This window comes from Bufo gargarizans, chromosome 3 (assembly GCF_014858855.1).
Source record: "Bufo gargarizans isolate SCDJY-AF-19 chromosome 3, ASM1485885v1, whole genome shotgun sequence".
Lineage (NCBI taxonomy): Eukaryota > Metazoa > Chordata > Amphibia > Anura > Bufonidae > Bufo > Bufo gargarizans.
Window position 1 is genome coordinate 105,806,145 of NC_058082.1, and position 72,089 is coordinate 105,878,233.

The 72,089-nt window shown below is 42.4% G+C and overlaps 1 protein-coding gene across 1 annotated transcript; it reads left to right on the forward strand.

Moving 5' to 3' along the window:
• The first annotated feature begins 5,658 nt into the window (after positions 1 to 5,658).
• Positions 5,659 to 39,972, forward strand: MAP3K12 (mitogen-activated protein kinase kinase kinase 12). Its single transcript, XM_044287651.1, has 13 exons — positions 5,659 to 6,073; positions 6,705 to 6,888; positions 8,989 to 9,180; positions 12,231 to 12,389; positions 24,282 to 24,440; positions 24,873 to 24,981; positions 27,436 to 27,545; positions 28,888 to 29,004; positions 32,561 to 32,686; positions 32,796 to 33,228; positions 35,827 to 35,897; positions 36,802 to 37,075; positions 39,898 to 39,972. The coding sequence occupies exons 1-13, from the start codon at positions 5,659 to 5,661 to the stop codon at positions 39,970 to 39,972; spliced, it is 2,424 nt and encodes an 807-aa protein (XP_044143586.1).
• The last annotated feature ends 32,117 nt before the right edge of the window (positions 39,973 to 72,089 follow it).

Sequence of the window (72,089 nt, forward strand, 5' to 3'; positions counted from 1 at the left end):
TGCATGACCCATTTTTGAATGTACATGTGTATCTAAACTGAAGGGTAAACAGGTCCAGGACAAGAATTGAGTGGAATATATGGTCTTCAAAGACACCATAGAGGATGAGTGCAAATTATGTATCAAAAAGCCAATCGGTAGTTTCGATTAATTGGCTGATAATGCCAGGATCCATTGAGTAATTTCCCAGGATTTAAGGGAGCACCTTTCACACACAATAATATAATTTTGCTGTATTTTGCTGTATTATTTGCTGTATTTTGCTGACAGGTGGACAATGTAAAGTCAGATGATGAGCGCATGCATTTTTCCAGGGTTATATATACTGCACTGGTTATATGCACTGGAAAACTGCATGCCCTTATGATCTAATGATTACCCATACAAAATACTTATATATATATATATATATATACACCATATATATATATATTTATACCATTTATACAGTAAATATATACACATGTATAAATATACAGAAGTGCTTTGTAATGTACTAAATTCTCCTGTTTCGAATACACACACCTTTAGAAATCAGCTCTTATTCAACTTGATTATGTGTGGCTTTAAAATGGGGATTCTTAATTAACATTCTTTAATATAATCATTTATGGAGGTAGCTGTAATATTTTAATGCATTTCTTTATCTTTATTTCTCCTGTTTTCTGCTTTGGGTTGTCACATGACCGTGTCCATGCAGCTCTTTCTTATTTCATGTGATGTTATGTAAATGGAGGTGTCAAAGCAGCAACAGGGGCAGTAATAGGGGAGTGTCTATGTAACTAGCTTGTGGGAGGAGCTATAAACTAGCTGGACATTGTTAGAGGCGGTGCTGGAGAGAAGTGCATCATGGTTTTGGTTGGATACAGCAACAGGAAGTGCTACATACAGGGTGGAAACAAACCAGGGGGATTGGTTTACTTGGTAAAAATGGGTCAAGAGAGTTAAATTGAAAAAAAAAAAAAAAAACATGGGGAAGATGTACATGAGGTAAGCAACTACATGAGTATGTCTGTAAAAAAATAAAATAAATGAAAACCCCTTTAAGTGAATAATGATCTATGTTTGTCACGAATACAGGGGAGGGGAGGGACACAGAACTAGGCCTCAGGGCTAGGGAGAGGAAAAAGGTCACCTCCTAGGAAGCCCCTAAACCTGGCCCTGACTCCTGTCAGTATGTATAGACCCTGAAGGTGGGAAAATACATACGCCGGAACCTAGACCCTAGGAGCCCTGAGATGCCCTAGGTAGTGGCAGGGGATGAGACTACTGGTTCCTTCCCAGGTGAACGAACCAGTGTCTCCCTGAGTCCTAGTAACAACAAGCACACGGGAACAACCAAATACAAGAGCAGTACAACTTATCTTATAGACAACGGATGAGCAGGAACACAGGTAAGGTCCACACACCAACTCTTCCAAATCCAAGCAGAGAATATCAACCACGTGGTATGAAGTGTGAGACCAAACTAAATAGGGAAGCAGTAATGACCACGGGCTGCACCTGACAAGAGGTGTGGTCATTACCAAACAACAACACTGAGAATCAAGAGACTGTCAGTTAACCTCACGTGCAGTCAGTCTCTCCGATCTTCTAACCTCTGTCACAGAAGGTACTGTGACAATATTAGTTTAACTGTATTTAGATGCTGCTTCATTATTATTGAATTGGAGTGCTTTCACACATAGGATTTTTCACTTTTACGGGTTGTGGTGCATTTTTGTGGTAAATATGGCAGCTCCAGATGTTAGCTAAAGAGCTATGGGAAGTATGAAATGTATGGGGAATTTTTATTAATTAGCTGACATTTATGTCTTTCTGACTTCTTTAGAAAAATGCAGCATGAGTTTTTTTGAGTTGCTTTGACATCATCTTCTTCATAGGGAAAAAACACCATGAAGAAAACCCTAGTGGGAAGACACAGTATTTGCAAAAACAAACAAACACAAAAACTATAGGTGGCAAAAAAAGTTGTGCTTATTCTGGTGTTTTTTCAAAAAAAAAAATACTAGAACCAACTTCATGAGTGTAAGTACCCTTAAAGGAGCTTTTCAATGAAAGAAAAATGTAGCTACTTTCAGAAATAGTGCCACACCTGTCCATGGGTTGTGACTATTAAAGTTCAGCTCCTCTGAAGTGAATAGGGATGGACTGCTAGACCACACATAACCTGCAGTCAGATGTGCTGTTTTTCAAAGAAAGCAGCCATATATTTTTTTAATACTGGAAAAAACCTTCAGGCGATCATCATAATAATTCAACACGACTCACTGTCAGGAAGGAATTCACAGCATCATAAATCAGTATGATGCTTTGCGTTCTCTTAGAATACTTCTAACACACACAGGATACTTCTCGGACTGAATACGCTTATCTGAAACTGTCCTCAGTGAGAATTTCAGCACCATGGACACTTGCAAACATTTTTACTTCACTGGACTATGTAGTTCATCTAGAACAAAGCTGCCATGTTCAACTATACACAAGTTTATCACATCTACATTACGGTGCAGCTGAATACAACCAGTAGGAGTGAATGGGAGCAGCATTACAGTTTCCAGCTCTGTCCACTACACAGTGTTCCAGCACCGACTTACGGTGACCGAGCTTCTATGAAACAGCTGATCGGTCGAGATGAGGTGTGAAACCCAATCAGATATTGGTGACCTAACCTGAGAATAGTCCATCAGTGTAAATATCCTAGAATAACCCTTTAAATTCCGAGAACGTCCAGCAATATTTACCACTCTCTGTTAGGACCTTTCCCTCTCAGAAAATACATTTATAAGATGCATTCATTACATCTATGTAAGAGCAGCAGGTCCATACTACTAGTAGCCAGCATGGCCTAAAAAATATGTGCCATTTGGCTACTAGCAGCACTAAAAGAATAGAGTGAACACATAGTTATGAGTCCATTGTGCCCATGAGCAGATTGCCCCTCCTGCCTTCCCTGATTACTCGGGGCGCTGCTTGACAGGGTACGGTGTATAGGTGCATGGACAACACGAGACAGAGGGGGCAGAAACTGAAGTTTTTACAAAACGTGTAGAAGTCATGCCATCAAGATCATGGAATGTATGAAGAACAAACCATGGAACAGCAATGTACTCAATTCTCCTTAGGCCTCATGCACACGAACGTATTTTGTTTCCGTGTCCGTTCCATTTTTTTTTGCGGATAGGATGCAGACCCATTCATTTCAATGGGTCAGCAAAAAATGCGGACAGCACACCGTGTGCTATCCGCATCAGTATGTCCGTTCCGTAGCTCCACAAAAAAAAAAAATATAGAACATGTCCTATTCATTGTTACAATGGATCTGCAAAAAAAACGGATGGCATAACACATACGGTCATGTGCATGTAGCCTTATAGTGATGTGTTATGGAATTATCTTTCCTTACAAGCTTTTCAGAGACCCCAATCAGCAGCACACAGAGTACCCCCTGCTCTGTACCATAGAACTGTAGGACCTCCATGCCCTGTACATGGTCTGCACACACTGCTTAGCCATGTGCGTGGATCCTAAGTCTACAAAGTCTCGTACATGATCATTTTGAATCATTCCTATGGGCAGCAGATTTCAGGACTGTGTCCTCACTGACCTCATCATTACAGTATATTGTTCTTATGCAGTTTTAACCTAAGCGTAATTGCAGTAAGAATGCATTATGTTCTGAGAATTACAGGCATTAGTTTTATGAGGTAAATAATACTCTCGTGCGTTTCTCTGCAGGCGGAGGCTTATGCCAGTGTGTGTGGTATTAGCATTTATTGTGAGTCCCTGAAAATTACATTATACACTTATATTACTGATAAGAACTTAGACTTTTAAGATGGGAATAGTATTGTGTAATGTTTATTTCATTATATCGTATTATTGCAGTGCTCATATTATTACTAAAGAGGTATATATGCAGTATATATATATATATATATATATATATACACAGTGCATGTACAAGTCTTGTAATGTATGCTACCTTCATGAGGAATTCTTTATCTGGAAGTAGTACATCTAAGGGCTCATACACACGACCATGTTCTTTGTTCGCATCTGATCTTGGATGCGGGCGGACTCCTTCACTTCAATGTGCTGTCCGCATCCATATGTCTGTTCTGTGACCCTGCAAAAAATAAATAAAACATGTGCTATTCTTGTCTGTTTTACGACCAAGGATAGGACAGTTATACAGAGGGCAGGGCGTACCGTTCCACAAAAAGGAGAACGAACATGGGCGGTATCTGTGTTTTGCGGATCTGGAATTTGTGGACCACAAAAACACCAACGGTCATGTGCATGAGCCCTAATGCAAAATAAGTTCCTAAAGAAGCAGATGATGGAGGTAATGGAGATTTGTTTTCTGTTGCATAAGAAGGTGCATTCCCATTTTATAGGAATAGCTTGTAACAGTATATGTCTTAGGCCTCTTTCACGCGTCAGTGCAGCACCTATTGACTTCAATGTGTGTATTCTGACATCAGTGGTGACCCCACAGAAGCATACCTTATTATTTCCGTGATTACCAATCCCTCATGCACATTATAGTGTATGGGTCCAAGAAAATACACTGAAATAACATGAATGCCAATTTTCAGCCTAGCAGTAAGTGAAACATAGATGACACATGGACTGAAAATCATGAAACCATGGACCAAATAAGGATGGATCATGGACAGTGTCACAGATCAAACACGTCCACGTCATGGACATATGGCGAGCACAAACGTGTGAGGGCTTAAAATGAAGTCACGTACAAGAATTCTAAAACTATATTCTACCCGGGGGTGCACCACCAATGAGGCCAGGTGAGGCGATCACCTCAGGAAGCACCAAGTAGAGGCAAGAGGGGGAGAGCGGAAGGGCCATTGGCTGAATGGAAGGGACTAGGTTAAGAAATTGGCATAGGGGAGGGGGGACGCTGTATCAGTTTTTGCCTCAGCAGCAGAAAGGCTAGGTGCACCCCTGATTCTACTTTACATGTATCCATTTCTAAACCTCAAAAGAAGGCTCCAGTCGAGACATAGGCTACTTTTAAGTGGCAGTGGCCTCTTATAAAACTGAGCAGGTTCCACATATGCTATGTCTGTTCCTGACAAAGACAAACCAGAGAAGAACTTGTCTTCATAATAACTGGACATTTATGTTAACACATCTGAAGGTACTTGCTGGATTAATTTGTGGTCAAGTTAATATTGGTAGTCCAAGTGCCCCAAGTGATATCTGTATGATTGCTCACTGGTCATTACTGGTACCTTGCAGAGCTTGGGTCTTGGGTTTGAATCTAACCAAAGGCAACTTCTGCATGGACTTTGTATGTTCTCCCCATGTTTACATGGGTTTCCTCCTAGTACTGCAGCTTCCTCCCATACAGTACTCCAAAAATATACTAATAGGTTAATGTTCAACTTAGATTGGAAGTCTCAATGGGGAAAGGCACTGACCTGAGTGATGTCATTCTCTGTACAGCTCTATGGAATATATCGTTGCTGTATAAATGGACAAAATAATGAGAGCAACACCCAAATTACACTTTATCCAGTATAAATAATCAGTGTTGATTAACAAAATGTATTTCTCTGCTTTCTTAACAGGATTAACGCCAAGAATTCAAGTTCCCTTAACTAAGCTCTATATTTCTTCCTATGAACTACTATGGCATGTCTACATGATACCCGCACTCCCTCCCCCTCCTTTGCCAGCCTTTTGTCAGATGGACCTATAAGACGCCTGGACATTGATACACCACCTGGCTGCACCCCAGAACAAGAACTGACCCCCACACAATGTGTATTGCGTGATATGGTGCGAACAGAAGTTATACTTCCAAATGATGATTCTTCATCTCCCCTTACGCACAATGTACCCCAAGATCCACAAGAATCTGAGGACAGAGGTGGTGGGGGTGCAGCTGGTGGTCCCGGAGATGACAGACCATGTCGCGCACTTGGAGACAGCCGCATGCAATGTCAGGCTGGGGTTGGGTTCTTGGGTGGACTTTTTGGCTGTCTGAGGCCGGTTTGGGCTATGATTGGCAAAACGTATTCCACTGAACACAAGCAACAAGAAGGTACGAGACCAGTTACAGTGTCAGTGAATGATGGGAGTTGTAAAAATGTTAAGTACAAGAGGAATCATAGTTGCTGGTCTTACCTGTGGACTCCCTCCTCCCAGAGGTTTATCCATTTACTCAGAATTTTAAATGGTTGCATGAAGGTGATGGTGAACCATTTCTACTGCCTTGACCCCATAGAGATGGGTTGTATATGTCTTAGGTTTCTGCATGCCGTTTTGGAAGCCAAGATAAGGAGTGGAAATTAAAGAAGAGAATGTATACAGGACTCATACTTGTCCTCTTTTCTTTATTTCGCTCCTGGTTTTGGCTTCCTAAACTGAAAGCAAAAACCTGACTGTGTGGCCATACTAAATCATTTGGTTGACCTAAACATTTACAACAGTGATTAAAGGTGTTGTATGGAATGGGGCTGAGCTGCAATACCATAGTGAAGCCTTGGATGGGCATGGCACTATGTTTAGAAGGAAGCAACCATGTTTCTCTAATCCTGTACAACCCCACTTAAGGCTTTTGCTAACTATTTAGCTAAATTATTATATTGGGCTGGTAGAGATATTAACTTAATTCTGAGAAAGAGGTCAATTTTTTGTATATACATTTACAAATGTGTCTGATTGTCTAGAAGATTCCTGGGAAGTCCCCTTTGAGGAGATTCAGGATCTGCAGTGGGTGGGCAGTGGTGCCCAAGGTGCTGTCTTCCTGGGAAAATTTCATGGTGAAGAAGTTGCTGTGAAGAAAGTTAGAGAAATAAAAGAGACGGACATCAAACATCTCCGGAAACTGAAGCATCCCAATATCATCACCTTTAAGTAAGTAACATATTAACGCTTTCCCCCTGTATGCCTTATGGGTCTTGTTGACCAAGAATTTGTTTCATTTTTTGATGAGTTATAACTTTTTAGTTTTTCAGTCTATGTAGCTATATAAAGGCTTGTTTTAATGACACAATTTTAGGATACACATAACTCATTGATTAACTTTTATAAACTTTTTCTGGGAAGGAATGGATACAGCAATACCGCCTTCGATGTTTTATGTTATAAATTCTGTGACATTCACTTTGTCGCATAAATAACAAGATAACATCATTTTCTGGGTCTGTACAATTACAGCAATACCAAATACATACAGGGGGTCATTTATCAAACTGGTGTAAAGTAGAACTGGCGAAAGGAGAAATATGATTGGTTGCTATCGGCAGCTAAGCCAGTACTTTTTTACACCAGTTTGATAAATGTCCCCCATATTTTATTTTTTTAACTTTACTACTTTTGTACAATAAAACTCCTTTTCTTTAAAAAAAAAAAAGAAAAGAAAAAAAGAAAATGGTTTTGCCTCATCGCAGCCAAAGACCCATAACTTTTTTATTTTTCTTTCTTCAGAGCTGTGTAAGGGCTTGATTGTTGCAGGATTTTTGGAGTAATAAGACCTTTAGATTCTGTCTGGCGGATAACAATAAAATAATTTTTTTACAGCTTTCTAAATATAAAATATATGTAAAAAATATAATGATAATTGTATAGTGTAGGTTGTTATAAATGCTGTGATACCAAATATGTGGACTGTATTTTATTTTTTCATATTTTTGTCCATTGAAAAGTATTTCTTTCATGAAAAAAATTAGTTTTTTTACTGAAATTTTTAAACTACACTTTATTTCTTGACTTTACAATTATAAGTCCCACAAGGGGACTTTGACTTTGATCACTTACATAGTATGTAGAACTACTTAGGCAGTGTTCACATCACATTTTTGTTCCACCTTTAGCATTTACACATAGCATCTACTTTAAACAGATACCTCCGACAACTGCTTTACAGTGGCATCTGTCACCATAGAGTTCCATTGTAAAAATCAAAACACAAAAAACAAAACATATCTGTTAACATATACGTTTCTTTAATGGACTCTGTGCAGAAAGGAAAAGCATGCTGTACTACACTTTTGCATCATTTTTTCCTCTAAAAATGTGTTGTGGACAGCCCCTTATGTAGTACAGTGTACTATGCTGTCATTATATACTGATAGGCACTTGTGACCACCATAAAAAAGTCTAATTGGCATTCAATAAAGGGTTAAATTGCCAGGTATACATTGCATAGCTATACTGAGGGTATGTCCATATGAAATGCAAATTGAGCGGGAAAATATATGTTCCCGCTATAGAACTCACCTTATCTGAGCTTGATGCACCCCAGTGTGTATGATGTGAAGGAAGAACGATACTAGAGCAAGGCCCTGGATACATAGTCATATGAGGTTTAAGGTCCTTTATGTGCTTTTTCTTTTAGGGAAAAAATTGCATTTTTAGGGATATTTGGATATTTTAACCCCCAGCCAGAATAGCATTACAAATTAGATCAGGCTGATCCCCTTTTTCTGTCATACTAGTGCAGCTGTGCCTGGCCTAGGCGGCAATAGCTGGACAGGGGGGCAGGCTGCTAAATTCTGTCCATACAGGCAGCAGCGCTCTGCAGAGTCTACAGGACATTGCTGGCTGTGTCTATGGACTTGTCTACCCAACAAGGCATGAATGAAGCAAATATACTACAAGTATATACTACAAGACTGCAAATCTTAATACCAGAAATGGTAAATACCGGAGCAGAGATGAGCATTTACCAAGTAATGATTTCACAGCCCATTTAATGAGGCAACATATAGAATACCGTAATTAGTGGGAGGGAACAAAAATGACGATCAATGGTTCTTAATAAGGATTACCGAATAATAGACATAAAGTACAAATATAGTAATTATACGCTCTATGTTCATACTCATTATCAAATTACATTTAACTCCAGAAATAGCATGATGGCTTGTGTTGTACATTTACTATGACATTTGTATGTATCACTCTATATAATTTGTCTTCATATGCATATTTCTCATGTGCCCTCTCTTATAGGGGTATCTGTACCCAGGCTCCTTGTTATTGTATCCTAATGGAATTCTGTGCCCAAGGTCAGTTGTATGAAGTTCTGCGTGCCGGAAGAAAAGTCACTCCTTCTTTATTAGTGGACTGGTCCATGGGTATCGCTGGAGGAATGAACTACCTGCATCTTCACAAAATTATCCACCGAGATCTTAAGTCACCAAAGTAAGTGTCTTCTGTAATGCATGTAATTAACTCACCTGGACTTTGCATGGTGAAAATAATATGATTATCTTCTTGATGGCCTATGGCAGACATTTCAAAGGTAGTGTAGGACAGTGAGATGCCTATGGTAGGCATTCAGATTCAGACTTGCAATGAAGGTCATTATTTTTAACACATTGGTGGGCCCAGGGCAAAGGTTTTATGAGTGTACCCCCAAGTCTGATCGGTATATGTCAATATGCCCAGAAAAAAATAGGCTATGCTATTCATCCCATGCATGAATGGTGAAAAATATTCAATGCCTGAAATGCTGCTATGTATGGTCATCACACGGCTCCATCCAGGAAAAAATTAAAAGTTTTGAGTCTCAGAATGTGGTGACACCTCTTGAAAAAGTTTTTTTGATTTTTTAAAAGTAGTTCTACATAAAATTTATAGAAATTTGGTATTGCCATAACTATACTGATCTGCAGAACAGAGTTAAAGGGGTTTTCTCATCGCTAGGATATGCCCCCCCCCCCCCCATTGTCTGATAGGTGCAGGTCCCACCGCTAGAACGGAGCCATGAAAGTGGTGGAGGGCACACTGCGCATGCGCACCTGCCTTCCATTCATTACAAGGGGGGTGCAGGAGAGGTGATAGTTCCACTTTAAGATGATTTTACAAAGGGGCATTGCCAGGTTAAAAAATGTGGGGCCTGGGCCCCTGATGTTTTGTACCAGGCCCCGAATGTCCTGCCTGCCAGATACAACAGGACCGCCATACAATTGAATCTAATGCCCTGCAAGAGCTGAAGGACCTGTGATGACATCACAGTCCATGTGATCAATTCTTAATGCAGTAACTGAAAAGAACCTCCGATGATGTCACCATCATGTGACCAGTGGGGCTCAGCAGTGAAGAGAAGTCCTGGGAAGAAGCTGTGGTGAGGTCTGTACATGAGGAGAGGTAAGTTAAGGGGTAGATTACTCAGTGTGAGAGGCAGAGCAATGTTGGGAGTTGTAGTTATTTAACTGGGACTGTATGTTAGGGCTGAAGGGAGGAAAGTTATTTACATGGGACAGTGTGTGAAGTCATGTTATTTATATGAGACTGAAAGTTTAGGGGGATGATGTTATTTACATGGGAATGCATGTTGGAGGTGGCTGTGGGAGGGAGTGATATTATTTATATGGGACTGAATGTTGAGGGGTAATGATATTTACATGGGACTGCATGCTGGAGGTGGCTGGGGAGGGGGTGATGTTTTTTACATGGGACTGTATATTGGAGGGGGCAGGAGAGATGGTGTAATTTTATTTACATAGGACTGTATTTTGGAGGGGACTGTAGATAGAGAGGGATGTTATTTACATGGGACTGTATATTGGAGGGGGCTGTAGAAATGGTGTGACGCTATTTACATCTGATTCTATGGTGTAGGGGCTGAGGAATTATAATTTCTCAGGACAGTAAACGGAGGAATATAACTACAGGGGGCACTGCAGGAAGCATTATAAATACCGGGGGCACTTCAGGGTGAGCATTATAACAGTAGGGGGCGATATAAGTACTGGGGGCACTGTGGGGGCATTATAACAGTAGGGGGCGATATAAATACTGGGGCACTTCAGGGTGAGAATTCTAAAAGTAGGGGCCATTATAAATACTGGGGACATTAGGCGTTCTTATTGCTACTGGGGGCTCTATAGGGGGGCCTTATTATTACTGAGGGGTCTGTAGAGAGCTTTATTGCAACTGGGGGAACAATAGGGGGCCTTATTTCTACTGGGGACTCTGTAAGGGCATTATTAATACTGGAGGGCTGTTCTACTAATGGATGCACTCTTGGGGAGCATTATCACAGTTGGGGGCACTGTAGGGGGCAGTATTACTAATGGGGACACTCTTGGGGAGCACTATCACTGTTGGAGGCACTGTAGGGGGCAGTATTACTAATGAGGGATTCTAGAAGGGAATTACTATTGGTGGGGCTATGAAGAGCACTATTACTATGGGGGCACTCATTTTCCTTCAGGATAGTATTTGGGGGTATTGGGGGGTACAGCAAGCAGCAGGATAACACAGTGGGAACTCCAGGTTGGGAGATTATGATAGAAATGTGAGGAAGCTAAGATGTCTGTGCGTCACACTCTGCAGAGACGAGGCACAGCTGAGAGAAGTTGTACAGACCAAATGGAGAAGATGATGACAGAGAAGATCTACATCAGAGGAGACGTCACCTGGAGGCACAGGATGTGAGTGGTACATGCTGCTGTATAGCAAGTACAGCAAAATGTCTTCAGTGCTAGTGTTTTCTGGGGGGGGTTTGGGGAGTGCTTTTGGTTGACTCAGAGAATTGGGCCATATGCATTGGAGCTTGGGCCCCAGATCTTTTGAGACCCTAGCAACGCCCCTTGACATTGCAGTTACAAGTTATCCTCTATCCTCAAGATAGCGGTGAATGGAGCGGCAGCGCTCATGCTTGACCGCCGCTGCATTCTTGTAATCAAAAGCCATAGCTTTTTTTTTTAAACACAATACCAATAAAGTTTAAGTACCATGTCTGCAATTGCGGCTCAGCCCATTGAATAGTGGGCAGTAGTCTCAGGAAGAAAGCATTTATGTTTTTCTAATTTCACGCAGCTTTAAAGTAATATCATGACCCTAGTTGCTATATGAAAGAACATTATAGTCAGTGAATGAGCACAATAAATGGACATACAGTATATTAGTTTGTATATGCTTAGTATCTAGCTTACATTGTATACATTTAGCAATAAGTCAGTTTTATACAGTGAAACCTCTTAGGGATGACCTCTTAGAGGTCTTAGAGGTGTCTTCTTAATGAAGAAGGCCAGTAAGATAATATATGGTGGAACAGAAAACCTATCACAGGATATCTGGTCTGGATATGGTGATGGTCTCCTCAAAAAGGTGGACTTTTGGAGAGGTGTCACTATATGTGTCTGTATTGAAAACTGATATATTGTACTACCAGTAATAGTAATACCAGAGTTTGTTAATATTTGCTTCTACAGCTCTCATGTTTAATCTCCTATTGTACACAGCATGTTGATCACATATGATGACCTGGTAAAAATCTCAGACTTTGGTACATCTAAAGAGTTAAGTGACAAGAGCACTAAAATGTCCTTTGCGGGAACCGTAGCCTGGATGGCACCGGAGGTCATACGAAATGAACCTGTCTCTGAAAAGGTAGACATCTGGTAAGTGAACCATGCATCATAGTGTGATATTGTTATTGTGTCCTTGCTACTGACAGCAGAATGCCCTATATATTCTCAATGTTGTGTCCGAAAACTGATATTCTGCCCTAAGTACAGGGGCGTTACTACAAAAGACTGGCCTCCATAGAAATTTTTTTAACGAACACCCACCGTCCCCCCTCCAGGAACTTCCCTACTTTCTTCTCCCTTCCCCTGCAGCTAGTCAAGACCACCCGTGCTCATCTTACATCCCCCGAACCAAATTACAAGTTATGTCCGCTTAGTAGCCCTACACAGTAGCTATGCCCACTTAGTGCCCCCACACAGTAGTTTTGCCCCCTCAGAGCCCCATACAATCATGTTCCCACACAGTAGTGTTCCCCTTCAGTGCACCCACACAGTAGTGATCTGCCTTAGTGCCCCCACACAATAGTGTTCCTATTTGGTGTTCCCACTTTAGTGCCGCCACACAGTTGTTATGCCTCCTTTGTGCCCCTACACAGTAATGCTTGGGCTAAGAAAATGCATGGGCGCAGGACACGCTGGGGAATGATCCTCGGCCCTATTGCTCTTCTACTCAGCCCAGCAGGCATAAGGGGCTGTTACTGCATTGCACTGGCTGGGGAGAGCACAGGCCGGAGAATCAGACTCAGGCCGTAATGTATGACAGACATCCATTATGGCCTAGGCCCCATAGCATCCCCTGCTATGGTGGTATTTCTGCCACTGCCTAATTACATTCAGATGTCTGAAACATACGGTACTTATATGTTATGGCCTGTTGTAAGGGATATCAAACTAGTAGAACAATAGGACATTTCAATATGACAAACATAACCATAGGCTACCCGGCAAATAACAGTTTCAATGTGTTGTCTACAGGGTCTGGGGTCTACAACATCTGTATTCAGTTGATTGCTCCTCGGTCATGGGGCTACTAGAGCAGATGACGTGATTCAATCTGTCGGTTTGTTTGTCTTGTGAACTATAGGGCCAGATGTTTCGGATTACCCGCAATCCTTAGCCCTGCTTAATTCCCTTGCTAAGCAGAGAAAGCTGGTTTATCTTGGGTTTGTGTCCAGCTTGCCAGTCTAGTTTTGACCATTATGTCATGCCTTGTCCTTCTGTGCTCTGGCATAGCATAATACATGGTCTAATCCTTTGTCTAGTCTACAGTTGTTTAATAAGAGGCAAAGCTATAGGGAGTGCAGTAACAGTTGCACCAGGTACTGATAGGAGAGGGGGCCCAAAGACCCCTTGGTCAGATAAAAAGACATCAGTTTCTGAATTGAACATGGTAGGCCCTGTAGCAGATTTTGCATTGGGATTTAGGAGCTTAAATGATACCTCTAAATTTATATACATGTCATTAAACTTCAAAACCAACACCGGGTCTGACCCTGACCTGTCTTTTGACATATAGATTTTACAGTTTTTTATGTGTAGACCTCTGTCAGGTCTACATGGAAGTTCTCATGCATGATATAACTAATATAAGTAATATATTCTCTTTTCTACACAAACATTTGGCAAGGATTTATTCCTTCTTCTCCATCCACCAGATGTTGGCTGCCAGATCACAGTTTTTACAAATAAGTTTATCAAAAGGGGGTATCTCGAAAACCAATAAATGTGACATACAGATTGATTCCTTATGATCCAACATCTTGTATCCTTCAGCAGTAGGCATGTAATAGCTTCCATACCTTGACAGAACTCATAAGGTATACCATCTATCTACTCGGCTTGCAGCTGGAGTCAAGCTATCGTTCCCTTTTATGTCGAGGGATCTGGTTTGCTGTAAGGGCACCAAGTTAAGGTTGGGTCACTTTTTAGTGTCTTAGAAAGCTGAGCTGTATCTTTAAACCTGTTGAGATGTCACATCTGGTTGTCACACGTGTAGGGATTACTGTTATATGTAGACAAGATGACATAGTGTGGAACTCAATAAACAATTACTGTATGTTTCAGCAGGGGTGCGATCGTGTAACCCTCTTAGTCTAATGACATCTCATGCAGCGTATCCTGATCGCTGAAAGCCTTGCTTAAACATAAGCCAGCAGTTTCTTCGCAGGCAGCAGTCTTGGAAATTCTCTCCTTGGGGAAAAATAATGTTTCAGACATCTGGCTGGTTGCCCAGGCAAAGGGTCTGGAGAGCCCAAGACTTGGTGTTTCCACTTAATTACATTAGTCATTTTTTCCAATAAGTGTGGTGGAGCAGGAAATGGGGAGAGGGGGACAGAAGTGCACGCAAGAAGGGCTATTTGGTAATACCCTGTGGAATTTTTGAAAAACATTTCTATCATTTTAACCCTGTATTTCAACACGTCATTAACCTTGCTAATTGGGATTCACGAAATGGGTCCATTGTCTAGTATAAGCATAGCCAACGAGGCACCTTGACCCTACGGCTCTCCAGCATATTTGGGATATATCGTACTATATATTTGAGGTAGACATGCAAAATAAGCTAAGTCATATACTGAATGATTTTTGTTCAATTTCAAAATAATAAAACCTGCCTTTACAATCCAACAAAGTATTCAACATCTGGTTTACCTGTATAAAAAGGCCATGTGTAGGCACAGACCCTATTTCTAACATCTCTGATCACCCTCGACCGTACAGTGTCCACTTGTCAGCCCTCTCATGGTACCTTGCAATAAAGTCAAGTCATTTATTAGTAATAAAGCCATCCATATATGATTTCAGGAGATTGGCCAATGATCTTATGTGTAGAGCCCTTTGAATCCCCCCTTTTATGTTGGGTAAAGTAAAAATCAAGCGTCGTTGGATTTTAACATGACCATTTCTGTGCTCCCGCTGGCGTTGCCAGAGGGGCTGTCTACCGCTTATTCCCCTCTGCCCATGTTAATGGTGAAGCTGAACAAGTATTTGGCCAGCAGTTATTTAGTCGTTCTTTGCAGGAACTTGCACTTACGAATTAAGTAGGAAATTTGGCAACACAACATTTGGCCTTAATGGAATGGGACAAGTTAGGATCTATATACATGGCAAATGACACTTCTTCTCTCCCGCACTGCAAACCTACAAGTAAGGCATGTTCTGCTGTATGGTTCCTCAACACGACTTCATATACTCTCCCAGAATAAATGATTCTAAGGAAGAATACTTCTGTATGGCCGGGGTCCACCTAGCCTTTCTGCTGCCTGAGGCTAAAACTGAAACGGTGCCCCCCCCCCCATGCCAATGTCTTAACCTAACCCATTTGCCACAATGAAATTGCTCATTGCCCGTGGCCCTTCTGCCGCCCGTTCTTGCCCCTACCTGGTGCTGCCTAAGGCAATCGCCTCACCTGGCCTCATTGGTGGTGCAACCCTGAATATGGCTCCTGTTGGCTCAATGTTAAACTCTTGTTAACTCAAGATTACCCAATTATTCCACGTTTTCATATTTTAGGTTATATTTTCATTTTTTAAATTAGTTATGGGATAATCCCTTTAAAAGAATAATCCTGTGATTAATGTAAAAAAAAAAATCAGACATCATATTGTACCTGACAATCTCTGTCATAAAAGCTAGAACCAGCCCTGTACCTCACATAGATCCAGAGATCTACCCAATCATTGCTTCAGTTGCTCTGTTCACATTAGCGTTTTGGCTTTCCGTTTGTGAGATACGTTCAGGGCTCTCAAAAGCGGTCCAAAACGGATCAGTTTTGCCCTAATGCATTCTGAATGGAAAAGGATCCGCTCAGAATGCATCAGTTTGCCTCCGTTCAGTCACCATTCCGCTCTGGAGGAGGACACCAAAACGCTGCTTGCAGCATTTTGGTGTCCGCCTGACGAAACTGAGCCAAACGTTTTCTCTGACACAATCTGGCACAACAGAAAACGGATCCATCCCCTATTGACTTTCAATGGAGTTCAAGACGGATCCGTCATGGCTATAGAAGACATAATTCCATGACCGATGCATGTGATTGTATTATTGTAACGGAAGTGTTTTTGCAGATCCATGACATGACGCAAAGAACGCTAGTGTGAAAGTAGCCTTAGATTTATCTCGAGCTTGCAGATCAGTATATCCAAAGAATAGGCAGCACTCCAAATGTGGTAAAAGGTAATGACCCGTTTATTCCCAGGCAACGTTTTAGCCCACACACTGGGGCCTTTGTCAAGCCTTGCAGCTCAGGGGGTGTGGACTTTCTCAGGGGGCGTGTCCTTTCTGCTGCAGCTCTCTCCCTTTAACTGTCACATAGGGCTGTTGGGAGTTATGGAACTGAGGATGTGCGACCACCTCAGTGAGAGGGACAAGAAGTAAGGAAAACAACAAACTGCAGGTGGCGCTTTACAGATAGGTTTCATTGAATAATTCTGTGGCTATACTACATTTTTTAAGTGTTCAGATTTGGGTGCTGCTTTTAAAAATATAGAAAGTTTTTTCATAGGACAATCCCTTTAAGTGTATTTTGTACAGAGCCATAATAAGACTGCTATAGGGGTACATCTACCCATTATTATATATTATTATATATTATAGGCATGCGGAGGTCGGCATGCTCTTTTTGACTCTTTATGCACTTTCCTAGAAGCATTTCTTCGAATGGACAATATCTCCATACACACAGTCCGACGGAGCCTGTCCGGTAACTCACTTTCACCATACAAAAGGAGCTGTACCGACTGTAGCCTAAGCTTTGAGCCCTAAGGCTGAAAACTTTATTAGCAAAAAACATTAACATTTTAGATATTACATTTACATAATTAAATAGAACATGTTGATATTTTTTATTGTGGTTTATGTGTTTTTATGTATTGTATATTTATTGCATTGTATTTTATATCATTTGCCCTCTCTACTGGAAATGCTTCTTCATTTCCTGTAACTTTTGATCCCCTCCGTTCTTCTCCCACCTCCCTTACGCGTCTTTGTTCATGTTAATCTGTGTATGGGGTGAGGTTTTTGGGGGGAGGGGGTTATTAGCCTTGCACACAGGGGCATACAGCGTTACTATGGCGATGAGCCACAATATGGGTGTGGGATTAATGTCCATCTGTCATTGTGCATGACCCTTTTTAAAGGGCCAGCATCACATTAGATGGCAGGGTGCTGGCACACATGCACACATACTTGCATGCACACGACACTTAGCTCTCATCTGCACTAAATAATCTTACCGAGGACACGTTGCAGATGGGACCTCATCTCCTGCCGGCTCTGTCTAATCAAGACCCAGATGAGTCATTTTTATTAGGGGCTGTAAATAAACCTACAGAAAATTAATCACTAATGGCTTTGATTTGGGATTATTCCTGTGGAAAGAAGAGATTTCTTTCATCAGGTTTACAAAATGACTCATAATGAGGGACGGGAGGAGAGAACGGACTCCACATCTAATATTGTACTGTATTAATAAATAGGGAACAGAAATCATATATACCCCAGAGCAATAATAAGGCTGAGTTCACATCAGATCGGTTAAATGGACTGAATATTGGATACTAATGCAATACTCTCCCCCAAAAAAATGAAACCTTTTTTCTATGATTTTGCTTTATTTTGGATGGAAAAAAAATCCAGTAGACAGGACTTTTTTCCCAGTTGAAAACAATGTAAACATGACTGAACAGATGATAATATTACACCATTGAAATCAATGGCAATAATACAGTTTTTATATTTTTTTCTGTTCATTAACCCTTAGGATACCGTAGTTTTATTTTATTTTTTTCATTTTTCTTCCCTATCTTCCTTGAGCCATAACTTTTTTATTTTTCTGTTCAGTATGCCGTATGGGGCTTACTTATTTTTTGCCGGACAAGTTGTACTTTCTTAGGCAACCATTTTATATGGCATACAATGTAGTGGGAAGCGGGGAAAAAATTCCAAATGGGGTGGAATCGGACAAAAAAAAAACAATTCCTCCACCGTTTTACAGTTTTTTTTTCCCACTCTCCGTTTTTTCCATTTGCGGCAAAACTGACCTATGCCCTTTATTCTCTGGGTCAGTACGATTAGAACACCACCACATATGTATAGGTTATTTCTAAATAGTGTAAAAATAAATGTAAACTTTGAGAAACATTTTTTTTTACATCACCATATTCTGACCCCCATAACTATTTTATAGTTATATGTACTTTGCTGTGTGGGGGCTCATTTTTTGCGGGACAATCTGTAGTTTTTATTGATATTATTTTGAAGTGTGTTTGACTTTTTTATCACATTTCATTAAAAAAATTTGAGTAAGAGAATTAATGAAAAAATTGCAAATTGGCCATTTTGACCATTTTTTCCGTTACGCCATATTGGAAAATTATTTTAATATTTTAATAGTACAGGCGTTTTTGGTCACGGTGATAGCTATGCTAATTATATTTTTTGTTATTTATGTATTTATTTTTTTATTATACGGAAAGAGGGGTGACTTAAATATTTTTAAACAGTTTTTAAACTTTTTGGTTGATTTTGAAGCTCGTATTTGAGTGTACAAAATCCCAATTTTTTTTTTTAAAGGGGTTATCCCATCTTAGACAATGGGGGCATATCGCTAGGATATGCCCCCATTGTCTGATAGGTGCGGGTCCCACCTCTGGGACCTGCACCTACAAGGAGAACGGAGCCGAGGAGAGTTGTGGCTGGAGGACCCCGGGTTTCCTGGTGTCCGTCCACCACCAGGCGCAGCTCCCCGCCTCTCTCATTGAAGTGAATGAGAGCGCACTGCACATGCGTGGCTACCGCTCCCATTCATTTCTATGGGGCCGAAGGAAATAGCCGGCTATTTTCGGCGGCTCTATAGAAATGAATAAAGGGTTCTATCACATTTCATATAGATAGGTGATGAATACCTTTTTGGAATAACCCCTTTAGGCTACATCATGCTCATATGCTGCTGTTTTTGAGCTATATTCTTACACATTAGCCTTAATCCCAAAAAATCACAACATGAAAGGCAATGTGTATATTTTTTAACATGTGGCACTGCACATACTTTCTTAAAAAAGGTTTTCTGAGAATATTAAAGGAGTTGTGTCATCCCAGACTTTGATGGCATATCACTCGGATATGTCATGAAAGTCAGATAGGCGTGGGTCCCACCTCTGAGACAGGCACCTATCTCAAGAACGGGCCCTCGAAAGTGAGGAAAAGCGCACGACTCATGTGTCGCATACTTTCCATTCATTTCTATGGGAGTTCCGAAAATAGCTGGGCAAGGGAGCGGCTACCTCTTCATTCACTTCTATGGGACTCGGCTACTTTCGGCAGTCCCAAAAAAGGAATAGAGGATGGCCGTGCTTGCGCTGCTGCTCTACGCTCACTTCGGGGGTCCGGTTCTGGAGATAGCTGTGGGTCCCATAGGTGAAACCTACACCTATATGACATTGGAGGAATATCCTAGAGATATGTTACCAATGTAGATGAGACAACCCCTTTAACTATCAAGGGGAGGCCCCTTAGCCTGTCTCGCTTCCTGATAGATTCATACTTACCTGCTTCCCAGGTACTCGGTCCTGTGGGCTGAATCCCATACCTCCATCTTCCTGTCTTAGGCTTGAGAATCAGCCGGGGCTATGGAAATGGCCAAGTTTACCACTGCAACCAGGGACTGGCTTCGGTGGTGACATGTCACTTGGAGATGCATGCCGATACAATGAAGTGTAAGGTCTATGACAGATACAGTAGGAAAAACATTGTATGCAATTTATTACCAGTTTAGTGCTGGTACTGGCCTGTACTGCTGGATTCTAAAGCACACAGAACCATCTACAGGCTGTTAGGTAGTACTGCGCCTTGATGAAAGCATTTATTTTAACCAATATATTGGATTCATTTTTTTTCTACCTAGCATTGTTAATAATTGACAATCAGTGATTATATTCCATCAGAGGTTAATAGTGTCATTCAGATTATCTTATTTTTTTATTCATATTTGGTATAAACTATCTAACCTGTAGTATATGCAGTGTACACAATCATTGGAATTAAGCGTCATGCAACCATATTTTTTACCCGTATGCTATCCACATACTTTGCAAATAGCACACTGACCCATTCATTTCTATAGGGACATATACACATCAGTTTTCTTTTGTGGATCTATTTTTCATTCCACAAATTAGAGAAGATGTCCTATTCCTGTCCATGTTGCGACAAGAAAAGTCCTCTCTATTGATGGGAGTGAGGAAAGTATTAAATGCACATCTGATCTGTTTTTTACTTACTGAGAGAGTAGTGGATGCATGGAATAGCCTTCCTGCAGAAGTGGTAGCTGCAAATACAGTGCAGGAGTTTAAGCATGCATGGGATAGGCATAAGGCTATCCTTTATATAAGATAGGGCCAGGGGCTATCCATAGTATTCAGTATATTGGGCAGGCTAGATGGGCCAAATGGTTCTTATCTGCCGACACATTCTATGTTTCTATGTTTTTTGTGAACTGAAATTTGGACACGTCCGTGTGCATGAGGCCTAAATCATACAACTTGTGTGCTTTTTAGGCATGCGATAGTCATGATGTGGTCAAGTCTCTAGCTGAACACGTGAAATCATGATACAGCACTGGTGTCATCACAGATGCTGAAGTAAAATGCATTTCATGACATTGACTTTTGTCCATATTTTGTCTCAAATGGTGTCTTGGTTATATGCATAAAGGAAGACATTAAATCGTGCAACCCAACATTTCTGCCTACAATCAGGTTAGAGGTTATGGTTGAAACTAAAAGCAAGTAATGAATCCATAGAGCAGCTGCATCTTCCCTGACCCCAAGAGACCTGTCCTACTGACCCTGCACAAAAGAGGGAAGAAGCATTGAGCGCATATCCTTTATTACTCTAATGGCTTGTATGTCACACAAAGTCTTTCCCCGTAGCTTCTCCACTGGTGAGATCATGAATGATAATCAATTTCACAATCTTAACTTATTTAACAATTTTATCCTACAAGTTATAACAACAAAAGCTAATAGAGGAGGAATTGCTGGCTTTCTGGAGGCTCAGAAATTAATTTAGTGTGTCATACAATTAAGGGCTCTGTGAATTTTTAAGAAAAATTCCTTTATAATTTTTTTTTTTTTAAAGTGACAATATTTCATTAGACTACAACTGATTTCTACAACTTTAGGCCTCTATAGAGCATTCAATCTTCTTTGGCATCAAGATCCAGTGAAAATCTGATAAAATATTCTAAGCCAGACAATCTGACATATTTTAGGGGCCTAAAATGCATCCCATCACTGCAATAAGGCTGGGGCTACACAGCGGTCTTGGTCGTGATATGCCGCTCTTTAGGCGGGAGCTGTGCGGTGATCTTGGCCTTGATATGCTGCCCTTTAGGATGGGGCTACACAGCAGTCTTGGCCATAATGTTCAGCCCTTTAGGCCGGGGCTACACAGCAGTCTTGGCCATAATGTTCAGCCCTTTAGGCAGGGCTACACAGCAGTCTTGGCTGTGATATTCAGCCCTTTAGGATGCGGCTACACAGCAGTCTTGGCCGTGATGTTCAGCCCTTTAGGCTGGGGCTACACAGCAGTCTTGGCCGGGATTTTCAGCCCTTTAGGCTGGGGCTATACAGCAGTCTTGGCCGTGATGTTCAGCCCTTTAGGCTGGGGCTATACAGCAGTCTTGGCCGTGATGTTCAGCCCTTTAGGCTGGGGCTATACAGCAGTCTTGGCCGTGATGTTCAGCCCTTTAGGCTGGGGCTATACAGCAGTCTTGGCCGTGATATTTAGCCCTTTAGGATGCGGCTACACAGCAGTCTTGGCTGTGATATTCAGCCCTTTAGGATGCGGCTACACAGCAGTCTTGGCCGTGATGTTCAGCCCTTTAGGCTGGGGCTACACAGCAGTCTTGGCCGGGATTTTCAGCCCTTTAGGCTGGGGCTATACAGCAGTCTTGGCCGTGATGTTCAGCCCTTTAGGCTGGGGCTATACAGCAGTCTTGGCTGTGATGTTCAGCCCTTTAGGCTGGGGCTATACAGCAGTCTTGGCCGTGATGTTCAGCCCTTTAGGCTGGGGCTATACAGCAGTCTTGGCCGTGATATTTAGCCCTTTAGGATGCGGCTACACAGCAGTCTTGGCCGTGATGTTCAGCCCTTTATGATGGGGCTACACAGCGGTCTTGGCTATGATGTTCAGCTCTTTAGGATGGGGCTACACAGGGGTTTTGGCAGTGATGTGCCAGCCTTTAGACTGGGGCTACAAAGCAATTATGGGCATTATGTGCCGCTCTTTAGGATGGTGCTACACAGTGATCTTGGCCATAATGTGCTGCCTTTCAGGAAGGGGCTACATATTGGCCTTGATATCCTGATGTTTAGAATGGAGCTTTATAGTGGTCTTGGTTGTGATGTGCCACTCCTTAGGCTGGGCTATATAGAGATCATGGCTGCCACCCTTTATAATGGGGCTACAGGGCAATCTTCACTGTCATCCACTGACATCCATCACGCAGCCATGGATAACTGTGTAGCAATACAGACAAGTTGCCACTGCTGCATTTTTTGTGATTCTGAGGTCACTGTCGCAGCTACTTGCAAGTCGTGTTGGAACCCCATTTAGTTCAGTGCTGCACAGCGATCCTTGACAACACAAAGAGTGCCATGGTCAAGAACACCATGTAGACCAATCCTATAGGGCAGCAGATTGCATTTAGTCGGGGGGCAAGGTATAGAAACACATACACGCGTATGACTTTTTCACACAGCTGTATATATGGCCGGAGCTTTTTACTGTATATTTATTTAAGCTAAAAAGATCTACTGGATTTTTGGCAAAATAAAAAAGAGAGGCACACAGACCACAGGCACACAGGAAGCCAGGGCATAAGAGAAGTCAGGATACAGGAGCGCTCCTGTCAGACCATTATCCTGCGACATCAGCAGCCTTGCCATATGAATTTGCCTTCTTCTGGGGCCCCACATCAGAGACTTGAAGGGAATAAGCTAGGGATCACTAAGAGGTCATTTACAGAGGCCGACAATCGTGATGTGTATATACATGCTCCCAAATACCGACAAAGAGCTGACATGCGGCATTGAAAATAGCCATTTGTCAGCAGGGGATTGGCATTTGTAAACAGGGGATAAGCTGCCGACAAATTCACAGTGTATAGGGAAGAACCACCATATTACCGATTGCTCATCCCCATACTAAGTGCTGCATGTAAATATCACTTAATGAGCGCCAATCAACAATGTGATCTTTGATCAGTACTCGTTATTGGGCCAAAATCTCCCCAAGAAAAAGGACCATAAGACTAATGTCAGTGGTATTTTGCCTGCAATGGTTTCTGGACAGTGACTGACTATTATAATCTTCTCTCATGTATTTTTGATTTATTATAATATCATTTTGAACTTTGATGGGGATTTCCAGTTTGCCACAACACCCTATAAAATAATCAATCACAAAGGTTATTGCTCCTATCTCCCGTTCTGGGCTGTGGCCACATGACCATGTCCATGAAGTTCTTTCCTATTTCCTGTGCTGTTATGTCCATGGGTGTGTCAGTGATAGGGGAATGTCTATGTAACTAGCTGGGTGGGAGGGGCTATAAATTAGCTGGGTGTTAGGGGAGGTGCTGGGGCCGTGGCAGAGAAAGGAGAAGTGCATTATGGGTTTGGTTGGATACAACAACAGGAAGTTATGCATACAGGATGGAAACAAACCAGAAGAACTGGTTTACATGGTGAAAATGGGTCAGGAGAGTCCAAACTGAAAAAAGCATTGGGAAGATGTACATGATATAAGCATATCCGTTAAAAACCATATAAATCCTGGAGAACCCCTTTAAATGTTAGTATTATGGAAATGTACTAGTTATCATTTTGTGAAATCTGTCCCTAGAAATAACAATATACTTTTATTAATTGACGTGTATGGTTTGGATGATGAACTGTGTATTCTCTTTCTGTGCTTTATTTTTAGGTCTTTTGGTGTGGTGCTGTGGGAACTCCTGACAGGGGAGATACCCTATAAAGATGTGGACTCCTCAGCTATTATTTGGGGTGTTGGCAGCAATAGTCTACATCTTCCTGTACCAACAAGTTGTCCAGATGGATTTAAGCTTCTACTACGACAGTGCTGGTTAGTACTGGGTATTACATTTGACATGTTAATACAGAATGTACTGCTCCTGATCCTAAGGTTATGACTAACATATGAGTATTTCCCTCTGTGTGATTGTGAAGGAACATATCCCCTTTCACATAGAGAGAGAATTCCATGCCACAAATAAAACATTATTCCATACCCAAGGACTTTAATTGTTACACAGGGGTATTAATTAAGCTTTCTGCATTCATAACAATTACTACAATGCCCACAAACGGAATCGAGATTCTCTGGGCAGAGGCTTGGGTGTGTAAGATCTATTTGCTCCGCTAGAGCTCAGTGGATCTGGTTTAACCTGGGTCTTCAGATCTATGGTTGGTGCTATGAGATCTCTATATACAAGGGTGAATTTTATGGATATATTTATGTCAGTTATTGCTCAACTTTTTCTATCTACTCTTTTAGGAACAGCAAACCAAGGAATCGGCCTTCATTTAGGCAAATCCTGCTGCACCTAGATATTGCCTCTGCTGATGTCTTATCCACCCCACAGGAAACCTACTTCCAATCTCAGGTGAGTTCATAGTCTAGAATTGTCTATGTGCATTGCAACAACAAAGGTATCTTCAAGGTGGATGGTGGACAGTGTACATTAATAAAGACCCCTTTCATAGGGCAATGACCGCCTGAATGATGATTTGTATGAGCGCTTGTGATGATCATTGCCCCATGTACACGTGTCCACCAGTCAACCAACAAACGGGCAATGCTTGTTTGTCGTTATTACATCTTGTATGCAGACATGAAAATCATTGTTTGCTGGCAGCACATCCTCTCGTGTAAAATGCAAACTGTATGGATACAAACAATTGTAATTAGGGATAAGCAAACTTGTGTTCGGGTTCTGTATTCGGGTTCGGGTATTTGTGCACTTCCGTTGTGCATTCTGTTATCACAGAATATAATGGAATGCTATGATGGAATGCACCACGGAACCCTATAAGAGGCATTTTGCATTCAGTCATAATAGAAGTCAATGGGCAGCATAAGGGATCCGTCTGGTTTCCGTTATGCAGACGGATCCGCTATGCTTGCCTTTGACTTGTATTATGACGGAATTGCACAAATACCTGAACGCCGAACCCGAACTTGAAAAACACAAGTTCGCTCATCCCTAATCGTAATAACTATCGTCCGTCTGAGTGTACAGACGTTGATTGTATTGTGCTGACTGGCTTTATTGCATTCATTCTAGCAAATTATCTGCTTGTGTAAGGACACTGCGGGGGAGATTTATCAAAACTGGTGTAAAAGAAAACTGCCTAATTGCCCATCGTAACCAATCAGATTACACCTTTCATTTTTCAGCGCTTCTTTGGAAAATTAAAGATGGAATCTGATATGGTTGCTAAGCCAGTTTTCCTTTATACCAATTTTGATAAATTTCCCCCCTAAATTTTTCACACATCATCTTTGCATTCAGGAAAAATTGCAGAATTTTCTATATTGTGCGTTTTTTACACAACTCTGGCTCCATAGAAGTGAAAGGAGCTTGTGTGAAAAACAGAAGGGATCCGGATGCAATGTGCTTTTCACTGATGGTTGGAGATATAGATATAGAAATCCGGATACAATTCAAATTAAGAAAACGCACACACTGAATACAATTGTAGAAAGAAAAATGATTGAACTTGTGTAAAAAATCTGTTTTTCTCTGAACACATCCTGACACAATCTGTATCGCTCATGTGAAATAAGCCCTAGAGTCAAAAACAATAGGAAGAGAGGTAGGGAGCAGGTAAAGCTTTGTATGCATTATTTCCCTACACTGGGTATACTTGTCACCACAGAGGTCCCTACTTTTCATGCTAGCCGCCATAATAGGCTATACTTTCAATACTGCTCTATGTATACCAAATGCTCTCAGTTGTAAAAGTGACCACAAAATAGGTCCCTATTTGTCTTCTTGTCACTTTTATGACCTCTGCTAAAAATTGTATACATTTTTTCTTCCAAATCTAGAGGTGTACATTTTTATAACCTGCAGTTGAAGATCTGAAGACCAACCATTACTAGCAATGGAGCCTGGATAAGAAATCCCTTTAAAAAAGCCCCAGGCCTCTGTTCTCCTATGAGATCCATAGACCCATTTTTACAAAGGTGACTTCCCTCTTTCACCTAAATAATGATATAAGGTAATACTGGTGGTCTTCACAAATACTAATCTGGATCGTAACCTAGCTTCAGGCTCATGTCTTAACAGAGTTTTATTAATCATATCTAGTCTAACTCTTAATTCACCCACAGTATCTTGTATTAGAATATGCTGGTATTGGGTCACGTAAAAGTTGTAGTCTACTGCATTCAGCTTTTCTAAGATACTAAGAAACATCGGAGGGATGCCTATGGCCCCTTTTACACGAGCGAGTTTTCCGCGTGGGTGCAATGCGTGACGTGAACGCTTAGCACCCGCACTGAATCCTGACCCATTCATCTAAATGGGTCTGTGTATATGAGTGTTTTTTTTTTTACTCATCAGTTCTGCGTTGCGTGAAAAACAACGCATGTTCTATATTCTGCGTTTTTCACGCAGCCCTGGCCCTATAGAAGTGAATGGGGCTGCGTGAAAATCGCATCCTCAAGCAAGTGCGGATGCGATGCGTTTTTCACTGATGGTTGCTAAGAGATGTTGTTTGTAAACCTTCAGTTTTTTATCACGCGCGTGAAAAACGCATCAAAACGCATTACACCCGCGCGGAAAAAAACTGAACAACTGAACGCAATCGCAGACAAAACTGACTGAACTTACTTACAAAATGGTGCGAGTTTCACTGAACGCACCCTGAACGCATCCAGAGCCAATCCGTCACGCTTGTGTGAAAGGGGGCTATCAGGAACAATAAACCAAATGACTGATGTGTGTGGTTATAAGGTGTGAAAATTCTGATTTAATACCACATTGGACTACTTTTGTCTACTTGTGTCAGTAGCATGTAAATGCTATCTCAACATTATGCTGTTATCTCAGGTGGAGTGGCGGGAGGAAGTGCGACTTCATTTTGAGAAAATAAAATCAGAAGGGACCTGTTTACAACGTTTAGAAGAGGAGTTGATATCACGACGCCGCGAGGAGCTCCGGTAAGAACTGAAATGACCACTTACAACTAATTGAATGACCTAAACACAAGCGCACACTAGTACCAGAGCATCCTCCAGCAGGCCCAATCTCTTACACAATAATGATCACATACATTTGACTCCAGATGTCTTGGTCAAATGTGACCACGGCATCTGAGCAGTCCGGAAGCATGAGCCGCGCAGTCACACTTCCATAACGGCTTTCCCTGGCTAAGATTGGGGAACCTGTTACGATGTTCTAATAGCCCAGAGCCTCAAGCAGCTATTAGTGGAATATACCTATACAGGCCACTAGATGGCAGCACTGTATTGTTATATGTATTGTTATATTTAAATAGTAGCCATCAATTGCCAGTTATAGTCCCACAGAGTGACTTAAGAAAAAGTAAAAAAAAAAGTTTTTAAAGATATAAAATAAAAATACTTAACCAATAAAAAAATACACATCAAGGATATCACTGCATGCGAGAATGCCCATACTATTAAAATATAACAATATTAATCCAAAAAGTCACACACACACTTCAAAATGGTATCACTGAATAGTACAGATTAGCTCACAAAAAATGAGCCCTCACACAGCTCTGTGCGCATAACTACAAAAAAGTTATAGAGGTCAGAATATGGTAATGAATGAAAAAAAAAAATTTTTTCAAGGTTTTAAATTTTTTTCTGTATTAAAACGAAAGAAATCGTTGTAATTGTACTGACCTGGAGAATTAAGTTAACAGGTCAATTTTACCACATAGCGAACAACTAAAAAACGGTGGCAGAATTGCGTATTTTTTTAATTCCGGTGTCATTAGAAAGTACAAATTGCCCTGCAAAACATAAGCTCTCATAAGGCTATGTGAATGGAAAAATAGAAAAGTTATTATTCTGGGAAGGTAGGGAGTGAAAAATGAAAACCTTAGGGTTAAACCTTAGACAATATTGATTGGAGTTACAGTTCAAATTTTGGTTAAAATCAAGCTTGCATTATTCCATCTAAGAAGGACCCCTGAGCCTTGAGTGTCCAGCTTTCCAAGAAGAGGGAATGCAAACGAGCTCTTAGCAAAGCTCTGCCACCAGATGTAAGGCATGTCTTGAGACATGACTTTGACAATAATTAAGCCAGCATTAGAGACAAAGTTTGTCAATTTGCATTCCCTCTTCTCAGAATTCCAGAGGAGCATTGCCTGGCCTATAAGACTCCTCATGCCACTGAGGTGCTCTCCATAAGGAGATGTCTTCCTTTCCAAGGAAATTTTGGGGAAAATGCAAGAAAAAATGTTTCTAAGAAATGGATATCCTTACTGTTTGGGAGAACAATGGCAAATTTACTTGGTCACTTTCTTCACAGACATGCCCTGGATATTCGAGAACATTATGAGCGCAAGTTGCAAAGAGCAAACACATTGTACGTGGAACTGAATTCCCTCATGCTGCAGCTGGAATTGAAGGAGAGGGAATTGCTAAGGTGAGTGGTAAGATAATTGACTAGGAGCCAACATAAAGGGGTTGTCTCAGGATAGATTATCAGAATTAAGGTGCAGTGGTGCTAGGAAAGTTCTGCTTCCTCTGGAGGCCACATGGTGGGGCCATAGTAGTCTACGGACTATCATGCAGCCCTTGGAGTAAGCCAAGCAGATTAAACATCATTCTAACAATCGGCAGGTGTTACAAGGGTCTGACCTACCAATCAGACTTTGATGTATCAAAGTCTGACCTGAGACAACCACAATAAACTAATGACAATGTTAGTTGTCACAATTCTATTGCAACCAAACATACTTATATATTTCATAAGGTTGAGAAAAAAAAAGGTCCTTTCTAGTCCAACCGTTAACATATTGATCCAGAGGTAAGCAACAACCCATCTGTTGAATCAGGGACACAATGAGGGAGATTTGCTAAGCTAAATATACCACAATTGTAGCTCAATTGACCCAAAAAAATGCCTTGCACCACAAGTGTCTATATTTTAGACATTTTTCCTTCACTCAACATTGCCTACAGAAAATGGGTCATGGCTTAGTGGAGAAGGGGTGACTCAGAGAAAAAAGGTAGCTTAACATGCATCAATGTGCACCAAAATTGTGCCAAAATTTTGATGTAAAATAGCAACATAAAGTAAGCCAACAAAGAAAAAAAGCATTTAACATCTAGCATTAGTCTACATTTGCTGCATGTAATTTTTTGGAGGGAAGATAATGGCTAATCAATACAGCTTTATTCGGGAGACTGCCAAACGAAAACAATACATGATGAGGCATTACTAAATCTTCCCCACCATATTTCTCCCAAATCAAGCCATGTCGGTAATTATTGTCACTTAGTTCCATAGGGCAATGAGAATGGGGCAGCGATGTATGAAATTCACTTTAATAGTTGAAAGTTTACAAAGTAAGGCTACTGTCACACCTCCAGGGAAAACATCCAGCAGGCTGTTCCGGTATTGCCAGATTCTACAGTTTATCTTCAGATCTCCATTGACTATAATGGGATCCGGGGGTGATCCGGACGCTTGGCAATTACCCGAGATGCCGGAGATCTGAAAGCAGCCTTAGTTCATAGTGATTATGTAATTTGAATTCCAACAACCATGACAGTAACTTGGCTAGTGTCCACATGTTTACGGACCTGACTGTATATAACATTTCATGAATGTGGCAGTGGAATCTGGAATATTGTAGAAATCATTGCTGATTAGATATACACACCGATATTGAAATTATTTGGGAACATTTGTCCCATCAGGAAGATATTCTTTTTAACTGAAATTACACGTATTATATTATATTTCAAGCCTCTTTCACGTCACGTGCTTTTTTTTGTTTTTGTTTTTTAAACTGGATCTGGTCCGAAAACTGATGCAAAGTTTGCAATTTATTTTTCTGGCATTAAGCCGGCATTCTTGGCAGACACCTGATGGATCCGATTATAATGAATAGGGCTCTGGCAGTGTCCAGCTATGTCGAATATGGCAATTCCGGTGCTTTGTTCCTCTGCCAGAACAGAGTATCAGAATGCTAAAAGGCAATCCTTAAACTGATAGAAAAACACATAGTACTGTATGAAAGAATTTCCATCCTGCTACTACTATCAATTGATTTTTTTTGCTGGATGGAAAAGTGCAGGCATCTGAGCTTTCCCATCCAGTAAACTTAACAACCTATCAGGAATGCAAAATAGACAAAACTGGTGCACTTTTGGCATCAGTTTTTTTTCTATAGAAGAATGTGTATCGGTAACTGTAGGTTCACATATGCAGTAAATTAATTCTCCTCCAACAAAGGAACAGATGACCAGAGTTTACCATATATGGCATAGCCGGATGCTGTTCCACCGGATCTCCTGTGATTATAATGGGATCCAGTGGGGATACAGACACTTTCCAGCATAAATGCCGGCTTTCAGCTGGACAAATACCGATGCATGCAGTGGCACTTGTCTAGCTAAAAGTCGACATTTATGCTGGAAAGCCGCTGGATCCCTGTCGGATCCCATTATAGTCAATGGAGATCTGGTGGTGCTTGGCAGCATCTAGCTATGCCGGATACGGTAAACTCTGGTAGTCTGTTCCTATCACATATGTGAACTTTACCTTAACTGATCAGTGTTTTTGAGTATAAAATTAATCAGTTTTAGGCCGCATGCACACGGCCGTTGTGCGGCTGTTCCGTGCATTGGGGACCGCAATTGCAGTCCCCAATGCACGGGCAACATCTGTTCAGCGGGCCGGACCCATTCAACTTGAATGGGTCCGTGGTTTGTCCGCACCGCAAAAAAATATGACATGTCATATTTATTTGCGGTGCGGAACAACGGAAAGAAACACGGTCGGCAATTCACGGCCGTGTGCATGAGGCCTTAGGCCTCTTTCACTCTACAGTATGTTGAATTCAGTGTTTTGCGGTCCGTTTTTCTCGGATCCGTTGTTCAGTTTTTTTGCTTCCGTTGTGTTTCCGTTTCCGTTCCGTTGTTCCGTTCCGTTTTTCCGTATGGCATATACAGTATACAGTAATTGAATAGAAAAAATTGGGCTGGGCATAACATTTTCAATAGATGGTTCAGAAAAAATGGAACAGAAACAGAAGACATACGGATGCATTTCCGTATGTGTTCCGTTTTTTTTGCGGACCCATTGACTTGAATGGAGCCACGGACCGTGATTTGCGGGCAATAATAGGACATGTTCTATCTTTCAACGGAACGGAAAAACGGAAATACGGAAACGGAATGCATACGGAACACATTCCGTTTTTTTACGGAACCATTGAAATGAATGGTTCCGTATACGGAACGCAAAAAAGCTGAGTTCACATTTTAATTTGAGCATCAGTTGTGCTCATTTTCAATGTTATTTTCAGTTTGCGTCAGTTCTGTGAGACATCAGTTATTTTTGTCTGCAGAAAAGTTTTACAGGCAGGACATTTTCTACTGTCAAAAATAACTGATGTGTGGTGGAACTGACACAAACAGATGCCCATTCAAATGGAAATTAAAACGGATCACTTATTTTTAATTTTTATGCTCTTCTGACATAAGAAGAACGGAAAGCTCAGCACAGATGTGAACGAGCCATAAGGCCGGGTTTACATCTACGTTGTGAACTCTGGCACATTGTTCTGGTCACTGTATCTTTCATATATTCCGGCTTTTGGTCGGACAAAAAATACTACACGCAGCTTTCGGCAGGATCCCCGCCAGATCCCATTATTGTACACGGTAGTATCCGGCTATGCTGGATACATTGAACTCCGGAGTTCACAGAGCAGATGTGAATGCAGCCTAACCGAAGCAAAAAAACGTGCTGTGAGCGCTAATGCAAATCTTTACTATTCCTTCTACATCTATTCCCCGTGGAAGAAATCTACAACAGCCTGTCTTTTACTTTCTTGATTTTCAGTTACCAGTTTTAGCTGTTTCCATAGATTTCCATCTGTGCACACTTTAATAAATATCTTCATTTGCAATAACACATGATAAAAGTGTGTGTTTTTATATGATATCAAGTTATTGTCTGTTTACAGGAGAGAACAAATCGTTGAGAAGAAATATCCTGCCATTCTGCGTCAGCAGCCTCGGCCATCCAGCACTGTGGAAAAACTGATTAAAAAAAGAAATGTGCCACAGAAACTATCTCCACATGGAAAGAGGTAACACATCGGATAGACAGTTTGGATACATCGCTGCTGAATGAGAATAGATATTTTCAAAATTACCCATTTTAACATATTATATATGAAAATGGTTTCTTGATTACAGACCAGACATTTTGAAATCTGAAGCCCTCCTACCTAAAGGGGACTCTGTCCTGTCTCCATCAACTCCAACTAGCTGCCAGAAACTGCCTCCTTCTCCAGGAAGAGGTCGACGTGGAAAGCCACGTTATCGAAAAGCAAAAGAAATGGTCAACTTCAGGGCAGCCGTGACTCCAGAGCCAACTCCTCAGAGCCAACCACCTCCACGCGACCCACATCCTTTATCTTCTTCAAGTCCAGATCTGCTATGTACCCCTCTGGAGGCAGAGGCTCGTAGAGAAAGCCAAAGTGCAGAATGCTCTCCAGTCCGTTCGTTGCCTGGACCGCCAAGCCCAGAATCCCCATCCGGGAAGCCAACTGGAAGCAGATCAGCTAGAGGGGGGCAACACTTGACACCAGCAGCAATGCTATATAGAGCAGCTGTTACTAGAAGCCAGGTAAAAGACTTCAGATACTATCAATCAGGAAGATTTGTTAAATCTATTTTATGTATTTTTGCATATATATATATTTTTTTATCTAATGAGAGATAATAGAAGGGGCAATGTTGTCCAGAATGCTGGGCACTCAAAATAATGGTGTATGCTAAGAGGCTACCAGATTCTTGGGTCAAGTGCTTGACCTGAAGGCTTCCGATTCTACTTGGAAGACAACTGAGAATTATTTGCTGACAGAAGTGCACCCTTAAATGTTAAATTTTAACCATACAGATTGCATAACATCATGAAGATTAAGGATTTATCTTTAATGACCTCTAAACCTGAAGTAAACCTGTTTTAAAGTTGGCCTATCTAAATACGACATTGATAACATTAATAAATACATAACTAAAGTTATTTAATATGAAGTTTTATTGGGGCTCTGAGGAGAAAATATGTGAAGAGCACTAATCCAAGTAAGCAAACATCTTGCTGGATGCTGGCCTCTGAACCTCCCCTTAACATTATTCACCAATTCTCCACTAAATTAACATTTATCACCTATTCAGTGGATGCAGTTTTTAGGTTGGAATACACCTGTAATAGTGCAGTGCTGCACAAGTTCCTGCAAGCATATATTTCTTTCTTGATATCAATAGATGAGTGACAGATATGTTTATGACATTCCCAGACAATGGACTATACCACATAGACACACTACACCTATAGCACCTCCGTTTCTCAATACTCCGTTTAGGTCAGGCATGGCCAACCTGTGGCTCTCCAGCTGTTGTAAAACTACAACTCCCACCATGCCCTGCTGTAGGCTGATAGCTGTAGACTGTCCGGGCATGATGGGAGTTGTAGTTTTGCAACAGCTGGAGAGCCTCAGGTTGGCCATCCCTGGTTTAGGTAATTTGTTGACTCCAGGACACCAGTGTCTTGTAGTTGTCTCGCAGCCAAGTCTCTGGATAACGTATAGAGAAACAAGGGTGTATACAATGTAAAAAAGCAGGTGGCTTCTAGATGCAACAAGAGATCTTAGGGTATGACCACACATTCAGGAACCAGAAATGAATTCAAAAAGCAAGAGAAGTAGTTTCTCTCCTTTTATGATCCACTTCTGATCTTGGCTTCCAAAACTGCCTGCAGAAACCTGACGGTGTGACTGTACCCTTAGGCCACTTTCATACGAGCGAGTTTTCCGTGCAGGTGCAATGCACGATTTGAACGCATTTTTTTCACGCATCAATTCTGCTTTGCGTGAAAATCGCAGCATGTTCTATATTCAGCGTTTTTCACGCAGCCCTGGCCCCATAGAAGTGAATGGGGCTTCAGTGAAAAACACATTGCATCCGGATGTAACCTGGAGGCAGTGCGGGTGCAATGCGTTTCTCACTGGTGGTTGCTAGGAGATGTTGTTTTTTTTAACTCGCGTGAAAAACGCATCAAAATGCATTGCACCCGCGGGGGGAAAACTGAACAATTGCAGACAAAACTTACTGAACCGTGCTTGCAAAATGGTACGAGTTTCACTGAACCCACCCTGAACGCATCCTGAGCCAATCTGTATTGTTCGTTTGAAAGGGGACTTAAAGTCAACCAATAAAACCATTCAAACCAGTTCACAAAATTTTTGTTTAAGACCTAACATAGGCATAAGCCAGAGGCAGTACAGGGGGCGCAACAAATGAGGTCAAAAACTTACCCACTGGTAATGCCATTTATAACACTGGTGTCACTACAGTGCCTTGAGAAAGTATTCATCTTCTCCCCTTGATGTTTTTCCTGTTTTGTTGCATTACAACCTGGAATTAAAATGGATTTTTGGGAGGATGTACCATTTGATTTATACAACGTGGCTACCACTTGGAAGGTGCAATATATATATATATATATATATATATATATATATATAATGTGACATAAATAATAATTAAGGCAAAAAGAACATAGAACTTTACAATGCATAAGTATTCACCTGCTGAAAGTCAATACTTGGAGTTACCTTTTGTTGCCATTACAGATGCAAGTCTGTTGGTGTTCTGTATGTTTAGCTTAGCACATCGAGACACTGGGATTTTTGCCCATTCTTCCAGGCAAAACTGCTCCAACTCCTTAAAAAATGGATTACATTGATATACAGCAACATTCTACTCATGCCACAGATTCTCTATGGGATTTAGGTCTGGGCTTTGACTCGGCCATTCCAAGACAGTCCAGTATAGCTTTAGTTGTATGTTTTGGGTCGTTGTCATGCTGGAAGGTGAACCTTCTCCCATGTCTTAAATCTCTGGCTAATAGAAGGTTTTTCTCAAGAAATACAAGGCAATGTATATGGCAAAAAAAGGCCTCTAGGTCCCCTTAGGGCCAAGTGTGATTGCTACCCCTGCACATCCTATAGTCCCAATCCTGCTGATCACAGTAAGAGACTTTTTCAATATAAGAATGACACCTCCAGCAGTGCCAGAGTGAAATCAAAGTTATCAAGAAATTGCATCCATGGATAAAGTAAAAACCTGGGATCTCTTATAATCCTCAAGTATTCTTCACATTTATTTTATAATATTCAGTAGGAGGGAGATATATAATAGAATTTGTCTATGTGTCCCTCAGAAACGAGGTGTGTCATCAGAAGAGGAAGAAGGCGAGGTGGATAGTGAACTGGAGCTGGAAAGGAGACAGAGGTAAGTCTTTATCCTGTTTCATGTTTAGATGATAACATGCATTGGGGGAGCAGTATCCCACATTTGGTGGGGTTCCCATAATTTTAAATGTATTACTTATCCAGTAATAAATGATAGGTGACACATTTTTAGGCTTGAATTCTCCTTTAAAGGCTATGGACATCCTTGGGGCAATTTTGTATGATTGCATTTTACTCATTTTGGGCTCCAAAATGTCAATATGTAGCTCTTATCTCTTACCTTCTGACCTCATAAACATGTTGCTTAAATTATAAATATGGCTTAAGTAAGTGTTTTTGAGGTCAGGAGATCAGAGATAAGAGCTGCACCTGAGCCATCAGATGACAGGAAAAACAGACTGATTGTTAACCCCTGTATCTCACAAATGGCTAAACATTTTTAATAACGACCAATTGAAAAATGATTTTTAGCCCAAAATGAGTAAAATGCAATCCTAAAAATATCAGGTGTACATGCTACCACAAATCTTTTAATTTGCTGACAAATATTATACATTTAACAATATTAGTGAACTATTTATTAAAGGGGTTGTCCAGGACTTTTAGTTCATGGACAGATCTTAACATAGGCTATCAGTGTATATCCATTGAGGATCTGGGACACCATTGATTAGCAGAATGAAGCAGCAGCCCATTCACAGTTTTTTCCAGGCTCAGTTCCATATACAGGTATAACAATGTGGTTCTACCTGGTAATGCATCTCAAATCATTTAAAGGAAAGGGGACAGAGCTTCAGTAGCAGACACGCCTTTACCCCTGACTACTCCTTCTTCCAATGATGGCCCAATCTAGAGATTGGCTGCCAATTATGAGATTTAGGACAACCCCTTTACCTACATCTTCATATAGTCACTCATTGATTGCATGTTGTCATCCTGTGCAGGTGGCAGGCAGAGATGTCTCAGCATCAGTCTCCTAGCTCAGAAAACTTGTCAGATGGTGAAGAAGGGAACACCACAGATCTGTCCCACAGTGTCACTCCAGATGTGCTCAGCACCAATACAGATGAGCGCCCTGATGAGCGCTCTGAAGATCTTGTTTCTCAAAGCTCGGAACCTCCTCTGGATCTTCTGACCCAGTCTGACGGGCTCTCTGAAAAAGAGGCTGTTGTCCAGAAGGTGAAATCTCAGCTCAGCAATGAACAAACCGCAGGAGAGGTGAGATATGAATCTTTGTTTACATGCACATTTCAACATACATCTGTATATCTGCATATCATTCTTATATACAGGACATAACAAACACATCCCACCTTCTGCCATTGAGGGTACAACCACATTTCCAAGATACAAAACAGGAAGCAAAAATTAGAAGACGGATCTGGCCTTAAACAGGTTTTCCAGGATAAAAATACTGGTGACCTACCCTTACCATTAGTCATCAATATATGATCGTGGGGATCCAATACCCCACACCCCCACTGATCAGCTGTATTAAGAGGCAGCGCTGCGGTCAAATGTGACCACAGCATCTGGGAGCGCTAAAACTGGGAGCTTCCCGGAAATAAGCCATCTCCCTCTGGCTGAGCTCAGGGAAGGTGGCCTGTGCTAGTAATAGGCCTAAGCCTGTACTTATTAGTATATTCCAATGCATGCCTGTAGGTGGCAGCACTGCATTGGAATATACTAAATTCAGTATTCTAAAATACATAGATATGAATTATAGAACACTCAATGCAATCTAGTGAGTGCATTTTATAGTCACCTTGGGTAAAAAAGTAAAAGTTTGAAAATATAAAAATTAAAATCAACCGTCTTTATCTAAAATAAAACCGTCTTTATCTAAAATAAAAAATAAATAAATAAACAATAAAAAAAAACACATCATGGGCATCACTGCATCTGAAAACGCCCATACTATTAAAATATAAAAATGTTTATCCCATATGGCAAACAGAAACTATATAAATGTGGTTTCGCCACAATAGTACTGACCTAGAGAATGAAAGTAACAGGTCATTTGTATGGCCTGTAAATGGTGCCATTAAAAAGTACAACTCGTCCCACAAAAAACAAGCCCTCATACAGCTATGTGAACGGAAAAATAACATTTTATGGCTCCGGGAAGGCAGGAAGTAAAAACTGAAAACACAAAAACCGCAGGTCTGCACAAGGATTTGCCCCATGCAATCCGAACAGCCTGACTGATATAGCAGGATCCGGTATTGCCAGAACCTCTACTTCTGCTCTGGATCCCCATTGAATGCAATGAGGTCCGGTGGTGACCCAGCCGACAAAAACTATTACATGCAGCGGTTTTTTTCTGGCCGACTGCCGGCATTTGTACCGCATCAGGCAGCCAGATATACTAAACGGAGATGTGAAAGATCTAAGGCTAACTTCTGTGTAAATGACCCTTTAATATATAACAAATCCTTAGAAAAAAGACCTTGGCTGATTACATTTAAAACATAACTTTTACTAATGATAATTAAAAAGATAAACCCACATAGAGCTTAAAGGGATTCTGTCACCTCCCCTCAGCCAAAAAACGATTTAAAAGCAGCCATGCAGCACAGCTTACCTGGATTAAGCTGTGCTCTTTTATCTTGAAATCCGTCCAGCAGTTACTGCAAAAAACGACTTTCATCGATATCTAAATGTGTCCTGAAGGTGCCCAGAGGGGCGTTTTTTTCTTCTTAGTGAGCCCAGTACCGCCCCTCTTACAGTGCCCAGCCCGCCTTCCTTGTACTTTCTAACCGCCGCCCCCAGCCTGCCACAGCCTCTCCTCCCTCTCCTCCCCCTCCCTCACGCCGAACGAACTCTCGCACAGGCGCAGTACCCACTGAGGGCTGCGCCTGTGCGATCATCAGGAGACTGAGGGCGGCAGCTTCATCTTCGTCACTGGGCATGCGCCGAGCCCAGTGACGTCCGATGCTTGCTCTTCCCTGCTGACTGAGGGAAGAGCTAACATCGGACGTCAATGGGCTCGGCGCATGCCCAGTGACGAAGATGAAGCTGCCGCCCTCAGTCTCCTGATGATCGCACAGGCGCAGCCCTCAGTGGGTACTGCGCCTGTGCGAGAGTTCGTTCGGCGTGAGGGAGGGGGAGGAGAGGGAGGAGAGGCTGTGGCAGGCTGGGGGCGGCGGTTAGAAAGTACAAGGAAGGCGGGCTGGGCACTGTAAGAGGGGCGGTACTGGGCTCACTAAGAAGAAAAAAACGCCCCTCTGGGCACCTTCAGGACACATTTAGATATCGATGAAAGTCGTTTTTTGCAGTAACTGCTGGACGGATTTCAAGATAAAAGAGCACAGCTTAATCCAGGTAAGCTGTGCTGCATGGCTGCTTTTAAATCGTTTTTTGGCTGAGGGGAGGTGACAGAATCCCTTTAAACGGTGAAAAAATAGAACGAAAGGTATTAAAAATACAGGTAGACAGTAGCCGGTAATAAATACCAGTTCTATGAGGATATACTCAGGTAAGTTTCTACCTTTGAACCGTCCTGGATAGTCAGATGACGGGGTCTGTATAAATGCTGTAATTCTTACGGGGACATAAAACTACATAGCCCTTAAGTTGATGCTCTAAAAGTTGGTTAGGATAGGGGCTGAGCCATCCCTACCTAGCAAAAATACAGAGCACCCGTCCCCCGTCCCCCATTAGGGACGACCCTGTCTGGGACCTTTCCCTTGTAGGGGCCTAGTCCCTAAGCATATCCCTCTCTCTCATGTCCCAACATGACATGTTTCGTCCCTTACCAGGAATCATCAGGGAATAAGTATACAGATGGAGGGTAAACGGTTTGAAGATCAGAGGCGTCCAAATAAGTAGACCATTCCTCAAATACCAGGCATAGAGGACGACAGTGGTCGGTGCCTGTATGGGCTAGGGGAAATGTCACCCTAAGCCCGCGTCTCACCGCCGTAAATCAAGGAGGGGATCCTTTAACAAAACATATCACAAATGAGCTGATGTGACTTTTACTTAAAAAATAATGGGAAATATACCAGAAAAAAAATAATTTCTTTTTCTATCTACAGAATATTGGTCTGTACGATGACTCCGACTGTGACAGCACCGAACTTGACCATTCGCTGGCTGCAACAACTTCATGATGCCAGAGTAAAGATACCTCCTGACTGTATATAGAGGAAATATTTATATAAATATAATCTATAATTATAATACATAATATGTGAATAGACTGAGCCACACCCTCAGACCTACACCTCCCAACCTCTCACACCCAATGACTACACACACACAATCTCCGCTCATTTAGCAGGGGATCAAGGTTTGGATGAACTGGAAATATAAGCCTGCACACCAAAGCAGAGAGCGAGAGAGACTGATATCTTCTAATGCTGTCTGGTTTGGACTGCCAGGTGAGAAGGTAGAGGGCACATAATAATCTAATTGCCTCCTTTTTGCAAATACTTGCAAGGGGGTGCTGTGGTATAATCTCACAAATGACCTCCGGTCTGCATTGAACAGCATGTCGGGTCTTCAAAATGTCACTGTGCAAAACTGAGGTGGTTCAATCACTCTGTAACTCGGATTAAAGTACCACTATGCCTAAAATACATGGTAATCCAAAATAAGATCTTGTAACATTCACAAATTGTTTCAGCCGAGGTTCAGAAGCATGTGTCTCCATTTTCCATTGGATCTCTGCAAAGCTTTTCTTTTTTTTGTACGTTAATAAAATAGAAACCATCCCAACTTGTGCCAACATTAATACCAATATCCTCTATTCTGACACGATTTCACACAGATCTATATGTTTTCCTTGTGGTTCCTTCACAGACAGCATCTTGATATCTACGTGTCTGAGTAGCGAACCAGTAAAGTCAAGAACTACTAGTACCATAAATAAGTATAACTATCACAAGTCTATCATGAGGACCAAAAGGTCCTTCCCTTGACCCAGGCTCAGACACAATGTTGGGCCCCAGAGGTTGAGCAGAAGACAGCTAAGGTTTATTTCTTATAGGTCGATTCACAAACAACTTTAGAGCTGATTGCTGAGCTTGGCTTCTGGTGGGTCCAAGGAACCCCTGTTGGGCACAGCACATATGACATAATCTTCATAATCTTCTGTTTTTGGATCTTAGACATCTACATACGGATTTGTGAATGTTATTGGATAATATTTATTAGAAGGTAACCTGGATTTTAGGATTAGTAGTCCTTTAAATTGCCTGATCATGGATTGAATAATGTATATAAAATACTGACTTATCACTGCATGGTATAGTCCTCAGGTTTCAGGGAGATGGACAGGATCCTAGAATTTATGTTCACAACAGTCAGAAAGCGCTGTGATCTATTGGTGTTTAGGTATGAAATGTAATAATTGGAGGGTAGTTACTAAAGGCAAGCTGAGTCACTGTGCAGAAAGGCATATCGTTTTGTAATGTACATTTACCCTATGATCATGGGGCGTGGAGAAAACAGTACATCTTTCAAGTGATCTCAGTTTGCAGAAGGTTGCTATGTTTGCTTTTTATTTATTTTTATTATTTGCTGTTCATTCCACATCACCTCCAAGTGAATATCACTCTTTAGTTCTTAGATCCTACATTTAGTTCTGATTAATTTCTTAATATATCTTTACAGTTGAAGCTGTGTTTTTGTGACATTGAGCTCAAGATCCACATCTTAGACATGGCTTTAAGTGATAAAGCCACCAGTCAGCACTAGTGGAGGAGCTTGCTTCATACTGTTTTATGATTGTGAATTGCAAAATTGAGAAAAACTGAGCTCTGAATGCTAAGATGTATTAAGAGCTGAAAGGGGTTATCCCGCAAAAAGTATTTATCGCCTATCTACAGGATAGGTTACCAGGGATCTAGCCACTGCAATCCCAAGAAAGGAGGGTCTCCGAGTCTACTCTCTGAATGGGCTGGTGGTAGTAACCATGTCGGTTTATTGCTTCATTCACTTCTAAGGAACTGACAAAGCTCTGTCTAGATCAACACCCTGAAATGAATTGAGCAGTGGACCAATATGTACACTACTGCTCAATTTCACAGAGGGTACTCTAAGACCCTCCATTCTCAGGGTTGCTTGGAGTATGAGCAGTCAGATCCCAGCAGTCTCACACTTATGACCTACCCACAGAATACTTTTCGTGGGATAAGCCCTTTAATCAGCACAGACATTTTGGACTATTTAGATGGAAAAACATTAAAAAGGTGTCATTGGCACAGTGGCAATAAAAGTGCACATGGGCCTAATTATACCTTCTGAGCCAAGTTTTTTTTTTTTTTTATAGAGTTTGATTAAACATTTAGCACTGTTTGGCCTCTGCAGCTTTTTGTTTCAGAGTACATAGCAGCTGCAGGAAGCCATTCTGTGACATATCTGTGAGAGAGCTTGTCTGATGGCTCATTCTCCTGCCCTTCTCTAACCTCTCCTGAATGAACTTCTAAGCTGATTTATGCCCAAAAGTATGAACATGCATTAGGAATAGATGGCTTCTATGCATCAGCATCACAACTACTTCTAACAGTAGCAATGCCAATACGTTTCAATAAGAGATTGATATTAGGGACATACTAATTTAAGAGTTCAAATTAAAATGCATGTGGATCAGCTATGAAAGGTGATGTCTTGTAACATTCACATGGGTTTATCTAATCTCGCCTACTGAACTTAAACTGATGTGAACTGAAACTGTATTTCTTTAGAGAGTTAATCCAACCTAGGCTTGGCATGTAGTCATTGAAAAATATGTCCCTTTACTTCAGTGGTTGTTAAACCTAAGTTAAAGGTTCCTTAAAGCACATATCTCCTGCATAATGCGTGCATATATATCCCATCTTTCTCACAGTCTGACCTAGTAATACAGAATTAGTGATTTGGTTGAGATCTGTCTTCCTAATGGATTGGTTGGTTTTCTTATGAACAGTGGCATAAAAGAGCTTTCTACCAGTTTGTTTCATGACCTGCCCGGTACGGCTACATCTGCAGAACACCTATACCAAAGCAAGGGGTGATTTGTGATCATATGTGATAAGATCCTGGTATGACATCACGTTTGGTGGGATCATGGTATGACATCATTATCTACCATGCTTATCTCAATAATGCAGATGGGTAGCTTGTTTAGGGTGGGGAGGGGGGGGCACATGCGCTTTATACCAGAGGTGTCACCATCCAGCCACCCTCTCTTGGCCAGTATATTTAGATGCAGGGCTAGGGCAGCAAACTGTATCTTTGCTCAAGGTGAAGGAAATGCTAGCTACGCCGCTGCATTATGGTATAGTTTATCAAGAATCTAGGCAGTTAGAAAACCAAATAAAAAAAATGACACCAAGAAAAATACGATCTCTACTACACTTTATAGAGTTTATGGTGATAGATATACTCATGATAAGGGCTCTTTCAGATCACTACTCAGAGACCTCAGGGTAAAATCCTACTCTTGCCAAGTGGTCTCTTTTGCATCATTTGGATCATTATTGGCAACATGTCTGTAGGGGTCAGGCCATCTAGTGGCTTCTAAAGGTACTGTGACCAAATACCGTGCTTGCATGTAGTGAGTCGAGTTTACACATTGGTACTTAAAGGAAACCTGTCACTTTCAAAACCAGTTTCAAAGTAGGCATACTGCCATGTAGAGTAGGTTCCCTGAAAGATAACCATAACTTTATTGAGAAAATTGGGTCCTGTAAGTCTAATCCTGCTTACTTTTATGCAAATAAGGTTTTCGGCGCACTGTGTGCAGGGCCGCTCCATTTGGTGCACCACTGCCCAGCCTGTAATGCCAGCTGGTGCCTCCTTCTCTTGTTGGATTGACAGACCCTGAGATTTCAAAGCTGTTAGTGATGACTCTGGGGAAGCCAGGTACACTGAACGGAGAAGCCCTACCCATTGTGCACCAAATCCATATTTGAATAAAAAATAAAAGATGCAATTCTCAGGATAAGAGCACTGTATTTTCACAAGAAATGTATGGTTACATAGTGGGGCACCTTCCCTACATAGAAGGCTTACTTTGATTTTGAAGGTGACAGACTGCTGTTAAATCTGCAGAATTGTGCGGCAATTAAAGGCTATGGGCATTTTTTTATGATTGCATTAACTCATTTTGGGTTAAAAATATTTTTTCAATTGGTCATCATTGAAAATGTTCAGCTGTTTCTGAGAAAAGGGTTAAAAATCTGTCTGTTTTCTTTGAATCCCGTCATATGAGGCCCATGTGTAGCTCATATCTTTAATCTCCTGACCTCATAAACACTCATAGCTCAATTCTTATCAAGCTGATAAGAATATGACTTCAATAAGTGTTTATCAGGTCAGAAGATCAGAGATAAGAGCTACACATGAGCCGTCATATGACTTGATTCAAAGAAAACAGATTTTTTTATCCTTTTATCTCAAAAACAGCTGAACATTTTTAATAAAGACCAAATAAATAAATAAAAATTAAACCCAAAATGAGTGAAATTGAATCATCAATAAAATTGCCCTGAAGGTGTCCATAGCCTTTAACTATTAATTTGAGCGCGGTTCGTGTCCGCCTCTGCATCAGACCATATCCAAACACTGGTTCTCTGATACTCACTATGGTTTGCTTGAACAGTATTTTACTTAGCGCTCAAAAAACCAAAGTTTTGCTCAGTCTTCGCTAAAGAGGAATTCCAGTGCTCAGGTTTTGGCTTTATAGGGGGAAGCTTTGTACCAGAAGAGGTCACAATGTCATTGGACAGATTACAAGATGTTTTTTCAAAGTGGCACAAATCATCACAGGCCTTCATTTTTGGACCATAGAAAAGAGGTGAGCTTAACTAGCCCTAATTCTGTATTTATGCATGAATATCGGAACTGCTCTTTAACCCCAAAGTGGCTCCCTACTATATCCTATTATAGATTTAGAGGCAGAAAGAGCTCCCTGCACAGATCACTGCCTCACCCTTATTTTGTGCTGATATAGGTAAATTTGTGATTGTTACAAGCATGTCTTTTATATATATATAAAAAAAATCGGTCCTTGATAATATCTTACAAGTCACTCTGTAAAATAGACATCCTGTGACAAGTTCTCATTGGTGCTATGCTCTGTAAACCAGCCTTGCATTCAACTTCTCATTGAGATCCATTTTTTGCCCTAGACGAATTTATAATCAAGGACGTAAACCCTGCAGCCCAGGAAATAGAGGCGTCTTTGTGGTCTGGACCAGAATTCCTGCCCATAAATACATGCTAATGAGTATTGTGTCACTGCAAGTATTGACGGTAGATTACAATGCGGCATCTGCTATGCACACCACAGCTGCTTACAGTTCCAAGTAATCATAAAGACAATTGACCAGTCAATGACCAGTTATCGTTTGGGTTTTTTAAGCCAAACTCAGGACTGGAAACAAACAGGGGGGAAGTCTTTCCTTAAAGAGACACTATCATCAAAAATGTGTTTTCTCACATATATAATAGCCTACATATATTCTATATAATATATACTTTTATTTTTTAATTTTATTTTTTTGTTATTTTTTATTTTTTTTTACAAATAATAATAATGGTTTTCTGGATATCATTTTTTAAAGTCACTCCATGTATTCTACTTTCTGTCTTGTGACTCAATTAGAGGATCACAGAAGGACAATATTTTGAATTCACTTTCATTGGTATAGTACTGACGAAATGAAAAATAAAAACAGCCCAAAATTCTTGGGTGGCGAGGAAACATTTACGCTTGTTTCCAGTCATAAATGTTGGTGAACAGTGGAGTGTTTTTTCTCTCCAGGCGCCTCGTCATAAATTAGCAGAATCTGATGGCAGCGCAGGGGAGAATCTAAGACCCCCCAATGAGTTTTAAACAAAAATACCCCTTTCTGACGGAAGTATCCCTTTAACACTTTTGAATCCGCTCCTGCTTATGGCTCAGAAAACACCAAACTCTTCTTTTCAAAAGTTGTACCTAACAAAGCTACAGCAGATTTGCACATTGTAATTTACCTCTGATTGATGTACTTCCGGGTATAATTTGTGAGATACTTTTTCGGGTTAGGGGTGCAGGAACTTGGTTACAGAGCAAATTTCTGCAAAGGGTGCTAGACGAAGCAGAGACATTCAAGGTGCTATACCTCACTTATATATATAGTCCATAGGAGAGTCCTAATTTTTTTGTCTATAAAGGAAGGAAGGATTTGGATGAATTGAGATGGCAATGAAAAATTTTACTAAACATCATCAGCTAGCTTCTACCAGGAGCCCAATCCCATAGGGTTGTCACTGTAATGTAGCTCTCAATGAAGTGCTTTCCATGTGAGGACTCAGCATACATAAGAATAGAATATTTTATCAAGAAGTTTAAGATTAGATGGATGTACGATCCCTGGCCTTGTGCTATTTTGCCTTTTTTTTATTAGTAGACTCTTAAATGAAGAACATAAACCTCTCTAGCCCTCCCATTGAGCTAGAAACTCCATTACTTTCTATGCACTTGTTAGTTTTCAGGATATCAATGCTTGCAGATGGAACCATGCTTGATGATTATGTCACAGGCCTGGTACAAATTATACTCAATGCTGCTGTTGTTTCTTCTGCAGAGTGCTTTTAATGCCTAACGATGGTTTTCCCTGATACAGTTGAAAAACTGACACAATATCCAGCCAGAAGGCAGCTGGTAAGGCCAAGTTCACACCAGTTACGCCTCATGCACATGTCCGTTAGAAGATCAGGCAGGCTGTTCCAGCACAGAGCAGCCTTCCGGATCCTCTACTTCAGAGTTCTTCAACTCCAGTCCTTCCTGCCGATCTTGATTTGTGGTAAGTCCTGATGCCTTGACACTAATTATATCACCTGCTTAATACTAAGGAAATCCTGGAAACATGACCATCAGGTGGGCCCTGAGGACTGGAATTGAGGAACACTACTTCACTCTACTTCACTGCCAGATTCCTACTGGCTGCAGTGAGGTTCAATGGTAATCCGGCCACTTTCTGGCATATATGCCGGGTTTTGACCAGACAAAAACTGCTGCATGTTACAAATTTTTGTCCGTCCAACAGCCGGCATTTGTGCCAGATTAAGCAGCCAGATCTCCTCAACGGAGATGTGAACGAGGCCTTACTCGGACAGTAATTTCCATCAGTTATTGTGAGCCAAAACCAGGTGCGGGTCAAACAGGTGCAGATCTTTCCATTATACCTTACCTCTGAGTAGGCTTCACTACTGGTTTTGGCTCACAATCACTGATGGAAAAAACTGACCAAATAACTGAAGTGTGATTACTGGTGTAATTTACACAGAATTTAGCAGAAAATATATATTTCTCTGGTTATTATAAATTTTAGGCGACTATCCTTATTTAAAGACGCAAGAGATGTCTTATTAATAAAGGGGATTCCAGAACTAAAACTTTCTCACAAGCAGTTTTATGGAGGAGGTTTTAAGGCAGATAATCCTGCAGATTTTTCAGCTAAAACCAGAAGTGGATTCAAAAGGAATCAGAAAGATAAAGTCTGGATCCAGTTCTGGCATTGGCTGAAAAACCTGCAGGAAAATTTGCGTCACCTCCTCCCAAAAACTCAATGTGAACCTACCCTTAGGCTCTGTTCATATTTCCATGGTGATTTCGCTTCATGCTGAAAGCCATGGTGTTGTGCTGGTCTCTGTTAGGTTTTTGGCCGGTTTTAAATGCACCTTATACTGCATGCATTTACTAATGGATCTTAAAGGGGTTCTCGGGGCTTTTGAGGAAATCAGAAGGATTGTTTAGTTAGTACTTACCCCTCTGTCCCTTCGCCAATGCTGCCATCTCTGCTGTACACAGTCTGTTGGCTGTTCTTCCTGGGTCCTGACCAGATGTGTGCCCTTCTCTTCCTGTTCAGCTGCATTTACTATTATGCAGCTGAACAGGAAGAGACGACCACACATTCAGTCAGGATCTGAGTGGAAGAGCCCACAGCCTCTGTGAGTACAGAAGAGACATCAGCTATCTTTCTTCCATGGGAAAGAAGAAAAGACTGATTTCTTAAAAAGCCTTGAGAACCCCTTTAAAGGAGTTGTTCACCCCAGGCCCTTTCTGGCAGACCTCCCAGTGTGGCCAAACCTACAAAGGGAATGATACCTGCTTCTCACTGTTGGGTTCCAGCTCCTTCGTTTCCCCACCGTCTCTGCAAATCACAGCTAGCCAATGAATTGCCGCAGCGGTGATATGTGCCCCATGCGTTGTGTGACCCAGTGAAATGAGGCATGGGGCACACGTCCACTATGCGACCATTTGTTGGATGTCAAACCGGATGTTGACGCAGGGAGACCAGCGATCTGCAGAGGCGATGGGGGAGCGATGGAGCTGAAACCGTGGGGGATTAAATAAGTATGATTTTCTCTGCACGTCCACCCATGCTGGGGGTGGTCTGCCAGGAGGGCCCTTGTGATGAACAAGACCTTTAAGGCAGCTCTAGTGTAGGTAATGCTTATTAGCTGGAGATATCAAACTGTACATACAAATACTTACTTTTGATTGTTTTGTTTACGACTGTTAAATATGAAAGAACTATTTAATAATTTTATTTATTTAAATATTTATTTTTATTTCACTTTATTTATTTCACATTTTTTGCTGCATTTAACCTTGAAGGAACTGTTCAGTGCAAAGATATTGATGACCTATCCTCAGGATAGGTCATGAATATCAGATCCGCGGGGACTCCCCGCTGTTGAAGGAGCTGTTGGAAGGGTTAGCTGCGCTTGTGCAAGAGCTCCTTCTGCTTCAAAATTACCTGTGCATCATCTCGCTTTTCACCATTCTGGGACGAGCAGTTGTAATTACACTGCCCAGCCACTGAAAATGAGACGGTGAGGACACAGAACTTGCTCGAGCGCTGCTACCCCTTTAAAAGGTTGATTGGAGGGGGTGCCGGGAGTCAGACCCTACCGATCTAATATTGATGACCTATCCTGAAGATAGGTCATCAATATCTTTCCACTGCACAACCCCTTTAAATGGCTTGTCTGCTTTTGATAATCCTTTTCTGATAGAAGAGTCTGTGTAAGAAAGCAGATCACAGAGTTTCTTGTTGAGGTATAATTTCCCTGCAGCGCCCCTGCAGGAGAAATTAAGCATTACACTATTTTGATTGAAATCAATGGACTATCTGTGTAATGCATGGTCCTCCAGATTTTGCATCTTGTAGCTGCTTTATGGAGGTACTGAATAACCCCTTTATTAACCCCTGAATGCCCTGATAAGGTATTTGAAAATGGATATTTCAAAATTAGACAACCCCTTTAGTTTTGACCCACAATATATTATTACTGGTGCTGAAGAGTATGTAATAAAAAACCGTAACACAATATCTAGGTAGTATAATACGCAGTTCGCAGGCTACAATGTAAATAAGAGCTAACTATACATAAGAGCTAACTATACGGAAAGCCATACGTAGCACCTAAAGTGACATAATGACATTCCAACATGGTACCCTGGAGAAATGCTGTTTGCATGGAATATTATGTTTGAAAGGAAATGTATTTAGTAGAAGAGACCTTTCACCTAGAATGTGGTTATCGCTAGAACCTAATGTGTTAAAGAATGTATTTATTATGCAGACCAAAGAGATATAAGAGAAGACAAAGAGTAGTAAGAATTCCAGCATGTAATAGCAAATGCTTGTAAAATGTTTCAGGCTCTTATGTGCTATGTGTATGGATGGAGTGTAATTGGCAGGGCATGAATCCTGGTCTGCAGGTGCATGAAGTCATCAAAAAAAATCTTTACTAGTAAATGGAGGTTTACTTAGCTCACACAAAATGATTCTTCTTCTACTATCAAAGGTGCTTGTCTAGGGCTGTCATATTAGCCATAATACCAAAATCAGTGGCTTTCCAGCTCGTGCAAAGCTACAACTCCCAGTGAGTCAGATTCCAGAAACTGCACTAAAATGTAAAGACTAGATGCAACGGAAACATCTATAACAACATTATGCCTAAATGAATTATCTAAAATATATGATCATATGGTCAACGGACCATACACCAGATGCTACAACCAGATCTCCGAGGTTCAGGTGGTACATCTGGAATATGGACAACAGTACACTGGCATCCTATACCTGTCTGAAGACATCAGACAGATATCGCATGGTGGCTTTGCGGTCCAAGAATACTGGTTGTCACCGCTACATCCATGCCACATATCTGGGTTACAGTGGTCTTCTAACTCCAGCTTAAAGATGGCCATACACATTAGATGTATGTCCGATGGAAGCCACCAATTTCAACCTGGCTTCCCGACTCTCTCCCAACAGAAAACACATTGGGGCAGTGATTTTGGATTCAAGGTGCCCAGTCCATTCGTTCTCCCCCTGTTGAGAACACATGCATGCTTGGTCAGACCAAGCATGCATGTGTATGGAGGGCTTCAGCAATCTTCTGATGTGAATAGACAGCCGATATCATGAGGATCCTAGTTCCTAATGTACTCATAGACTGCAACTGCATCAATACTGGAGAAACAGACAATATGGTTGTTTTCATTGTTTGGTGGGGACAGGACCATATCTGTAACATGGCGCAGTGTTAAGCTTTGTTGTAAGCCATAGAAACCAACCAGATGATTGTGATCATTACCTTAGCACAGATCTGTTGGGTAACTACTGGCCCGGAGAGCAACCAGACCACTGTATGCCAAGGAGAGCCACAACAGGATCTGCAACTACCGAGCAGGAGAGAAAGATACCCACGTGTCCTACACTTGTATCCTTTCTATGACTGCACCCTGTCTTGTACTATTCTGACATGTTTTGCTTCTTCAAGTTAAGAGACGACAAATTAACATTTTAAGAGGTTTTTACACACGCCCCATGAGGCTTAAACCTTTGACATGTTACGCCCACAGTGCTACTCCATTCCAGACTGGTACATCTTAGTGTGTATGTATTATGATAATGGCAGGACCCTGAGGCTGCCAGCAACTGTCCCTGCACATTACCTATTAAAAATCAAGCATTTTGTATTAAAATAATAAAGGCTTCTGTGTTTTCTGTTTTGTGGGAATAATATCTTAACTTTTTGCGCATTTTCATTTATGAGCACGTGCATGAAATACATACTGTTCGGTAGGGTAGCACATGGAGGATGGTACCTGCTGCCTTGCTGATTACATCCTCTGTTCACACAACTGAAAATAGCCCATACATTTCTGTGGGGGGTTTTCTGCCGCATGTGCATGGACTTCTGCAAATGTCCATGCGGATTTATATGCGTTTCTGCAGCATATCCACACCAACTCCGGTTTTTGGTGCGGATTTGATGCAATTTTGCCACAGATCTCACCCTTCATTGGAAAAGTGTGAAATCCGCAGCTAAAATCGCTAAAACATTATTGACTAAAAACATTATTGCAGATTGGGAAATCTACACAGCAGGTCAATTTCCACAAAGTGTACATGACATTTGTGTAATCTCATAGACTTTACTGGTACTGTACTACTCTGCGTTTTTTCTGCAGGGGAAGCTACACATATTCCGCAACGTGTGCAGGTGGCATAAGGATACGACCACATCTACCAGAATTGCTGCAGAAAATGTACGCAGCGGAAAATTGAAAAAACAACAACAAAACTATTAGTGTAGATTTGGGAGCAGATTTGCTTCCAGATTTCTGCTGTGTCACCCAGTGGGTAGCAAACAATAGCTTTCCTGCTGCTTTCTGTAATGAAAATGTTGTGCCATGTGCCCCCTGCAGACTGTGACCAGTGAATGGGAGCTGATCTGCAGTACCTGAGGACGGCCACTACACAGTATGCGGCGCAGTGGTATTCCAGCTACACACCTGGATTACAACAGGGATCAGCAACCTCCGGCACTCCAAATGTTCTGAAACTACAACTCCCAGGATGCTCCATTAACTTCTATGCTGGGTATACCGACCCTGATTGATGACCTTTCCTATGGATAAGTCAGCAGTATCTAAACCCAGAAAACCCCTCTAAGGGTCCATTCACACGTCCGTGGAATGGGTCTGCACCCGTTCCGGGTACGGACCCATTCATTCTCAATGGGGCAGGAATGGATGCGGAGAGCACACTATGTGCTCTCCACATCCGCATTTCCGGAGCGTGCCTCCGATCTTCTGGTCCACAGCTCTGGAAAAAAATAGAACATGTCCTATTCTTGTCCACAATTGCAGACAAGAATAGGCAGATCTATGGGGGTGCTGGCTGGGTGTATTGCGGATCCGCAATACACTACGGACGTGTGATGGACCCTAGGCTACCATAAATCTTCCATTTCAACATACAGTCAGGTCCATAAATATTGGGACATGGACACAATTCTAACATTTTTGGCTCTATATACCACCACAATGGATTTGAAATGAAACAAACAAGATGTGCTTTAACTGCAGACTGTCAGCTTTAATTTGAGGGTATTTACATCCAAAACAGGTGAACAGTGTAGGAATTACAACAGTTTGCATATGTGCCTCCCACTTGTTAAGGGATCAAAAGTAATGGGACATAATAATAATCATAAATCAAACTTTCACTTTTTAACCCCTTAAGGACTCGGCCCTATTTCACCTTACGGACTTGGCCGTTTTTTGCAAATCTGACTAGTGTCACTTTAAGTGCGGATAACTTTAAAACGCTTTGACTTATCCAGGCCATTCTGAGATTGTTTTTTCGTCACATATTGTACTTCATGACACTGGTAAAATGAAGTAAAAAAAAAATCATTTTTATTTATAAAAAAATACCAAATTTACCCAAAATTTGTAAAAAATTGCAAATTTCCAAGTTTCAATTTCTCTACTTCTATAATACATAGTAATACCTCCAAAAATAGTTATTACTTTACATTCCCCATATGTCTACTTCATGTTTGGATCATTTTGGGAATGATATTTTATTTTTTGGGGATGTTACAAGGCTTAGAAGTTTAGAAGCAAATCTTGAAATTTTTCAGAAATAAAAAAAAATATATAATGTTTAGGGACCAGTTCAGGTCGGAAGTCACTTTGCGAGGCTTACATAATAGAAACCACCCAAAAATGAACCCATTCTATAAACTACCCCCCTCAAGGTATTCAAAACTGATTTTTACAAACTTTGTTAACCCTTTAGGTGTTCCACAAGAATTAATGGAAAATGGAGATACAATTTCAAAATTTCACTTTTTTGGCAGATTTTCCATTTTAATATTTTTTTTCCAGTTACAAAGCAAGGGTTAACAGCCAAACCAAACTCAATATTTATGGCCCTGATTCTGAAGTTTACAGAAACACCCCATATGTGGTCGTAAACAGCTGTACCGGCACACGGCAGGGCGCAGAAGGAAAGGAATGCCATACGGTTTTTGGAAGGCAGATTTTGCTGGACTGTTTTTTTTGACACCATGTCCCATTTGAAGCCCCGCTGATGCAACCCTAGAGTAGAAACTCCATAAAAGTGACCCCATCTAAGGAACTACACCCCTCAAGGTATTCAAAACAGATTTTACAAACATCGTTAACCCTTTAGGTGTTCCACAAGAGTTATTGGCAAATGGAGATGGAATTTCAGAATTTCAATTTTTTGGCAAATTTTCAATTTTAATCAATTTTTCCCAGTAACAAAGAAAGAGTTAACAGCCAAACAAAACTCAATATTTATGGCCCTGATTCTGTAGTTTACAGAAACACCCCACATGTGGTCGTAAACAGCTGTACGGGCACACGGCAGGGCGCAGAAGGAAAGGAATGCCATACGGTTTTTGGAAGGCAGATTTTTCTGGACTGTTTTTTTTTTGACACCATGTCCCATTTGAAGCCCCCCTGATGCACTCCTAGAGTAGAAACTCCAAAAAAGTGGCCCCATTTTAGAAACTACGGGATTGGGTGGCAGTATTGTTGGTACTAGTTTAGGGTACATATGATTTTTGGTTGCTCTATATTACACTTTTTGTGAGGCAAGATAACAAGAAATAGCTGTTTTGGCACGGTTTTTATTTATTGTTATTTACAAAATTCATCTGACAGGTTAGATCATGTGATATTTTTATAGACCAGGTTGTCACGGATGCAGCGATACCTAATATGTATACTTTTTTTTATTTATGTAAGTTTTTCACAATTATTTAATTTTTGAAGCAAAAAAAATCATGTTTTAGTGTTTCCATAGTCTGAGAGCCATAATTTTTTCAGTTTTTGGGCGATTACCTTGGGTAGGGTATGATTTTTGCAGGATGAGATGACGGTTTTATTGGCACTATTTTGGGGTGCGTGTGACTTTTTGATCGCTTGCTATTACACTTTTTGTGATGTAGGGTGACAAAAAATCGTTTATTTAGCACAGTTTTTATTTAAATTTTTTTACAGTGTTCATCTGAGGTGTTAGGTCATGTGATATTTTTATAGAGCAGGTCGATACGGACACGGCGATACCTAATATGTATACTTTTTATTTATTTATGTAAGTTTTACACAATAATATCCTTTTTGAAACAGCGGGCATCCAGTCACAATTAACCCCCGCCACGCCGCAATCTACTTTTAAACTTAGGACGTACCGGTATGTCCTGAGTCCTTAACGGGTTAATACTTGGTTGCAAATCCTTTGCAGTCAATTACAGCCTGAAGTCTGGAACGCATAGACATCACCAGATGCTGGGTTTCATCCCTGGTGATGCTCTGCCAGGCCTCTACTGCAACTGTCCTCAGTTCCTGCTTGTTCTTGGGGCATTTTCCCTTCAGTTTTGTCTTCAGCAAGTGAAATGCATGCTCAATCGGATTCAGGTCAGGTGATTGACTTGGCCATTGCATAACATTCCACTTCTTTCCCTTAAAAAACTCTTTGGTTGCTTTTGCAGTATGCTTTGGGTCATTATCCATCTGCACTGTGAAGTGCCGTCCAATGTGTTCTGAAGCATTTGGCTGAATATGAGCAGATAATATTGCCCGAAACACTTCAGAATTCATCCTGCTGCTTTTGTCAGCAGTCACATCATCAATAAATACAAGAGAACCAGTTCCATTGGCAGCCATACATGCCCACGCCATGACACTTCCACCACTGTGCTTCACTGAGGAGGTGGTATGCTTAGTATCGTGAGCAGTTCCTTTCCTTCTCCATGCTCTTCTCTTCCCATCACTCTGGTACAAGTTGATCTTGGTCTCATCTGTCCATAGGATGTTGTTCCAGAACTGTGAAGGCTTTTTTAGATGTCGTTTGGCAAACTCTAACCTGGCCTTCCTGTTTTTGAGGCTCATCAATGGTTTACATCTTGTGGTGAACCCTCGGTATTCACTCTGGTGAAGTCTTCTCTTGATTGTTGACTTTGACACACAAACACCTACCTCCTGGAGAGTGTTCTTGATCTGGCCAACTGTTGTGAAGGGTGTTTTGTTCCCCAGGGAAAGAATTATTTGGTCATCCACCACAGTTGTTTCCCGTGGTCTTCCGGGTCTTTTGGTGTTGCTGAGCTCACCGGTGCGTTCCTTCTTTTTAAGAATGTTCCAAACAGTTGTTTTGGCCACGCCTAATGTTTTTGCTATCTCTCTGATGGATTTGTTTTGTTTTTTTCAGCCTAATGATGGCTTGCTTCACTGATAGTGACAGCTCTTTGGATCTCATCTTGAGAGTTAACAGCAACAGATTCCAAATGCAAATAGAACACTTGAAATGAACTCTGGACCTTTTATATGTTCATTGTAATTGTAATAATGAGGGAATGACACACACCTGGCCATGGAACAGCTGAGAAACCAATTTTCCCATTACTTTTGGTCCCTTAACAAGTGGGTGGCACATATGCAAACTGTTGTAATTCCTACACCGTTCACCTGATTTGGATGCAAATACACTCAAATTAAAGCTGACAGTCTGCAGTTACAGCACATCTAGTTTGTTTCATTTCAAATCCATTGTGGTGGTGTATAGAGCCAAAAATGTTAGAATTGTGTTGATGTCCCAATATTTATGGACCTGACTGTATATACTACTTTCCTGGTACTGGACATCAGAGAATGAAGAAGAACAGTTTCCCCTGGCCCTGACACAATCAGGCCAAAAAGTTTCAAATGCAGATCTACTATTTATGTATGGGAGGTGTATATACATGACTTAATAAACAATTCATATGGAATCCAATGTTGATAAATGTTATCAGGCACAGTATTACAGAACTATTCTTCCCTATGGACCCGGAATGTAGGCACCATACAAAGCTGATAAATCCAGCTGAACAATCCATTTTTACCAGATATCTACTCAATGTGATAATTGGCCCATTTGTCAGGCCAATTATCAGGAACAATATAGAATATGAGGGAGCTTAAAATATAACTTTTACTAATAGGCTTTTTAAGAAAATAAGCGCCACAAATAGATGATTGAGGTATGGCTAAAAAATGGAACAGTCTTACCATTCCGACGAACCCTGATAGGGATCAGCCTAGCGTGGTGGAAATAATACCTCGTCTGGGCCGATAATTAGATGTGGTCGTAGGTTTTTTGAAGTTGTAGACTGGTGCAGGGAACCACTGTCCCTATTAAGCCCTGGATGGAGGGGGGGGGGGGGGGGGGCATTGCTAATGTTCACCTGCCTGTCTACACAGAGTTCCTACCAAGGGGTGGCCCTGTCCGGATACCTTACCCTAAGATAGAGAGGGATCCCTGTTTATGCCCTACAGGATGGTTCCCGACGTGTCACGTTTCAAGTGATGTATCATCAGGGGGAAAAATCCAAGATGTGCAAAAGGTAATCCTTAGATCAGTGGATCTCTAGGATTAGAAAGAAAAGGACATTGATGGTCCTATGGAAAGGAGGACCCCACTAATTTGTTAGGGGGCGCCTCTGGGGCAGCTGAAATGCTGAAATGATATCTTGCAATTATCAGGAACGATGAAAAATATATTATGGTGCCAACTCAAACCACAGATGTAAAGACCCAAAGAAGTGAATGAGTACTCACTCCACCAGGGAGGATAAAGCTCAAGCACTTGCAAACCCCTCACTCTGGACCGGAAGTGACCTTATTAACACTTCCTGTTCCTGTTGGTTAGCATAGTTTGACGGTGTCCTTACGATCAATAAGCAGTGATATATAAGTTTCTTTTGTATGATTGTTTGTCTCTATATGCTCCTGATGAAGGGAAGTTACTCTCCCTGAAAAGCATCGAGATTCGTTAATAAATACATTATCACAAGTGAGGTCCTAACTTCCATTCTGGACAAGCTATGTATTTGAGATCTATATGTGACCTTGGCAAGGGAGTGAGAGGTTTGCAAACTGTCTTGAGCTTTATCTTGCTAACCTCCCTCCCTGGTGAAGTGAGTACTCATTCATTTCTTTAGATCTGTGGTTTAAGTTGGCGCCTCCTGTAATATACTTTTGGGTTGCTTATTTTTGTTCTATTGCGGTCCCCTTTGGTGGGGACTGAACCTTCTGGTTGAGCGCTGCTATTCCTCATTTTATACTGCTGGACCCTCCATCTTTGAACCCATCGCCCTATCTCAGATGTGTGTAATACACATCTAGTATCCTGTTGGGGCCCCCTCTTTTCTTTTTTCATCTCTAACTCCTTTTTAACCTTATTTTTGCAGATCACTCCATGAACAAGGAAAACGATCACCGGGCGAAATTATCTTTGCACATTTAATCATAGTTTCTGGGTAGCGGATTGTGCTGTGTGAACAGGGATCTGCTGCCCAGAAATGATGAATCTGTATGGGGACGAGCGATAGCAGTATCCATTGCTCATCACAACACAGTGGAGCTGATTGCTGTATGTAAATGCAGCTCTTCACCTCCACTGACGAGCTGTTGACTGTCAGAAAGGAAGAGGTTCTTTCCCAATATTTGCCTGCCAGGTAAGGCTGTGTAAATCCAGCATGAATCTTCAGGAGGATGGTGTGAAATAAAGCCAGATTTCTACTGTCTGTGGGCTATTTTATTTTGTACCTGTTTATTGCTTTAAGAATGGCATGCAGTATGGGTCTGCAAGACACTTGCTTCTAAGGCCCCTTTCACACGGGCGAGAATTCCGTGCGATTGCAATGCACGAGGTGAAGACATTGCACCCACACTAAATCCGGACCCATTCACTTCAATAGGGCTGTGTACATGACCAGTGACTTTCATGCATCACTTGTGCGTTGCGTGAAAATTGCGTTTTTCACGCAACAAAGGCCCGCAAATTGCGTGAAAATCGCAAGCATCCGCAAGCAAGTGCGGATGCAGTGCGATTTTCACACATAGTTGCTAGGAGACGATCGGGATGGGGACCCGATCTATATTATTTTCCCTTATAACATGGTTATAAGAGAAAATAATAGCATTCTTAATACAGAATGCTGAGTAAAATGTCCATTGAGGAGTTAAAAATAATAAACAAATTTAACTCACCCCATCCACTTGATCGCGTAGCTGATCTCCTCTTCTTTCTACTTTCTTCAGGACCTGGCTAAAGGACCTTTGATGATGTCACTGCGCTCATCACATTGTCCATCACATGGTCCATCAACATGTGTGATGGACCATGTGATGAGTGCAGTGACGTCATCACAGGTCCTTTAGCCAGGTCCTGAAGAAAGTAGAAAGAAGAGGAGATCCGCTATGCGATCAAGTGGATGGGGTGAGTTAAATTTGTTTATTATTTTTAACCCCTCAATGGACATTTTACTTAGCATTCTGTATTAAGAATGCTATTATTTTCCCTTATAACCATGTTAAAAGGGTAAAATAATAAAATCTACACAACACCGATCCCAAACCCGAACTTCTGTGAAGAAGTCCGAGTTCAGGTCTGGGTACCAAACATGCCGATTTTTCTCATGCGCGTGCAAAACACATTAAAACGCTTTGCACTCACGTAGAAAAAACGCACATTTTCCCGCCCCGCACCCGCATCTTGTCCGGCCTTCACACGCGATGCCCGTGTGAAAGAGGCCTAAAGTATCATATAAAGAAAACTTACATTTCTAATATAATATTATTTCCTGCTAATAGAAATCTATAAAAAATCCTTTCTTCCTTGGATTCCTAAAGAGCTACAGCCCAATTCCAACATGCAATGGACTCCAGCCATAAATAGTAGGTTGTGCTCACATGTTGGGGCCAGATTGCAGTCATAGTTTCCCCTAAAATGTTATTTGGATGAAATAACATGGCAAAAACTACACCATGGCATGTGAAGATCGTCGAGGCTGATCACTGTAGCTCCAATTACCAAAATCACCCACAGTCAGCCCATGCATCACCTACCACCGTAGATCTGTAATCAAACAAGCAGTTTTTGATGCAGTTCTTTTTTATTAATACACAGGAGATAGCACAAAGCGTAGGGATATTTCCTTTATACTTTTTTATTTATTTATATCTACTCCTGACTTTGGGTTAAAAACTGTGTCTCGTGGGGTTGATCCTGCTGATAAAGCAATACCTCATTTATGTTTCCATGTTTCTGTCTTTCCTCTGAAAAGATAACTTTTTATTAATAAGTCACTGACACTGTAATCTAATCCCTGCACCGTAGTCTACAATATCAGCACATGTGCTGTGTACCTACCTCTGCATCTCTCCATTTTTACTTTTTGTCTTTGCAGTTTACTTCCTCATTTGAGGCTAAAAATCTTTTTTTTCAATTGGTGTTTATTAAAAATTTTCTGTTCCAGGGCCTTCACTTCAGTGTATCTGCCTACCTTGCTTTCTGTTTTACAATGAATCCGTCAGGCAGCTGCTTTGATGGCTCCATGCGTAGCCCTTATCTCTAAACTCCTGACAGCTCACAAACACTCAGTATAGCTAAATTATGACCAAACGGATTAAAAAAACATGTTTTCAATGCGTGTTTATGAGCTGTCAGGAGTTCAGAGATAAGGGCTACACATGGAGCCAGATGAATTCAGTGTAAAACAGAAAGTGAGATGATCTGCAGATACACTGAAAATGAAGACTGAGAACAAAACTTTTGAACATTTTTAATAAAGGCCAATTAAACATTTTTTTAGCCAAAAATAATGTAAAGTAAAATGCAATGATAAAAAAATGTTGAACCTTAAGGTGTTCATAGCCTTTAGAACACTACACAAAAATCAGTTATTAGGGTGTTTTGTAATTTCCCATTGGTCAGCATTTAACAAAAAAAGGGTGCAAAAATGTAGCTTACAAAGAAGATGTAGTATGAAACCCTCCTAATGGCCCGTTACTGAATCAGAGCCTAAACCCAGCGAGTGTAACCTTAGTAGACCACATATTATGCAATGTTCCCTGAATGTAGCTTTGGACATGAAGAGAGAAGGAAACAATGCAATTAATATGTATAAGGTTATTCTTGGCTGCATGTAGAATCTGGACCAGGTTCGCGCTTGCATTTACTTGCACAATTTATATGCCTGTAATGTAAACTACTGACAAATAAAAATAGGTTGACCTCAATTCTATAGAAAAAAATCCAATGTTGAATCATCTTACGTATTTTGAAGCTAAGTAGAATAATTGAGAATGCAGCAGTGGTCTGTGCAGCATGAGTCATCCCTGTTACCGGGAAGAGGAGACATTCCTGGAAGGAGCTGACGATGGATTGTGTGTCATACTTCACATTTGCTTTTGTTCTTCCATATGAGGTTAGCTAATCTTTATACAGCTAACAAAGATGGTTTGCAAAAATAAACAGGTAAAAAAACGACAACAATGAATTAAGAAATGATCCAAATGCTCTATGGTTTGGGCATGAAAGACTAATATTTGGAAACCCTGCAAAAACCAAACAAAAACATGTCCTATTCTTGTCCATTTTGCAGACAAGAATAGGCATTTCCAACATAGCACGGGACCTGCGGAAGGGGAATATGAGGGATGCACTCGGCCGGTATGCATATTTTGTGCAAAATGGATTTGGTCGCGTGCATGAGGACTAAAGTGAATGGGGGCAGTGGTGATCTCCGTATAGCATTCAAACTAAGTTGTGAACGAATTGACTTCGGATCTAGGATCCAAAGCTTGAATAGCTCAACACTAATGCAGTTACAAGCTCCATCCTCTCCTCAATGGACGAAGCGGTGTGGTTCTGGTAGCCTACTGTACTCTACAGTACTCTACTACAGTGGGTAGTTACTAAGCCGGGTAGTTACTACACCGAGTAGTTACAACTTTGGAGCTACAACTAACCAGCTGATTGTCGAGGCTGTGGGCTGTCAGACCCCCTCTGATCTGATATTAATTGCCTATCCTTCAAAGGGGTTGCCTAGAATTATGAAAATTTGGCTTTCTTCCAAAACAGTACCACACCTATTCATACGTTGTATGGGGTATTGCAGCTCAACTACTCTTCAGTGAAGTTCAATTGTAAAACCACTCACCACCTTTGGACAGGTGTGGAGCTGTTTTTGGAGGAAGCAGCCATGTTGTACTATTCTAGGGCAACCCTCATTAAACGCTAGCAACACCTTTAGGACACATTTTTTATGATTACAGTTTACTAATTTCGCATACCTCCCAAACACAAAGAGGGACAGTATGTGTGGCTATTTTTTTTATACTAGGCCATGCCTCTAACTCCATCCAAAACATAACTATAATGCTCACATGTACCCCTTCACAGTAGTTATGCCCAGATGTGCCCCTTCCCAGTATGTATGGCCAGATATGTGCCCCCTCACAGTCTTTATGCCAGATATATTCCCCCTTCACAGTAGTTATGGCCAGATAAGTGCCCCCTCACAGTCTTTATGCCAGATATGTGCCCCCTTCACAGTTGCTTTACCCAGATTTGTCCTCTTACAGTAGTTATGCCAGATATGTGCTCCCTCACAGTCTTTATGCCAGATAGGTTCCCCCTCACAGTAGCGATGCCCAGATATGTGCCCCCTCACAGTAGTTATGCCCACATATGTGCCCCCTCAAAGTAGTTATAGCCTATGTGTTCCCTCACAGATGTTATGCCAGATATGTGCCCCCTCACAGTCTTTATGCCAGATATGTGCCCTCTTCACAGTTGCTTTGCCCAGATGTGTCCCATCACAGTAGTTATGCCAGATATGTGCTCCCTCACAGTCTTTATGCCAGATATGTGCCCCTCACAGTAGTTGTGGCCAGATAGGTTCCCCCTCACTGTAGCGATGCCCAGATATGTGCCCCTCACAGTATTTATGCCAGATATATGCACCCTTCACAGTAGTTATGTCCAGATACGTGCCCCCTCACAGTAGTTATGCCAGAGATGCTGTGTAGGAGGAGCAGAGGCTGATTCCCAGCCTGCACCGCTTCTACACAATCCAGCATCACGATGTGTGACAGTGAAATCCAGTCTCACCACCAATCTACTGAACTGTAATCACCACATTATGTGATAACAGTTCAGTAGATGGACAGAGAGATTGGAATTCATAACATCATGAATCATTATAATGTTGTGAGTTTACTTCACAGGAGCAGTTCCCGGAATGAAGACGCTTGTCTGAAACTAGCCTTACACTTGGGTTCACATCATTTGAAGCCAAGAGGTTTGCTGTCATATAACCCTTTGGTTTATAACCTTTTCCTTTATGGACTGGGGAGAAATGTGAGTAGACTAGACAAAAGAATTCAGCTTTAAAAAAATCCCTTTCTCTTAACCTGTCCAACTGGTTTAAAAAAGGATATGATGTCTTTAGTTACAATCTTTAATAACAAAGATGCATCAAAACCGCCCCCAGGGGTTCACTTCCGAAACATGGCTGTAAACTCTTCATAAACCTTCTGGTCCCACATGGTCACTTTAAAAAGACTTGATGCCTTTAAAGATTTGCTTGGTCCTGTAGTCAAGGCTGTATGTTCTCAACATTGTGGAGAGAAGACCAGGAATTTGGGAAGGGTTTCCACTGACAATTCGGTAAGTTTAACTGGTACGATAAACGTATGAAATGATTAGTTCTACACTTTTTACAATACCTACAGTAATTGTTCAGTTGCGCCTGCACCTGCAGCACCACCACAGGGCAAATTAGACATTACATAGTACCTACCCACAACAATGATGATCCTGAGCAAAGGACTCAACTCTTAAAGCAGTTATGCAGGAATTTGATATTTTCATGATAGGTCATTAATATCAGATCCGCTTGGGACCAGCTCCTGGTGCCACCACCGATGCAGTCTCTTCACAGAGCAGTACATTGTATAGTGACTGTGCTTGGTACTGCAGTTCAGCCTCCTTCACTTGTACATCACTGGCCTAGGAAGAGACTAAAGTGTTCATGGAGTACCACAGCCTCTTCCCACAGCTGATCGGCAGGGGTGCCAGGAATCAGATCCCGGCTAAACTGATATTAATGACCTATACTAAGGATTGGTTATCAATATCAAATTCCTGGATAACCCTGCTCAAAATATCCTATGGATATATCGGTGTACGCTATCATCGTAGGTGTATTTGAAGTTAGTTTTAGATTGTAGTTGCTGTATGCACCTGCACCAAATTTTTTAAAAATGCGCACAGTAATAATGAATTTGACGCAAGTGCAATGTGGTTGCATCTATTTCAGTAAAAAATACTCCTGAGGGATGTCTGGCATAGGGTTGCGACTTTCTTTAAAAGTCGCACTTCATAAATGTGACACAAAAGTTATCTACTCTAAAATTCAGACCACAATTTCACAACAAATCTGCAGGTGGAGCTGGAAGGCACAGTGCTCAAAAAGTGACCCCAAAAAGTCACAAAGCCCCTACGTGCAAATCTTTGCCAGAATTCGTGCTCATTTTCTGTGTGGAAAATCTACAGTCTAAAACAGTACCAGCTAACTACAAACCGGATTCCAAAAAAGTTGGGACACTATACAAATCATGAATAAATACTGAATGCAATGATGTGGAGGTGCCAACTTCTAATATTTTATTCAGAATAGAACATAAATCACGGAACAAAAGTTTAAACTGAGAAAATGTACCATTTTAAGGGAAAAATATGTTGAATCAGAATTTCATGGTGTCAACAAATCCCCAAAAGGTTGGGACAAGGCCATTTTCACCACTGTGTGGCATCTCCCCTTCTTCTTACAACACTCAACAGACATCTGGGGACCAAGGAGACCAGTTTCTCAAGTTTAGAAATAGGAATGCTCTCCCATGGATTGTGTTCAATGACAATGGTTTCTGGAAGTATTCCTGAGCCCATTCTGTGATTTCCTTTACAGTAGCATTCCTGTTTGTGGTGCAGTGTAGTTTAAGGGCCCGGAGATTATGGGCATCCAGTAGGGTTTTAGGGCCTTGACCCTTACGCACAGAGATTGTTCCAGATTCTCTGAATCTTTGGATGATGTTATGCACAGTTGATGATGATAGATGCAAAGTCTTTGCAATTTTTCACTGGGTAACACCTTTCTGATATTGCTCCACTATCTTTCTGCGCAACATTGTGGGAATTGGTGATCCTCTACCCATCTTGGCTTCTGAGAGACACTGCCACTCTGAGAAGCTCTTTTTATACCCAATCATGTTGCCGATTGACCAAATTAGTGTTAATTGGTCTTCCACCTCTTCGTTATGCTCAAATTTACTTTTTCCAGCCTCTTATTGCTACTTGTCCCAACTTTTTGGGGATTTGTTGACACCGTGAAATTTTGAATCAACGTATTTTTCCTTTAAAATGATACATTTACTCGGATTAAACGTTCTATTACAAATAAAATATTGACATTTGCCATCTCCACATCATTGCATTCAGTTTTTATTCACGATTTGTATAGTGTCCCAACTTTTTTGGAATCCGGTTTGTAGATGAAAAGTGGGGGGAAAATGCCCCTGCATCTTATGGGGCATATGGAAGCGCTCATTAGTACTGGATGACCAGGAACCGGCGAAGGCTCTTCACTCACCGCTTCCTGGTCCTCCGCTGTCGGTTGTACTGTGGCTGCGCACAGCGTGAGGACGCTCTGTGACCTCACGCTGTATGTGTCAGATCACAGCAGAGCCAACAGAGGAAGAAGAGCGCTGGAGCAGAGGAGCTGCGGGTCCGGAGCAGGAGAGGTAAGTGTTTTTTATATTTTATTAAACATGAGGCAATAGGGGCTGCTTGGGCTAACATGAGAGGCAATGGAGGCTTACTGAGGTGATATGAGGCAATGGGGGCTGCTGGGGGTTAATATGAGAAGCAATGGGGGCTGAAATGAGGCTGCTGGGGGCTAATCATAGGCATGGGGCTCTTATCTGAGGTCTGATTGGGGGTCATTCTCATTGGGGTCTGAGCTGAGGTCTGATTGTGTCTCTTATTAACATTGGGTGTTTGATTGGGACTGTTAGCTTAGTTTTGATAAAAAAATTGGGGGTATGATTGGGGCTGTTAGCTAAGGTCTGATTAACATTGGGGGTCTGACCTGAGGTCTAATGAAAAATATTTTTTTCTTATTGTCCTCCTCTGCAACCTATGTGCGTCTTATCCAGTGCGCCTTATAGTGCGAAAAATACGGTACACTGTGCAGATATTGACATGTGATATAGATTTTGAAATCCACACCCAATTGTTTGTGTGGATTTTCAGTGCAGATTTTTTAATCCTTTGCAAGTTCAAGTGTGAGATCTTGGATAAAACCAGTGTCAAAATCTGCAACAAAATCCACGAGTAAGCGCATTTGGTGTGGAAAGTGGCAAAGAAAAAAGCAAGTGATTTTTATATTGTGAGTGGAAAAAAGACCCACCAGAAGAAATGAGTGTGGACTTCCGGTTCCGGCGCCATCATGACCGGCAGCGTGTGGTGAGAGCTCTCGCTTCTACTACCCGAGAAAGTACTATCCCCGCCAGAGAGAGACACCAGTCCCCACCACGATATAGTCAGCACACTCTCCACTACATATGGAAAAATATTTGACCACCATGGGGACCAAGAGTAAAGCGAAAGGCGTTGGAAAGCCAGGAAAACCCACACTGCATGACTCCACCAAGTCCTCCGTCCCCGGACACACCGAAGGCTTCTGACGGAGAGGAAAAAGAATAATGCGCACAGGTCGACTATATTCACCTGGCAAATGAGGTAGCGACGAGAATTCTGCCAGACCTAGAAGAGTCGCTGACCTCCACCGTGGCGCAGTATTCTCTACAACTGCAAGCAGAGGTGTCGCAGCATGCCCACAGACTTGACACGGTGGAATCTACTACCTGTCAGATAGAAATAGCCTTAACTCACTTGCGCACGAAATTACAACAAGCCGAAAGTGAGGTAAAGAAGTTATGGAGCAAGGTAGATGACCTTGAGAATAGGTCCCGGCGCAGTAATCTACGCATTGTGGAGATATCAGAATACCTTTAAAAAATAACTGAGACCTATATGCAAAATAGAACTGCTGGAAGCACTAGGCCTGCAGGGTCCCTTCAAAGTGGAACGAGCGCACCGCATAGGTCCAAACCTCAGAGAAGGGAAGACTCCCGGGCTCACCAACAGCCAAGACAAATCATAGTCAAATATTTAGACTTTTCAGAAAAGGCAAGTATTCTACGGGCCAATAAAAATCTACTTGAGAAGAGTCATGGTTATTGATAATCTCCTGCTCTCCTCGCCCATCTGCTGATGATAGGCAGTTCTCTCCTAGAGAGAAAGGGAGAAAACTAGGTAGAAGACTGTCCGTCATCAGCAAGAGAGCAGGAATTCATAAATAATCATGACTCTTCTCAGGTGGCTGTGACTCTTTTCCGGCCCAGTCTGCAATGATTGTGATGTTAGTTCTCGGCAACCACTTTTTTTTTGACAGCTTTAAATTACATATTTTTTATTAGGAATTTCGAGAAAAGCTACTTTTAACTTATAAATGACAGACCGCTGAAATCAACTCACCTGTCTCTACTTTATTCTGACATTAGTATGGACAGCATAAAGTTGATGACAGGTTCCCTTTAATGACTTTTCAGCGGAGGTGATGAGGACACGCAAGGCGTTCGCGCCACTTTGCACGGATCTATATAACAGAAGAGTGAAGTTCTCCCTGCTTTACACGGCAATACTGAAAGTGTTCCAACCAGATGGCTCGTCATCTATCTACCACTCTCCTGAGGAAGCAGCACAGCACTTGGATGGCAGAGAACCGCAGACAGGAGAAATTAAAGAAGACGCCAAAAAAAGCCCACCGATGCCCGAGGATCCAGAAACATCAGGGCAGCCAATAGACCGGCCACAGGACCTAGAGCCTCCTAAAGAAAAACGCATGAGAGAGAGGACCAACAGATGAACTTTGAGCAGATAAGTGCAAAATGGAACTCTAACATCTGTTACTACATATGTACAATTACCAGACAACTTCCACACACGTTAATGTGTATTCTGCATGCACTTTCCGACCTTTCAGATATCATATATGGGTAGGAGAGAGAGTTTTATGTTATCATGTTAATTGCATTTGCTGTCGCAATACTGTTAGCCATGATAGAAAAAATGAAGTCCATAGAGACCGTATCCTAGAGTCCCAGTGTACACTCTGGGAAGTCTATTCTGTTACTCAAAAGTTAACTGTTATGCTGGTGTTCCTATTTAATTATTATTTTTTATTATATTTTTTTTGGGGGGGGGTTATTGTTAAAATGGTACTCTCTCGGGGCGTGGCTTCGGCATGGCAGCGTGAGGATGGTGGCCACCCGACGGCTTAGGGAGGGTGGACAGGGACTGGTGGCCCCCCCCCCCCCTGTTTTCCTCCCTCCCTTTAGTTATATCTCCTCTAGTGCCCGTTCCGTTCGGCATTCAGGGGTTAACATAGGGATCCGGTGGGGAGAGTGGGCGGTCAGCCAGGAGGGCATATATGCCGCTGTCCCGCCTTTCCTCTTCCTCTTTGAGCGGAAGCGCTTTGTGTGTGGTTGCAGCGCTCTGTCCGCATGGAGATGGCCGCCTCAGATGCCCCTCTGCTGGAGGCTTTGAGGGCGAGAATGGCGGAGGGGGGTGAGGGATGGCTGCGCTCATTTTTGAGCAGCCTCGGTTCCCCTCATGCTGCCTCCTCCTCCCCTGGCTTGGCGTGCGCCCCTGAGGTAATGCCCGTCGATCCCGATGCTGCGGTGGGGGGCCGGCGGTCTGCTCGGCACATCCGCCCCCCTGCTAGGTTCGGTTACAGTCCCCCCCCTCCTTTTTCGCTTACCCTGAGCGCTCCTGCTGGCGATGGGGCTTCTCATGCTGGCCGGCAGGTTCTCCGTGCTGCCGAGGCATCGGTGGCTCCGCCCCTTCCGGTTCCCTCTCCTCACATGTCCCGTCCTGCTGCCGCTCGTGTGACTGCGGCTTGGAGCGGTGGGGTAGTAATGGGTGCACAGGCCAGCAGCTCCTCATCCCAGGGTCTCCCCCTCACCCCTCCGGCTTCCCAGTCATTGCCCCCTCATGCTCCCCAGGGACAGCAGCCCTTAGATGGGGCTCTGCCACCAGCTGCGGTTGTTGAAGTGACTGCTCCTCTGTCTCATGCTGGCGATGGGGTGCAGTTGGAGCCCCTTTCTGCCCCTGCAGTTACTGCTTACCCTCTGCCGCCCCCCCTTTCCTTTCCCCAGGGGTCACGCCAGCGCAGGGTTCGGTCCAGCTCATCGTCCTCCTCTCCGCAAAGCAGGAGGCGTGTTCGGCGAGGTTCCCGCAGGCGTCACTCCCGCCGCAGGTCTGATGGCTCGGTGCGGAGCGGGCGCTCCAGATCCTCCAGATGGCGCTCGCCGTCCTCCTCTGAAGGGTCGCTGGCTGCGTCGGGGGAGTCTGGTCGAGCAGCACGTTCGCGTCGCGCTGGGCGGTCGCGTCATCAGTCATCCAGGGTCCGTTGCCTGGCTCCTACGGCGTCGGTGCAGCCTGAGGTTCCGATGCCTGCTCCTCCGGTGATTCCTGTCTCTTCTTCCGGTGAGTACCATTCTGTGGGTGTGGCGGGGACGGGGGCGGGGGAGACGAACACGGCCGAGCTGTTGAAGATGTTGTTGGATCGGTTGCAACAACCTGCCCAGGTTACGGGGTCCCCTCTTCCTAGTGTTCGACAGGCTCCCGTTCTGGCGGGGGTCCACAAGGATTCATGCTATTGCGGGGTTAGCCTCCTCGGTTCCCACCTGGAGGAAGCGGTTAGGGAGAAGGTGTGGGCTAACCAGTATGTGGACGTTTGGTCCCTCATATCGGTTGACCAACACACGGTGGATAAGGAACGGCGTTTTTCGGATAGGCCTTCTGAGCGTAGACCCCGGGTGGCCAAGACCATGAACAATTGGTTGCAGGCCTTTTCCGTTTTGGGTTGTGTTATGGGACAGCGTCATCCTGAGCGGTGTTCCGAGCTTTTCGTTTATCAGGATATAATATATAGTGCTTACAAATCGCACGGGGGCAGCGCCTGGTGGCGGTATGATGAGGAGTTTCGTCGTCGGTTGGCGTTGCACCCGGAGATGGGGTGGGGGGTTAAGGCGACGGATGTTTGGTTGAGGTTAATGGTCGCGCAGAGGCCCCCTCCCTTTCCAGCGGCGGCCGCTGGTTCAGGGGGATCACCTTCCCATGGACCGGTGGCCGTCCGTCGCCCCGGGTCCTGCTGGTTGTTCAATGAAGGGAGCTGCAGGTTTGCCGGGTTGTGTAGGTTCAAGCATGAGTGCTCCGCCTGCGGTGGCCCTCACCCCGCTAGTAAGTGCACCCGCCCCGCTGTTAGGCCAGCCAAACAGTTTGAGCAAGGGGGATTCAAGGACCCCGGTGAGCGTGGCAGAGATGGGCCCCTGGTTAGACAGGTACCCCAATAAACAGGCTGCGGCTCAACTCCGTTTTGGTTTTTCCTTTGGGTTTTTTATCCCTTTTGTTCTTAACCGTTCTCCGGTTTTTTCGGATAACTTGAGGTCGGCTCGGGAGCTACCAGAGGTTCTGAAGGATAAGGTCTTTAAGGAGGTTTCATTGGGTAGGTTTAGAGGTCCATTTGACGTGTTGCCATTCCCGAATTTGCGAGTTTCCCCGCTTGGTGTGGTCCCTAAGAAAGAACCGGGTAAGTTCAGGTTGATTCATCATTTATCCCACCCGAAGGGTTCGTCAGTTAATGATGCCATTGGTCCGGAGGATGCCTCGGTGTCTTATGTCTCCTTTGACCGTGCGGTCGCATTGGTTAGGGAGGCGGGCAAGGGGGCCCTCCTGGCCAAGTCGGATATTGAATCCGCTTTCCGTCTGCTTCCTGTTCATCCCGATTGTTTTCATTTACTAGGTTGCTGTGTAGACGGTAAGTTTTACTATGACACCTGTCTCCCTATGGGTTGTTCCATTTCATGTCATTATTTTGAGTTGTTTGGTACCTTTTTAGAATGGGTCATCCGTTATGAGTCGGGCTCTACGTCAGTTTTGCATTATTTGGATGACTTTCTTTTTGTTTCTCCAGGTTCTGGGGGTGGGTGCTTGTTGTTGCTGAATCTGTTTTTGGAGAGGATGGCTCAGTTTGGGGTTCCGATTTCCATGGCAAAAACAGAAGGCCCTGTCACGTGTCTGTCATTTCTGGGTATTGAGATAGACACGGTCGATATGGTTTTTCGGTTGCCGTGTGAGAAGCTTCAGAAGCTTGTGGATTTGATTGATGGGTTTTTAGCAGTGAGGAAGGTTACCCTACTACAGATGCAGTCTCTTTTGGGCCTTTTGTGCTTTGCTTGTAGGGTGATGCCCATGGGCCGTGTTTTTGCCCGCCGTTTATCTTTAGCCACCAGGGGTGTTCGGTCCCCCGGCCATCGCATCCGGCTCACTGCGTCGCTGAAGGAGGACTTGCGGGTCTGGAGGGCTTTTCTGCAATCTTTCAATGGCCATACTTGTTACATGTCTGTGGTTACCCCTAACTCTGAGCTGTCTCTGTTTTCAGATGCTTCCGGGTCGTGTGGTTTTGGCACAATTCTGGGGGTGGAGTGGTGCGCCGGTGCATGGCCTGATGCCTGGCGTTCTGCTGGCTTGTGCAAGAACCTCACGTTATTGGAGTTGTTCCCGATTGTGGTGTCGGTGGAATTGTGGAGGGACCGGCTAGCCAATAAGCATGTTTCCTTTTGGACGGACAATTTGAGTGTGGTTTACGCTGTCAATACCTTGTCTTCCTCTTCTCTCCCGGTTCTGGCTTTGCTCCGGCATCTTGTACTCCGGTGCCTCGAATGTAATATTTATTTTAGGGCTCGTCATGTTCCAGGTGTTGATAATAAGATTGCTGATGCCCTTTCCCGTTTTCGTTGGCAGGATTTCAGGTCCTTTCTTCCGGGAGCGGATTTGGAGGGCAGGGAATGCCCGTCGTACCTGTGGGACCTGGTGGACCGGAAATGATGGCGCTGGTTCGATCTTCTGTTTCCCCGGCAACTTGGCAGGCGCACGGTAAGGCGTGGGATGAGTGGTTGGGAATGGTGAATGGCAGAGACGTGGTTTCCCGGGATGACCTACGATTGGAGGTCACTACTGATTGGTTGTTGCGCTTGCGGGCCTCGCGAGTTTCTGCAGCGGTTGCGCAGCGACGCCTGGCTGGTGTTGCCTTTCATTTCAAATTGCGCGGCTGGATAGATGTCACCAAACAGTTTATTATTCGTCAGGCCATGAAGGGTTGGAGGAGGGAGTTTGTCTCTAAGGAGAGCCGGAGGCCGATCTCGTTTAACTTGCTGGGTAGGCTTCTTTCCAGGCTTCCTGAAGTTTGCGCGTCGCCTTTCGAGGTGGCGTTGTTTTCGTGTAGTTTTAGCGTAGCCTTCTTTGCGGCCCTGAGGTTAGGGGAGTTGGTTGCCCCCTCCCGTAGCAAGTCAGGGGGTCTTTCTTGTCAGGACGTGGTGTTAGGTACTGATTCTTTGAGGATTCGTGTCCGACGGTCTAAGACGGACCAGTTTGGAAGGGGTGCCTGGATTCCTCTGCATCCGGTGGCTGGTATTTCTTGCCCAGTTAGGTTAGTGGGTGGATATAGTTCAGTTCGCCCGGAGTGCTGTAATTTCTTTGCGCATGCGGACGGCACTCCCTTGACCAAATTCCAGTTCACCCGGGTTTTGAGGTCTTGTTTGGAGTTAGTTGGGGTGAATCCCAGGGAGTTCGGTACTCATTCGTTCCGTATTGGGGCGGCTACGGAAGCGGCCAGGGCAGGTTTGCCGGAATCTGAGGTTATGAGGATTGGCAGGTGGAAGTCGGCCTGCTTTGCTAGGTATATTAGACCGGACCTTTTGTTGTAGGTTAAAATAAAAAAATAAAAAAAAAACAAATTGAGACAGAGTGGTGGGGGAGGGGTGTTGTTCTGATTTAATTAGGTACATGGTACTTGTATGTCCTGGTCAATGTGATTGTTTTATTGGCTGGTTTCTTGGTTTGTATGGCTTTTGCTTGGTGTTAACTCTTTTTTCTTGCAGGTCCGGGGCGTCCGGCCGTGTGGA

Bases quoted from the DNA above. Each gene is read 5' to 3' on its own strand.
- MAP3K12 (XM_044287651.1), top strand. From the start codon at position 5,659: ATGGCATGTCTACATGATACCCGCACTCCCTCCCCCTCCTTTGCCAGC. The intron at 12,390-24,281 runs GTAAGTGAACCA...CTTTATTTTTAG, and splicing joins TCTGAAAAGGTAGACATCTG to GTCTTTTGGTGTGGTGCTGT. The intron at 27,546-28,887 runs GTAAGAACTGAA...CTTTCTTCACAG, and splicing joins CGACGCCGCGAGGAGCTCCG to ACATGCCCTGGATATTCGAG.